Source organism: Theropithecus gelada, chromosome 11 (genome assembly GCF_003255815.1).
Source record: "Theropithecus gelada isolate Dixy chromosome 11, Tgel_1.0, whole genome shotgun sequence".
In the NCBI taxonomy this organism is placed as follows: Eukaryota; Metazoa; Chordata; class Mammalia; order Primates; family Cercopithecidae; genus Theropithecus; species Theropithecus gelada.
Window position 1 is genome coordinate 27287302 of NC_037679.1, and position 72089 is coordinate 27359390.

The 72089-nt window shown below is 39.4% G+C and overlaps 1 protein-coding gene across 4 annotated transcripts; it reads right to left on the bottom strand.

The window, feature by feature from the left end:
* Positions 1–7007: 7007 nt before the first annotated feature.
* On the bottom strand, positions 7008–45399 carry MDM1 (Mdm1 nuclear protein). 4 transcript variants are annotated; one of them, XM_025403472.1, is made up of 15 exons: positions 45211–45366; positions 44092–44206; positions 39295–39662; positions 38086–38220; positions 35719–35886; positions 34179–34282; positions 34001–34100; positions 29176–29205; positions 28672–28847; positions 27534–27860; positions 26538–26650; positions 26334–26443; positions 15359–15611; positions 9586–9645; positions 7008–7808 (listed from the first exon to the last, which is right to left on the bottom strand). In XM_025403472.1, the coding sequence occupies exons 1-15, from the start codon at positions 45226–45228 to the stop codon at positions 7696–7698; spliced, it is 2190 nt and encodes a 729-aa protein (XP_025259257.1). In that variant the 5' UTR covers positions 45229–45366; the 3' UTR covers positions 7008–7695. The 4 variants fall into 4 exon arrangements, with proteins under 4 accessions (XP_025259257.1, XP_025259260.1, XP_025259258.1 ...); XM_025403475.1 differs by lacking the exon at positions 38086–38220; XM_025403473.1 differs by lacking the exon at positions 29176–29205.
* Positions 45400–72089: the final 26690 nt, after the last annotated feature.

Consider the following 72089-nt stretch of genomic DNA (forward strand, 5'->3'; position numbering starts at 1 on the left):
TGACCCTCCTGGCCCTTAGGCCACTGCCCTAACTACCCGTGTTTCACTTGCTAGTTACGTTTTTTTAAACACCAAGTTGAAATAATTTCTATCCCTTCCAGATCTCTCACCTCCCACAAAATAGAGCTATGTGTAGGAAATAAGATAGGAAAGAGCAATCATAGTTAGCAATTATTGAGCTCTAACTACATGCCAGTGTTATGTACTTCAATGCATAAGATGATTTATTCTCACAAAAATCATTTCAGAAAATGTATAATTATTATTCCTTTTAACTCAGCAACTGGAGCTCAGAGTTTGGCAACTTGCCCAGGATCACATAGCTAACGAGTGGCAGAACATGCTCTTGTCTGACCCAATAGTATAAGCTTCATTTAAAATTAACATTTGTGGGCCAGGTGTGGTGGTTCACACCTGTAATCCCACCACTTTGGGAGGCTGAGGTGGGCAGATCACCTGAGGCAGTTCAGCCTGGCCAACATGACGAAACCCCATCTCTACTAAAAAAAATATAAAAACTAGCCTGGCTTGGTGCCACACCCCTGTAATCCCAGCTACTTGGGTGACTGTGAGGCAAAAGAGTCACTTGAACTCGGGAGGCAGAGGTTTCAGTGAGCCAAGATAGCAGCACTGTACTCCAGCCTGGGTGACAGAGCAAGACTCCATCCAAAAAAAAAAAAAATTAACATTTGTGGCTGATTCTTTTTTCTAGCTCCTTGGTGGTCTTGTTAAGATTATTAACGAAAATCTACTGTACAGAGACTTGTGGAGATTGAATCATTTACTCAGAAAAATATGGTGAGTGAATATATTCTAAACACATCTGAGTTGGTGTCATGCCATGTCTAGATTTGAGATGCCCTACAAAAGCCAAGGAAAAGGTGAATTCTGGAGTCCTAAAGTAACCAGTGCCTTAGACACAAAAGGGAATGTGCGCCATGCTTGTTATGGAAAACCGGAAGGGCAAAGACAAGGCAAATATTCTTTAAAGCAGGTTGGTTTGGCAGAAGGAAAAATTCGTTACGTTTTTATCTTTTAGTGCACACAAAGGAACAGCGGTAAATGACACAATGGTAGTGTGTTGGTGTTGTCATTAACACACATGGGAACATGTACTCATGCACACACGGAAGCCACACAACTCATATATTTTACTGTGGCTTAGATGGGCTTTTTTTTTTATTAGCAACTAGGAAATAGAGTTTACCGAAGGGAAGCTAGCATGGGAAAAAGTAAGACTCGCTGGCTATGCTGTTGTTCAGAGAGAAGAGGAAATGGAAATTACTTGTCACAGAAAATCTAAAATTTCCTGAAGTATCAATAGAAGCTAATCCTTCTCCTTATATGGAATTAAATAAAAAAGAAAAAACTGGTTGTCTAGTAAATTATTTTGTAATTTGTGACTGTGACTTTTTAAGATTAAACAGATTTCTACTTAGATACTAAGATTAATGTGTTGTACATAGCAGAAAATGTCTGGAATTTTTGCAGGCAGTTTTAATTAGTGAATGAAAATAACCACTAAATCTGTATAATAAGGAGGGTCATCAGTTATTTTTCTAGAAGACTCTCTAATAAAAAATATTCACCATTTCCAAGTTTTATTTTTATTAAGTAGTGACTGAAGAACTATATATATTGATCTATGTCTCTACTATTCTGTATTTTTATATGTCTTCAATTATTAAAATAAATTGAATACAATTTTTTGGGTCCCCACATTTTGATTCTGACAAAAGAAACTGACATGTTTAGTGTATTGATCCATAATGTTTTTAAAGTCTTGGCAACAACGATTCATGGTAATTTATCTATTTTATTTATTATTTACTTACTTACTTATTTATTTTTGAGATGGAGTCTTGCCCTGTCGCCCAGGCTGGAGTACAGTGGTGCTATCTCGGCTCACTGCAACCTCCGCCTCCCAGGTTCAAACAATTCTCCTGCCTCAGCCTCTCGAGTAGCTGGGATTACAGGTCCCCACCACCACACCCAGCTAATTTTTGTATGTTTAGTAGAGATGGGGTTTCATCATGTTGGCCAGGCTGGTCTCGAACTCCTGATCTCGTGATCCACCCACCTAGGCCTCCCAAAGTGCTGGGATTACAGGTGTGAGCCACCACATCTGGCCAGTAATTGATTTAAATGATCATGCTAGGGTATTTGTTAGTGCCAGGTATATGTTTTCAAATTAGTAAAGCACTTCGGATGTTTCATCTTTGCAAAATTACAAGTTAAATTTTATAATATTACTCGTTCCTTGTGGAACCAAAATTTAGTATTGCCATACAACCTATTTTCAATTTTCTTTCGGTTTCCCCAGAACCTTAACTGTTTTGACCTGAATGATTTTTTGACAGGAACCTGAATACTAAGGTATTCACTGTGGGCAAAATTTTCCTGGGATGCCCAAACTGACTATTGTTGAAGTTATGAGTGTAAAGCGCCTACATCTTCCCATAATGTGTGGCATTTGGGTTAGTTTATATTTTCTTCTTAAAATTACAAAACTGAGTTTTATTTAATTCATCTTATTCAAAAAAAACTGGCAGCAAATGTAGGAAATCTTTGATATTGGGCACGCATTCATTCAGCAACCAACCTTGACTATCTTTCCTTTCATCAGTAATCATCGTGGGTACTTTATCTCTGCATTTCCTGACTCAAACCTGATAACATCTCCAATTCATGGTTACGCTAATATCGTCTGCAAATATCAGGTAATTAGTTCCACCTTCTAGAGTCGCTGAGTCACAATACTGTAGTCAGACTTTTTTCGCTTTACCACATAACGGAAATAGACAAATCATTTCAGCACCCCTACCTGAAACTGCCTCTGGGTAAGCTGAATGTAGGTCACAACTGATAGGTCTGTGATGAGAGGCCACGATTTCAGGGTACCCTGTCACCTGCTTGTTAGATTTAACCTTAGCCTCTCTAAAACAAGGCTTTTTTTCTTGTTGTTTTAATGAAAATTTGCCAACATAATAAAACTAAACATTTTGAAGTAACGTTTAAATAGCATATATGAAAACTTTACAGACCTTATGCCATTTAATCTGAAAACTAAATTGGTGAGTTATCCCCATCTGCAAGATGAGGAATACAAGCTCAAAATTCAATTGGCTTGCTCAAGGTGGAGTTAGGATTAGAACATAGGCTACTACAACCCCAAAGCCAGTTGTTCCCAAACTACCTATGAGAATCGTCTGGAAGATGACACATATAGATTCCTAGGCCGTCTCTGCATAGTCTCCCTCTGTAAGTCTATTGTTATTTGTGGCTCGTTTTTATTTTCTAGATGGACTTCAGCCAAGGAAAGAAACTAAACCAAACCATTTTTATAAGCCAAGGAATGTGTAAGTGGTATAATAAATATTAAAGCCGTTTATCTTGAGCTGTTTTTCTGAAGTAGATTGTTTTCTCTGTCAGGCAAGTGATATGGAAAGAATAGAAGAGACTAAGGTAGTAACTAGTGGTGGGCTTGTAAACCACCTCGCAGTAAATGGGAGAAGCCCTAATTCACGGCATCGGTTGATTTCAGTGGTGTAAATGCTCCCACCATGGCCAATTTCAAACTAGTGATAACTTTAACAACTTGCTCACAACGTTCTTGAATATTTAATGATTGGCCATGAGTCAGCTCCAGCATAATACTGGCATGTAGACTGTAAAGGGGAGAAACTGAACAATTTCCCAGCATTATCTAAATTGTCCGTTATGTGGTTTGAATTGGTGTAAACTTTCCAAACATTACCCTACCTGTTGGCCTCATGCTCTGATTTCCAAAGGTGGCTTAGTGTCCCCCAAGTCCTCATTTCTCAATTTCCAGATATGCTTTATATGGATATAGGGCAGAATGAAACCACGGATGGAGACTAGCAGGTAGAGCACTTCGTAGAAGAGAAATGGATGCCATCTTTAAGATGACTGTTCCTTTGCTCTTACCTGCCACGTGGCAGGAGTCGCAGGATGGGGAGCTGCCTCCTGTATGAGAGCTGTAGGGTGGGAATGAAACATGACATAGGATTTAAAGAAGCTTGGCTCTAAGCCTGAGAGCAAAGGGCTGGGTCTTTCTGTGCCTCCACTTGCCATGGTAGAAAGACACATATGGTTAGATTGCAGAGTCAACATTAGCAAGAAAGTTCATCAGCACGGAGCTGAAGAGATCAGTAGCCTGCTTTTAGTCCATGAGTTAAGCTCATGGGGCAAGTTGGCTTCTCAGAGACCCCGTGTGACCAGACCCATTGGTGCACAACCCTAGCTAGTCCAATGACACAGACTGTTGTTTGGCCTGGAGTAGTCTCTGTCAGCAGAATCACCTTGGGAAACTGAGTGATGGTGGTCTGACAGACTGGGCTCTGAGCACCCTAACATGACTACCACCATCAGATGTAAAAGTACCAAAAACATATTCCAAAACCAAACAGAAATAATTCTGGGATCATCTACCACTTTACATTATTTGTTCCTTTGGTAACTTCTAGAAGTCAGGATATTTTCTGGATGTCTGATATGTGCATGCACAATTATAACAAAAATATATAATCCATCCTTGAGCTCCCTAAGTAGCCAACCTCACCGCTGCTCTACATAAGAACAAGCTTGTTTTGAATATTAATTTGCTTTCACTCTGGTTGAATCCATTTGTACAAAAATTCAATGCTCACATACTCTCTTTCCTGACTAGAAAAGGTAGACATTTATCTTCCAAGAAGGCAAAGTGGAAAATTAACTCACAAATGAATCAACCAGAGAGAGAATTGAATCACAGAGGGACTTGCAATTTTAGCATACACACTTCAAAGGAGTTAGTGTGGGTGGATTTCGAGTAAGGAGACCTAGATTTAATTCACCAGCCTTGAGATCTTGGGCCAGTTATTTCAGCTAAGTCTGTTTTCCCATCTGTAAAATGAGGATATTTATACTAAATCTCTTGGCAACATTTCCTCCTATGTACCAAGCATATTTCTCATGTTATTTATCCTTAATCGTCAAAACCATCCTTCAAGGGTTAACTTGAAGTTCAGAATTCCATGGGGATCTAGAGATGAGACCAGAAGTTAACGTGCGAAACCTCCCATGTATGTGTTTTGGTGCATTTTTACAAGGGCTCTCAAACATGGATACACTGAGAATCTCAACACCTGGGGTGAAGACCGGGAGGCGCAGGGAAAAGAGCAGGTAGGTGTATGCACTTTAGAAAAACTTCCCATTGCAGTTCTGTGGTTGGCTCCCCAGTGTGGCTTGTGAGATTAATTTAGACAAAAAGCTCAAGCTACCAGTTTATATTTATTTGGGTATATACTGTATACTCAAAGCAGCAGTTATATTCAAGGTGAATAAAAATTGAATTACCTGGATATTCTGCAGAGAAATAAAAGTACATATCTACACAAAGATTTGCACACCAATACTGATAGCAGTTTTATTCATTACAATCCCAAACTGAAAACAACCCCAAAGTCCACCAGCAAGTGAATAAATTAAGAGGCAACATGCACACCAAAACATGGATGACTCTCAAAAATACTATGCTGAATAAAAGTCAGGCATAAAGGATGGCTCCATTTATATAAAATTCCTGTAAACTAATTTATACCAACGGAAAGCAGATTATTGGTTGCCTTGGGGACCAGGGGTGGAAGGACAGACTGACTGCAAAAGAACATGAAGAAACTTTTGGGGTGATGGAAATATAATGTATCATGATTGTGGTGTTAGTTTCACAGATGTGTACATCTATTCAAACTCATTAAGCTCTAATTTTTAACAATTGCAGTTTATTATAAAGTATGCCTTAATAAAACTAATAAAAATTTGAATTAGCAATCCCAGCTCCTGAATACTAGCAAATCTCAAGAGGCAGTTATCATGTAACAAAGACTACTCACCAACTCAAATGCATGTCTTCTGAGTTGCCCTTAGTGTGAGCAATAAAACTCTACTGGGCCCTCAACACTGTTCTCTCCCCTGGGCCACTGAATAGGGTTTTTAACAGAAGCAATCAATAACTGCAGAGCTAAATTGTTGCATGGAGACTGGGGTCATGACCTTGTCCCCATGAGAACTATATCCTAATCCATCTAACACCTGATAGATCAAGTTCATGTGGTTTGATCACTCTAATGGGTGTACCCAGATTTTACGTCTATAGCTTAGATAAAATAGACTTGAGTTATGTAAAATCCCCTGCAAGCTAGCTCTAATTTCGAACTTCTTTACCATACATCAGTGGTCAGCCATTGAAAACTCTGTCCTAACCAACTAGACTAATCAACCTTTGAGGAAGAGGACAATGATGTATCTATTGTCTAGAGAGATAAGTTCCAAACCTATTTTACAATTAACATGCCTCAGTGCACATATGTATAGAAGCCAATTTGTGTTCTAAAGTCCAGTTATACTCTAATTTCAAACTTTTATTTTCATATTTAATGCCTTAGTAGCCTTTAATGAACAAACTAGTTTAAAGGTCAGTGGACGATAGGCAAATATTTGTACACCTACAGTTCTTTAAAACCTCATGATAATGTAGGATCTTTAACAAACTTATTGTGCACCAATGATTTGCAAATGCACTTTTGACCAAATTATCACTTTAGAACAGATTGTTCACTTGTTTTCTAATCAATAAGCATGAATATTCTGTATATTTTAGCTTCAGTACTTTCTATGTATTATGTAAAGATTTTACGTAACGTAGTTGTAAAATCCGTATTTTTAGAAACTTAAATTTACCATGATTTGCAAGATAAACAGTATGACAACAGAACATGTCCTGTGAGTGAAGAAATACAGTAAAAAAGTTTTGTGTTAAATTTCTGTAAATGAGTCTGCCTTGGAAATTCTCTGTCCTGCATTTGTGTGAAAATATCATAGACTTGGCTCCATTCCATTCTGACAGCTGCAAAACAAGTGTATCTTTTCATTAACCTGTTATGAGTAGAATTCTTCTAAAAGATAATTATTTGTTCCATGTAATAACTTTCTGGAGAAGCCAAACACACTTGATCAATTTTTATTTCAAAATGTCTACCGAGTTTTAATTCTCCATTATACAGGTAACTTTTCAAAATCTAGACATTATTCAAATGTAAGCCAAAGTCCTTACACAAATAGAATACACTCAAAGATCAAAAATATACATATCTTTCAGCCAACTTTGTTACATAACAAAAATATATACAGCTGGTGTTTTCAAAGTACAATTATCTTAACACTGCAAACACGTATAGAAGGAACTAAAATAAAAAGAAACACTACAGCAAAGGTTAAAGGAACAACAAATTCATTTTACAACATCATCAATTATAAAGATATATATATCAAATCTTAGGGAAATACATACTTCACACTGGGATCTTAACTTTTACTTCACTTTGTTTATCTTTTTAGAATATTCTCTGGATAGGTAAAAATCTATCCATGACACCTATTACAAAAGTTACAACATGTAAAGAATTCAATAATCTATGTCTTTGTACTCTGGGATAGATGCAAAAAGAATTCATTAAAAGTTAAATTTGTATAAGCCTATGTTAAAAATTTCCAAGTAAACCGTTCTATTGGAAATTAAATATTTCAAACTAGAAAATGTTAGGAAAAATTTCAAACACTCAAAAGTTTTAACACAGTAAGCAATAAAGAAAAATTATGCCAATGTTTCCTTAGATAAAGGCAACTCAACTAGGTTTATGTTTTACCCCAGAAATCCTCCTTCCTTTTCTTAGCTCGTGCCAGAGTCTGAAAAGCCCGGAGACTAGAAGCTGCAGAGCGAGCAGAAATCTCAGACAATCTGTCCTCATCTGCAATGAAAAAATCCCAAGATTATATTCAGTGTCAAAAATATCTATTAAATAAATATTATGTTTTATATAACAGAAAACTAAAAGCATCAAACTGTGTATCAATGTCAAGTCAGTCAGGAAAAAAAAAAGCAATCTACTGAAATGTAAGATATTAATATTCTCATGATACCTGACAGTAGTTTTACAGGTTTATCATGAATAGAAATCAAACCTTTTAATGTTAAAATTTAACGTTAAATTTTTTTCCTTCCTGAAATCCTGTCATTAACAAAGCACATGGCCTATGATTTCAGTATTACTTGAAAATAATTCATCATAATATCGTTTTATCCTACTTTAAAAAGCACAGCTATTCAGAGCAAAAAGTTTTTCTAAACTTTTTAAAAACAAAATGCCATACTTTAACATGGTATTTACATCACATTTCTAAAATAATCTCACTAAATGTAGAAATAATGTTTCACTTTAATATGCTACCCTTCATTAGTACTGAAATTCCTCATTCTGAGTAAGCAAGAGTTTTATAAGGTTATATATAGACACTATTCTTCCATTAGAAAGAAAACAGGACTGGATTCAAAGTTGCCAGACATTTGCATTTCAAAACATACAACTTGATTTCTAGCACAATGAATTATAACAAAAAGTCCTAAACCTGCTAAACGCAAAGTCTTTAATATATGATACAGAGTATGAAATTTAAATTTACTTCCAATTCAAAATTTATAAGTTCAATAATTCCATACTACTTAGGAAGAATTAAAATCGTGATTCAATTATTCATATTGAATTCAAGTTCCTCCTGCCACTATTATAAGCAAATAAATGTCAGAATAAAAACTACAAAAGGCCAAGCGTGGTGGCTCATGTCTGTAATCCCAGCACTTTGGGAGGCCAAGGCAGGCGATCACAAGGTCAGGAGTTTGAGACCATCCTGGCCAACATGGTGAAATCCCATCTCTAGTAAAAATACAGAAATTAGCCGCGTGTGGTGACAGGTGCCTGTAATCCCAGCTACTTGGGAAGGCTAAGGCAGGAGAATTGCTTGAACCTGGGAGGCGGAGTGAGCCGAGATCGCGCCACGCACTCCAGCCTGGCGACAGAGCGAGACTCTGTCTCAAAAAAAAAAACAAAACAAAACTACAAAGAAGAAAAATGTCAATTTTCTCTAATCATGTATTTGTTTGACCATTGAAAATTGACAAAAATATATAAGCTTTTTTTTTTTGAGATGGAGTCTTGCTCTGTCGCCCAGGCTGGAGTGCAGGGCGCGATCTCGGCTCAACGCAAGCTCCGCCTCCTGGGTTCACACCATTCTCCTGCCTCAGCCTCCCAAGTAGCTGGGACTACAGGCGCCCGCCACCACGCCCGGCTAATTTTTTTGTATTTTTTGGTAGAGACAGGGTTTCACCATGTTAGCCAGGATGGTCTTGATCTCCTCACCTCGTGATCTACCCGCCTCGGCCTCCCAAGGCATTTTTTTAAAAGATAGATGTAATGCTACGCCAAATTCCTGAGCCCCCAGCTAGACAAGGTGGAAAAAGAGAAAGAACACTGACCTCAGCTGTGACGCTGGGCACAATCTCTTATTATGTTTGCCCTAGAACAATATTTTACCAGTTTACTCTCAGCTTATTCATTTGTAAATGGGAGTAATTTCACCCCCTCCCCCGCACAGGGTTTCAAGGATCTAAGGAAAAATCTGTGGAAGTACTTCATAAGCTGTATCACAGACTAGAACTCAAACTTTTATGTTATGTGACTATTGAAATACCTTCATCATTAAAGGCTTCATGCTGAGGTAACTGCGAATTGTTCATCCTTGCTTTTCCCACTTAAAAAAAAAGGCAGAAGAAATTATCCTTCAAAAGCCACTGAACAGCTTATCTCAATTATATTCTACACTGTTAGCAAAAGTAGGCTGTCAGAAATTTTATTAATTTTCAAACCTACATGTGAGTAAAGGTTGAAGAAATTACCATAAAAGGGCCATTCATAATTCATAATGCACTTAGCAAGCATGTAAACAAACTATGGATAACTTCCTAATATTCTTTCCAATGATAATATTGATCTATTCTAACTTAAAAGAAATGTAGTAGGCTTCTGATTAGAGATGGTAAATTAAATACACACATTTACAAGAACAACAAACTCATAGGACAAAGAGAATGGGAGCAAATAAGACACCAAGAAACTTTTTGGAACACGGAAAGCAAATGGAAGGGCAGTGAGTGTATGTCTAACTATACCCAAGTAAGTGGAATTTTAAGCCAGCAGAAGAGTGAAACCAAGAAACAACCAACTTGTTCCCCGATGGCTCTGCGTTTAGGAGTATTGAGTACCACTGAAAGTTGGAGTGAAGGGAAGACTGAACTATGAAACTGACTAAAAATCCTTTTACAAAAATAGTTAATATGCTAGGTCCTCCTTTAAACTTGCACAGCTGGGTAGTTCCCTCTTTCCCAAAAGACACATGGAAGATTCGTCTCTAAAAGTTTACCAGAGCTACTTTGACTGAAGGATACCAGGTTCAACTGTGGGCAGGGGTACTATAGTCAAAACAAGCATTATATATATCATTTACCTCTTCAAAGAGACAAAACATTCCATTCATGAAATAAGAATGGGATGCTGTATAAAAGGAATATGCAATGTTTAAAAAATTCTTAGAAATTAAAAAAAGTAAAAATCTTTTTAAAAAACTAACAGATGGCACGTGGAGAGTCAAAGAGCAGACCCAGTTAACCCATCCCCTGCCTGGCTGTACCCCTCCACAGCTTAACACAAAGGACATAAACTTTGGGGAGTTTTATAACCCTGCCCAGGTGTGAGAAGCCAGAATACCTACCCTGGGCAACATAAGGCAAGCTCAAATACCACTGCTACTACTGCAGCTGGTGCTCTTTCGCAAGCAGCACCTCCTGTTTAGAGGCCAACTGACACAGTCCATTATACCATCTCTAGGTAGAATAATGCTGTGCCCAGAATGGAGAAAACCAGGGCCTGACCTCAGCTATCACCACTGCCTGCAACACCCTAGCTAACCAGTGGTCCTGAATCTGTCTACATGACAAGTTCACCACTATTATAACCAACATGCAAGAAAGCCAGCACCCTAAGCCTATCTACAACCAAGGAATCTCAGGAGTTCCAGATCTTTCCACTGGTGGGAAGTTTCTTTCAGCAGAGACACAACTATACTGCTAGGCTCAGTAGGGAGTCTACCCCATCACCCCAACAGTCAGGCAGCCTTAGTGCTCATGAAGGGTCTTGGAGAAGGGGTCTTCTTTCCCCTTGCCCACCACTGCAGACACAGCTGGGGCTTCTCCCACAGGACTCGGTATTGGGTGTGCCTATAGACAGCCTTCCTGGAACACTTTAGGGTGACTGCTCGCCTATAGGAGAAGCACTCCCCAGATGCAGGTTTGCATGAGAGGCAGAGTCACAATTCCTATCCACTTGGAACATCAACATTCCTACAGACAAAAAGAGGTGCCTGTCTGATCTGAATAGCTGGGACACTGGGACATGAGTGAGGCTACGAGGTGGATAGCTTTCCTGCTGGCCTGGCAGGGAAGCTGAGGTGGCTCTCACCCTTCACCCTGATAAGACCTCCTTGCATCTGAGTGCTCCACCAGCCACCTTCGTCAAGGCTGGGACCTGTGCCCACCAGTGGGTATTGCATTCACCCACCTGCCTTAGCTACAATAAGTTCCTACCCAGGGACACCTCCCCTAATGGCCTGAAGCCTGAACTATCAACTCAGTAAAGAAAATACTGGAGAAAAATTAAATAAATAAAGAAGTACAAACCACAGGGGAATGAGATAAGCTTCAAGAGATCTCTGCCATTCCAGCCCCACAGGAGACAGTGAACTTGCCCACACATTGAGTACACAGCTACTACAACCAGCATCTGAGGAAGCCATCATACAAAGACTCTCTATAACCAAAGAACTTATAAAGACTCTTCACCCGTAAAAGCACCAAGAACCAAATTAAACTATAACAAATTATAATCATTAAAGTCACATTCTTAAGAGGGGAAAAATTTTTTTAAAAAACACACATAGCCAAATAAAAAATAAATTTGAGGACAATTAGAATAGTGCACCCAAAAAAGGAACCAGAAAATAATTCTAGTAATATGACAAAACAGGGTTCTGTAGTACCCTCAAAAGATCACACTCGCTCTCCAGTAATTGATTCAAACCAAGATGAAATCTTTGAAATACCAGATAACAAATTCAGAAGGCTGATTATTAAGCTACCCACGGAGCTACCAGAGAAAGGTGAAAACCAACATAAATAAATTTTTAAAAAGTCAGGATATGAATGAAAAATTTTCCAGAGAGATATCATAAAGAAAACCCAATCAGAACATCTGAAAATAAAAAACACACTTAGAGAAATACAAAATGCAGTGGAAAGTTTCAAAAATAGACTAGAACAAGTAGAAGATAGCTACATGCCAGGTCCAAGGGGGAAAAAAAGCAGAAAAAATAATTTCAGAGCTCAAAGACAGGGCTTTCAAATTAACCCAATCAAACAAAAATAAAGAAAAAAGAATCAAATGAAATGAACAAAGTCTCCAAGAAATATGGGATTATGTAAACAACCAAACTTAAGAATAAATGGTGATACTGAGGGAGAAGAAAAGGCTAAAAGTTTGGAAAATTCATTTGAGAGAATAATTGAGGACAACTTCCCTGGTCTTGCTAGAGATTTAAATATCCAAATACAAGAAGCTCAATGAACTCTCAGGAACTTCACTGCAAAAAGATCACCACCAAGGGGACATATTTATCAGGTTATCTAAAGTCAACATGAAGGAAAGAATTCTAACAGTTGTGAGGCAAAAAGCATCAGGCAACTTACAAAAGAAAAACTATCAGACTAACAACAGACTTCTCAGCAGAAACCTTACAAGGCAGAAGGCATTGGGGTCCTATCTTTAGCCTCCTTAAACAGAATACCTATCAGTCAAGAATTTTGTTAGTTTAGCAAAACTAAGTTTCATAAATGAAGGAGAAATAAAGTATTTTTCAGACAAACAAATGCTGAGGAATTTGTCACTACCAGACCAGCACTACAAGAAATGCTAAGCAGGAGTTCTAAATTTTGAAACAAAAGCTTGACATGCAACAAAACAGAACCTCCTGAAAGCTTAAAACTCACAGGGCCTATAAAACAATACAACGGAAAAAACAAAGTATCTAAGTAACAACTAACATAGTGAATAGAACAGTACCTCACATCTCAGTATTAACATGAACGTAAATGGCCTAAATGCTCCACTTAAAAGATATGGAATGGCAGAATGGATTAAAAACCACAAACCAAATATCTAACGCACAAAGATTCATATAAACTCAAGGTAAAGGGGTAGGAAAAGATATTCCATGCAAATGGAAACCAAAAGCAAGCAGGAGTCTTATATCAGGCAAAACAGACTTTAAAGCAACAACTATCTAAAAAAAGACAAAGGTCATCATATAACGATAAAAAGGTCAATCCTATAAGAAGATATTACAGTCAGTCCTAAATTTATATGCAACTAACACTGAAGTTCCCACATTCATAAAACAATTACTACTAGACCTAAGAAATGAAGTAGACAGCAACATAATAATAGAGAGGGACTTCAATACTCCACTGACAGCACTAGACAGATCATTAAGACAGAAAGTCAACAAAGAAACAATGGACTTAAACAATAGTGTAGAACAAATGGACTTAACAGATATTTACAAAACATTCTACCCAACAATTGTAGAATATACATTCTTCTCATCGTTTCACATGGAACATTTTCCAAAATAGACCACATGACAGGCCACAAAACAAGTCTCAATAAATTTAAGAAAAATCATACCAACTATCTTCTCAGACCATAGTGGAATGAAACTAGAAATCAACTCCAAAAGGAACCCTCAAAACTATACAAATACATGGAAATTAAATAATCTGCTCTTGAATGATTTGGGGGTTAACAATGAAATCAAGATGGAAATTCAAAAATTCTTGAAATGAATAACAGTGACACAAGTTATCAAAATCTCTGGGATACAGCAAAAGCAATGCTAAGTGAAAAGTTTATAGCATTAAATGCCTACCTTAAAAAGTCTGAAAGAGCACAAACTGACAACCTAGTATCACACCTCAAGGAACTAGAGAAACAGGAACAAACACCATGAAATACTAATCCACCATTAAAAGGAATGGAATAATGTCTTTTGCAGCAATTAAGATGGAGGTGGAGGTCATTATTCTAAATGAAGTAACTCAGGAATGAAAAACTAAATACTGCATGTTCTCACTTATAAGTGGGAGCTAAGCTATAAGGACACAAAGACATAGAAAGTGATATAACAGACTGTGGGGACTTGGGGTGGGGGGAGGGATAAAAGTCTACATATTGGGTACAGTGTACACTGCTTGAGTAACAGTTCCATTAAAATCCAGAATTCACCACTACAGAATACATCCATGTAACCAAAACTACCTGTACCCCAAAAGCAATTGAAATAAAAATTTTTTAAAGCAGAAAAGATAGAAGATAAAAATTAATAACCTTTCAAATTTAAAGACAGAGATGGAAAATAGGAGAGGTAAGATAAAAAATAAAATCATGTCCAATATCTGAATAGGAGCCCTAGAAAGAGGAAACAGAGAAAGGAAAGAATTTTTTTTTTTTTTGCCTCCCAGACTTAAGCAATTCTCATGCCTCAGCCTCCCAAGGAGCTGGAATTACAGGCATGCACCATCACACCCAGCTAATTTTTTTGTAGTAGAGACAGGGTTTCATCATGTGGCCCAGGCTGGTCTCAAATTCCTGGCCTCAAGTGATCCGCCTGCCTTGGCTTCCCAAAGTGCTGGGATTACAAATGTTAGCCACTGTGTCTGGCCAGGAGAGGAAATTTTTGACTGATAATTCAAGAAAATGTTCCAGAAGTAAGAATTTTCCAGATTGAAAGGTCTATGGAGTACCAGAAAAATGATTTTAAAAAAATACTCTCTCAGAGGCACATCCTAAAATTTCAGAACATTAGATATGAAGAGAAGATCTCAAAAGCTGCCAGAAAGAAAACACCACATATAGAAGATCTGGAATAAAAGCAGCATCTGACTTCTTAACATTAACGATGACAGCTAGAAAAGAGCTGAGCAATGCCTACTAAAACTGAAGGAAAGTCATTTCTGACCGTGAATTCTACACCCAGGCAACATTTGGCAATGTCTGGAGACATTTTTGGTTGTCACATCCAGAGAAGAGGTGCTACTGGCATCTATCTAGTGGATTCCCTCTGTGTATGAATAAGAACTTGAGAGATATCTCACGCATATACAACAGCAAAAAGTGAACTTAGGTGCAGCACAATTGGTCCCAAAGAGGGATTTTTCCTTTTTAAAGAAATCTTATTAATACATTAACCAAAAATACTAAATAACTGATTTATTAATATAAAGTGCATTCTTAGCCTTTGTACCTATCAGTATAACATTTTATTTTAAAAGACAAAAAATTGAAACCAAAATAATTACCATTGTGCTGAAACTCTGGATCTCTAAGAGAGCCCTGAATTCGACGAGAGGGATGCCAGTAGGATGGAATATGCGGTGGAGAAGGCGACTGTCCAGGGGGATTTGTTGGGTATTCTGGAATTTTTGAAACTGGAAGAGTTGCCTCAGTAAATCTGGGGATATTGTCTTCAGAATCTTCCCGCAAAGGCAGAGGATCAACTGTTTTTATACCAGCAGCTGGAGAAGTCAGTAGGGATACAGCGCGACTTTCTTTCTAAACGACAAAAAAGAAAAAAAAAAAAAAGATGCCTATGTGTAGATATGTAAATAAATAAGCCAAACATTTAAATGCAAAAAAATATAACCAAAATGCAGAAGGAAAAATATGAGAGAATTTATGCAACCTCTATATGGGGAAAATATGATACAGACGAACAGACTTGGCTATATAAACAAAATACGTAGACGTTTTATAAATTAAAAGAAAAACGCAGAACTTGGAAAAATATACAGCTTTTATGATTGACAATGAATTATCATTGCTACATAAGTATTTCCTTAAAAGCAGTAAGAAAAATATAAACCCAATTAAAAGTAGAAAAAGGGTATGAATAAGCAATTCATATACTGTACACACAAATCACAAACAGCAAACGTATTCTACCTTACTAAATATCAACTATGAAATGAAAGCATTGAGATATTAATTTTTCACGTACCAAATTTCAAAAATTAATTTTTAAAAGAACAATGATACCAAAGCTGACAAGGATGTAGAGAAATTGGCAATCTCATAGACTGCTACTGGGAGTACAATCTTTCTGGGGGGACTGGCAAAACAGCAGAAGCCTTACAATTTTGTGTTCTTTGACTACACAATAATACTTGGGGAGTAGTCACAAACACAAAATAATATAAAGAAAAATGTAGCTATGGATGGATTTCTTTACAGTATTTCTTCAAACAGATTAAGAAATAACAATAGAAATCTGAATAAAAATTAGATTTTATTAAGCATCCGGTTTTTAAAAACTATGGTGTAACTATAGATTGCACATCTCCATAAAAATAAGATTATGAGCATTTCATGATGTGAAAATATGTTCACAACAGCACTAAAAATAGATTATAAAACCTTTCTACAGTATGATAAATAAATAACCAAATATTCTAACACATATATACCTAAATACCTCAAAAATTTAACAGTGGATGTCCCTGAACAGTACATTGAGATACTTACCTACTTTTTTAGTTTGGTCAGTATTTGCTGTTTTCCACAATGACTATGTATCACTGTCCTAAAAGTCACTAACAATTTTACTTTTTTAAAAAAGGCAGCTAGCTGGACACAATGGCTCACACCTGTAATCCTAGCAATTTGGGAGGCCAAGGTGGGAGGATCATTTCAGGCCAGGAGTTCAAGATCAGCCTGGCCAACAGGGTGAAACCCATCTCTACTAAGAATACAAAAATTATCCAGGTGTGGTGGCGCACACCTGTAATCCCAGATACTTGGGTGGCTGAGGCACAAGAATTGCTTGAGCTGGGGAAGCAGAGATTGCAGTGAGCCATGATCGCATCACTGTATTAAACAGAGAGAGACTGTCTCAAAAAATAAAAATAAAAATAGTCCAGATGCAGTGGCTCATGCCTGTAATCCTAGCACTTTGGGAGGCCGAGATGGGAGGATCACTTTAGGCCAGGAGTTTAAGACAAGCCTGGTTAACATAGCAAGACCCCATCTCTATTTATTAAAAAAAAAAAAAAAAAAAAAAAATTTAAATTAAATTAAAAGCAAAAGAAGGCAAACCAGTAAAATCAAATACAGTTCCAAACTTTCCTGATTATTTCTTGTAATTGTTGCCTTCACTTATTATCTTTGATTCTATCAATGTAACATTCAAAACATTGCTTTCTAAACTTAGATATCATTGTCTGTGATTGTAGAGCTTATTGCTTCAAAGTGGCCTAGGGCTGCTGGTCTCAACTAATAAACATATTTCAAATCAGTATCTAGGATAAAACCACAAACCTTCCACTTGCTTTCTTTTTCAAACAAGTATCACTTAGGACAATACAAATAATTCCAAAGAGAAATTGTTCTTTTTTTTTTTTTTCCTTTTTCTATATATATGAACAAAATTTGTGATCTTTGTCAAATTGGTTTTACGATTGCTGAAAATACCTGAAAGAAACCTGTAAAATAAAAGACATGGGGTTCCCAGGTTTAACATAACTGATTCTGTGATCTGTTTTTGAGCCTAAAGCCTCAAAAGGCCAATAGGTCTCATGGCTGTACTCAGCCCTGTGTACAGCAGTTCTCCACTGAGGAGCCACAGTGATTGGATTTACCCTGTGAAGCATATCCTATTTGCTTTGTTGCTTCTGATATTCCAGAGGTTTCCCAGTGACATTAGCGTAACATCCAAGAGAATAAACCCCACTTGACAGTGATGAATTATCTTTTTGATGTGCTGCTGGATTCAGTTTGATTGGATTTTGTTGAGGATTTTTGTGTCTACGTTCATCAGGAATATTGGTCTACAGTTTTCTTTTTTTGTTGTTGTTGTGGCCTTGCCAGATTTTGTTATCAAGATGATACTGGTTTCATAGAATGTGTTAAGAAGAAATCCTTTCTCCTTGATTTTGGGGAATAGTTTTAGCACATAAACAGAATTAAAAACAAAAACCATATGATCATCTCAATACATGTGGAAAAAGCATTTGACAAAGTCCAATATCTCTTCATGATAAAAATCCTCAACAAACTAGGCAATGAAGGAACATACCTCTCAAAATAATAAGAGCCATCTATGACAAACCCACAGCCAGTATCATACTAAATAGGCAAAAGCTGGAAGCATCCCCCCTAAGAACAAGACAAGGATGCCCACTCTCACCACCTCTATTCAACATAGTACTGAAAGTCCTACCCAGAGCAATCGGGCAATAAAAAGAAACAAAAGGCATCTAAATAGAAAAAGAGGAAGTCAAATTATCTCTGTTCACTCACGATATGATTCTAAACCTAAAAAAACCCTAACAATCCCTCCAAAAGACCTGATAAATGACTTCAGTAAAGTTTCAGGATACAAAAATTAACGTGCAAAAATCAGTAGCATTTCTACACACCAATAATTCAAGCTGAGAACAAAATCAAGGATACAGTCCTGCTACAATGGCCCCCCAAAAATAAAGTACCTAGGAACACAGCTAACCAAGGAGGTTATCTCCTTGAGTTCATCTCCACATGAACTACAAAACATTGCAGAATGAAATTATAGATGACATAAACAAATGGATAAGCATTCCATGCTCATGGATTGGAAGAATCGATATTGTTAAAATTGCCACACTGTCCCAAAGTAACTTACAGATTCAATGCAATTCCTATCAAATTACCAATGTCATTTTTCACAGAATTAGAGAAAGCAGTTCTAAAATTCATATGGAAGCAAAAAAAAAGGGCCCAAAGCAATCCTAAGGAAAAAAAAAAAAAAAACAAGGCTGGAGGCATTACATTACTTGACTTCAAACTATACTATAAGGTTACAGTAACCAAAACATCACGGTACTGGTAAACAAACAGACACATAGACTAATGGAACAGAAAAGAGAACTCAGAAATAAAGCTATACACCTACAGTTATCTGATCTTTAACAAAGATGACCAAAAAAATGAACAATGGAAAAAGGACACCCTATTCAATAAATGGTGCTGGGAAAACTGGCTGGCCGTATGTAGAAGAATGAAATTGGACCCCTACCTCTCACCATATATAAAAATTAACTCAAGATGGATTAAAGACTTAAATGTAAGACAAAGTACAAAAATCCTAGAAGAAACCCTAGAAAAATCTCTTCTGGACATTGGCTAAGGCAAGGAATTTATGACTAAGTACTCAAAAACAAATGTAACAAAAACAAATTGGCAATTGGGACTTAATTAAACTACAGAGCATTTGCACAGCAAAAGAAACTATCAACAGAGTAAACAGACATCTTACAGAATGGGAGAAAATATGTGCAAACTACATATCTGACAAAGGACTAATATCCAGAATCTATAAGGAATTTAACAAGAAAAAAACAACTCCATTAAAAAGTGGGCAAAGGACATGAACAGACACTTCTTAAGACAAAGCAGCCAACAAACATGAAAAAATGCTCAACATCACTAATCACCAGAGAGTTGTAAATCAAAACCATAATGAGATATCACCTCACACCAGTCAGAATGGTTATTATCAAAAAGTCAAAAAACAACAGATGTTGGCAAGGCTGCAGAGAAAAGGAAATGCAACCCCTGTGGAAAGCAATATGAAAATTTCTCAAACAACTAAAACTAGAACTACCATTCAACCCAGCAATCTCACTACTGGGTATCTACCCAAAGGAAATCATTCTGTGAAAAAGATCTGCACTTACAGGTTTATTCCAGCACTATTCACATTAGCAAACTCATGGAATCAGCCTAGGTGCCCATCAACAGTGGATTGGGTAAAGAAAATGTGGTACATATACACACCATAGAATACTGTGCAGCCATAAAAAAGAATGAAATCATGTCCACCGCAACAACATGGATGCAGCTGGAGGCCATTATTCTAAGTGAATTAACACAGAAACATAAAGTCAAATACTAAATATTCTAATTTATAAGTGGGAGCTAAACAATAGGTACACACAACATAAAGATGGAAACAGACACTAGGAACTACAAAAGCGGGAGGAGAGGGAAGGGTGCAAGGGTTGAAAACCTACCTATTGGGTACAATGTTCACTATTTGGGTGATGGGTTCAATACAGCCCAAACCCCAGCATTATACAATATATCAATGTAACAAACCTGCACATGAACCCTCTGAATCTAAAATAAAATTCAGGCTGGGCACAGTGGCTCAAGCCTGTAATCCTACCACTTTGGGAGGCCAAGAAGGGAGGACTGCTTGAGCCCAGGAGTTTGAGAACAGTGTGACAACACTGTGAGACCCCCAGTCTACAAAAAATTTTTTTCAAAAATTAGCCAGGCATGGTGGCACATATCTGTGGTCCCAGCTACTCAGGAGGCTGAGGTGGGAGGATTGCCTAAGCCCAGGAAGTTGAGGCTACAATGAGCAATGATCACACCACTGCACTCCGGCCTGGGCAACACAGCAAGACCTTATCTCCAAAAGTAAAAAATGGGCCAGATGTTGGTGGCTGTAACCTGTAATCCCAGCATTCTGGGAGGCCAAGGCAGGTGGATCACTTGAGGCCAGGAGTTCAAGACCAGCCTGGCCAACATGGCAAAACCACATCTCTACTAAAAACACAAAAATTAGTCAGATGTGGCGGCAGGTGCCTGCAGTCCCAGCTACTTGGGAGGCTGAGGCATGAGAAATGCTTGAGCCTGGAAAGCAGAGGTTGCAATGAGCCAAGATCACGCCACTATACTCCAGCCTGGTCAACAGAGCGAGACCCTGTTTCCAAAAAAAAGAAAAAAGAAAAAAAGTGAATATAAAATTAAACTTAAAAAAAATAATAAGAAGACGAACTACTAAGATCCTTACTTGGCCTTTCTAATCTCATTTCTTGCCCTCTCCCCTTCCCTCTCCAGGCTCCAGCCACATTCTTAATCTCTCTGGGTTCTTGCCCTAGGGAAGAACACTTGCACTTCCTGTTCTTTCTTTCTTTCTTTTTTTTTGAAACAGAGTCTCACTCTGTCGCCCAGGCTGGACTGCAGTGGCGTGATCTCGGCTCACTACAACCTCGGCCTCCCAGGTTCAGGTAATTCTCATGCCTCAGCCTCCCAAGTAGCTGGGACTACAGGCACGCGCCACCATGTCCAGCTAATTTTTGTAATTTTAGTAGAGACAGGGTTTCACTATGTTGGCCAGGCTGATGTCGAACTCCTGACCTCAAGTGATCCTCCTGCCTTGGCCTCCTAAAGTGCTGGGATTACAGGCGTGAGCCACTGCACCCGGCCCCTGTTCTTTCTAACTGGAAAACATTCTCTGCCCCAGGTATCTGCATGGGCACCTTCCTCATCAGTCAGGTCTCAGTTAAAATGTCATCTCCTTAGAGGTGCCTGTCCTGATGGCCCAAACTAAAGCTGTCTTACCCATCCCTTAGAGATCTGTAGTTTCATTTAATTCACAGTGCTTACTACTATGTGAAATTATTTTCTTTAAAAATTGTCTATTCCTCCCAATGAAAATGTAAGCTTCATGAAGGCAGGGATTTTGACTTATTAATGAATCCCCAGATCCTAGAACAGTGCCTGGCACTTGTTAAGAGCCTATTAAATATTGAATTGAATGAATGAAAATAAAACTCCCCTCCAAAGAGGTTCCTTGTCCAGAGTTCTCTTGCTCAGTGCATGGTACCTCCATCAATCTTGTTGGGCAAGCCAGAAACTTAGCAGGCGTCCCTGTCTCTCATCCCCCATTATCCAACCCAGCATCAAGCCTTAACATTGTTCCCCTTACACAATTGTGCAGTTTCATCCACTTCTATTTCTCCCATCCTTCATCCAAGCTACCAACACCTCCTACGTGGACTACTACAATGGCCTTTTAAGGGCATTCAGTCTACTCTTGCCTCCTATGGCAGCCAGACAGATTTTGAAAACATATATCCATCACAATTCCCATACTTAAAATATTTCAATGGCTTCTCATTGCTCTTGAGATAATGACAGAAATCCCTATGGCGCTATGTTTTCCAGCCTCATGTTGCACCAGACTCCCTGCCACACACTGTATTGGTCTTTGTTTCCTCAAACTCTGCCTTCTTTCTCTCCACAAGATCTTGGCATATGCTATGCTCCCCATACTTTTTTCCTGGTTAATGCTTCCTCTTCTCCTTTATCTTAGCTCAGTTAAGACTTTTTCAAAGAAGCATCATTGACTTCCAAAGTGGTTTCTCATCTCCATGATTAGGCCAATTCCTTCCAGAATAGCACTAAATACTTTTATTCTGAAACTCTTATTAGTTTTAATTTCACTTTTTTTGTGTGTGATTAATATGTATCTCCCTTACCAGACTGTAGGCTTCCTAAGATTATGTACCATGTCTGTTTCTATCCATTATCATTGCCACAGCATATGGGTAAATCTGCTAAATGAATGAAGTGAGCAAATCCACACTTGGGTTTTTAATATAATTTTAAGATTTGAAAATGCTTCCTGATGATCAAACCAATATGAGAATTCTACCCTAAAGTTTTGGTACATACTGATAATTTATTGGAAATTGAATGACCTACAGGTTTAATTTTATACATAATAATGTAATTTCTTATCAATGCTTCTATAAGAGAATATAAGGGGAAAAACTGATGGTGTATATCAAAGTTTAGTGACTCCTCTGCCTACCAGTAACTAAGGGGTAGACACTGGGAAATAACCAAATCTAGCTAGCTCCAGGTATAGTCCCTGGTAGTGCTGGTCACGGAAAATTCACATGGAAGGATATCCAATCAAGTTGTCGATAATAAACTTGTGTACGTATGTACATATGTATGTATTTATTGGTTTGGAGACAGTCTCACTCTGTCTCCCAGGCTGGAGTGCAGTGGTGTGATCTCAGCTCACTCCAACCTCCGCCTCCCGGGTTGAAGTGATTCTTGTGCCTCAGTCTCCCAAGTGGCTGGGATTACAGGTGTCTGCCACCATACCCAGCTAATTTTTGTATTTTTAGTAAGGACAAGGTTTCCCCATGTTGGCCAGGCTGGTCTTGAACTCCTGGCTTCATGTGATCCACCCACCTCGGCCTCCCAAAGTGCTGGGATTACAAGCATGAGCTACCGTGCCAGGCCAGAAACTTGCTTATTTTAGAGGAGTTGGTAATTAAAATGTTAAAAGTGTACAGTACGCACAGTGAGACAGAGATTGGCATTAACATTCTGAGGAATGATATTATTCTACTTAGATTACTCAATAAATTAATTCCACAGTAAGTGAAAATAATACATATAAATCCAGTTGCAAATATGGATTAGTCACTCATTTTGGCTGAATCAGCTGTGTGTATACAGTTGCCTAAAAGCTCACACCTTCCAGATGGCAGCCTGGATTTCTCAGGAGGAGTATAACAGTCCACTAAGATCTGATTCTCATGAGTCCTCTGACTGTATTCCTAATGTCACATTTCCTTTAATAAACCAATGTATACAGAAGCAACAGAAAACAGTTTAGATATTCTGTCACTCCAATAACATTCATTCCATCTGTTACGTGTTATGAGCTGGGCTCTGTTCTAAGCACTGGGGATTAAGAGGTAGAGGGTACTCTGATCCCATCTCCCACCTGTTCCCAAACCCTGAAAACTCCTACTTTGTACTCAAATTCACAAACAGCCATCAGCAACATTCCCTATAGATTTTCAACCTTTTCTCTGAATGTTCTCTATTCTACTCCAACCACTTACACCTATGATTATATGTTAAGCCTTGTCATTACTGGTAAATGCAACCTCTCCATAATCTAAATTTCTGGCCACAATTTCCTAACTTTAAGACGAATCCCCAAGGGTGCCCCAATTCCAACAAGTCTTTTATTTTACCTAGACCATCCATCCACCGATCCTTTCACCTCTGCACTGTTCTCAAGTCCCAGTGTCCTTCCCTCACCAACTCATTATAATCCCTTCTTCATATATACCTTAACTCCATTCCCCTTTTTCTCACTTTGTCTTATTCTCATGACAAGTTGAAAACCCTAGGTAAATGCAACACTCTGACTCTATCAAGTTCAAAACCCTAGGTAAATCCAACTCTCTATTTGATAAAAGTATGCTGCACCTCTGTAGCCAAACATTGCTGGAGAAAGGCACACAACCCTTCCTGACTGGTCTTCCGCCAACTTTGTGACCACCAACCTAAAATGGCCCCTTAACACTGGCCTAAAATATCCCATATTCCCCTGGCCCACTCACTCTCCCACTCTCTGAGAAGACTACTCCATGCCTTCACTTTCCTCAAATCTCCAACATCTTCCCCAGCCTTATTCTCAGCAAGGATTTTTCTTCACACGTCACCAAAAAGCAATAAGAAGAGGTTTTACAAAAGCTGCCATCGCATCTTCCTACATTCACCAGCAGTGCCCATGAGTTCAGCTTTCCCTCTTGTAAAAATAAACAGTCAGTGTCTAAAGCCAACCCTTCCATATCTCCGCCAGATCCTAAGCCCTTTCTCCTACTCAAGAGCATCTTTCCAACAACTTTCCCCTCACTCCTGCATCATCAACTTTTCTCTCTCCAAAATTATTCTTGTCCACATACAAACATGCTGTTATGTCTTCCATCTTGATCTCACTTCTCCCAACTACTCCTGCATTACTCTGCTTCCCCTCTTGGAAAAGAAACACTTCAAAGAATTATCTGTGGCAGCTTTCTCCAATTCTTCTCCTCTTTTTCCTCTTGAATTCACTTGCGCTTAGGCTTTTGTTCCTCCCTTCCACCAAAACTGCCCTTTATCAAGGTCACCAATGACCTCCGTATTGCTAAATCCAATAAGCAACTGTCCTATCTTACTGACCTATCTGTAGCATTGACTCTCCCTCCCCCTTGACACCTCCAGGATACCAGTCTCCTGTTTGTCACCTCACTGGCTGCTCTCCTTCAGTCTCCTTTGCTGACTAGTCCTCAACTTCCCAATATCAAAAAACTGGGGCTTAGACCTGTCTGCAACTATTCTTCTCTGTCTACACCCACCCCCTTGATGATTTCCTCCAGTCTCAATACTTCAAATACCTGACTCACCTAAGCTGTAAAGAGCCTCAAATCTGTACCAATAGCCCAACTTCTCCTCTACACTCCAAACCTATATAGTCAGTTCCCTATTCAACATGTCTACTTGTACGTCTAATAAGCTTCTCAAATTTAGTGTGTCCAGAATGGAATTCTTGATCTTCCCCAACTCAGTTAAATGGTAACTCCATTCTTATTGCTAAGGCCAAAAATCTTGAGTCACCCTTGATTTTTCTCTTTCTCCCACCCCAGATCTTACCCATCAGCAAATCTTGTTGGCTGTACCTTCCATGTATATCCAGAATTGAACTTTATCATATGACCTTGACTGCCACCACCAAGGTCCAACCAACCATCACCTCTTGCCTGGATAGAGTAAGTGACTCCCAACTGTTTTTATGCACCAGCTCTTGCTCTACTACTATCTATTCTCAACACAGCTGCCAGAAAGACCTTGGGAAAAAACTAAGTAAAATTATGTCACTCCTCTGCCTTTCCAATAGCTTCCCACTGCATACAGAAAAAAATTCAGTATCTTTGCTATGATTTACAAAGCCCTACACAATTTAGCACCCCATTATGTCTCTGAACCCATTATCAACACTGCTATCCCTCTCATTCTCTCTCTTCCAGCTACAGTGATCTCCTAGCTGTTCCTCAGACAGGCAGATACCCCCTTCACCTGAGGGTGTTCTTGTCACCTAGACCTTCCCAGATCCGCATACAGGTCAATCCCTTACCTTTATCAGATCCTGCTTAAATGCCACTCTCGCACTGAGGACTTCCCTGGCCACTTCCTGTTCACTTCAGCGGCTTTATTTTTCTCCTTAGTACTAATCAATATCTAAAATACTGTGTATTTTACCTGGTTATTTTGTTTGTCTCTCTCCTCCACTAGAACGTAAGTTCAATGACGACCATGATTTTTGTCTGTTTGTTCTCTGCTATATCCCCAGCACTAAAACAATGCCTGTAACATAGCTGGAATACAACTGCCACACAGGAGATGCTCAATAAAAGTATTGTTTTCTTTCTCTTCCTGTTGAGTCACTACTGACAAAGTTGAAAATGTATCAACAGAAACGCAATGCTTCTAACAGAAAAAAGTCAAGACTTTTGCCTTACTAAAAGCAGGTTAACAGTATCATCCCCTCGTGTGATAGCCACGATTCTCTAAATTCTTAACCTATCATTCATTTATTACATGTCTACAATAATTAGTCACAGATGAGATGAATTTTTTTCCCCAAAATATATTTACCTTAGTAAAATCATTCTTTGAAGTTTCTAAACAATCCTGAGAGGTCATTCTTTTCCTCTGTTCTGGGGCTGGAGGCTTCATCTTAGATGGAGACACTAAAACAGCACCACCTGGAAAAATAAAGAAGATGATAGTTTCAATTACACTAAATTATCATGTAGAAAAAGCAGGTTAAATAAGAACTGCACGGTGTTTGCTGATTACCAACAGCTGGAGTAGTGAGATCATGATGAGTCCTCTGGATTCCACCAAGTTCTCTCAGCTTAGGAGTAGGAAGCCGGCCTCCTTTTTCTGAGGATACAGAAGAAGAATCCGACCTATAAATTGAAACAATCTATGAATCTATACAGCATTTCCTCCAGAAAATATGATTAAAAAAATACTTTGTCATCATTGTGCAATAAAATATAAAACTTGTAAGAGAGTGCCATTTTGTTTCTGAAAAAATCACCACCAAATCCACATGCAGTTAAAAGAGACTAAAATTTTCAATAATGAATAGAACTAAGCACAAGATCAAAAATAAAACTGAACACTGAAAAAATACTATAAGCTATATGGACTATATCAATAGAATAAAAACAACCCACAAAGAAAAAAGTGACTGAATACTGGATAAGGGGGAAAATCACTGCAAGTCAGCACCAGCACAGCAGAGAATCCTTCCTTACATCAAGGCTCAAGTTCCATAACATCCATGAATGAATAAGGGTTACAATATAGACAAAAGGCACTATTATCATAGGTGGAGAAGAGCAACTCCCCACAGCAATTTACACATAAAACAACAGGAATTAGCTATTTTCAGAAATCACTTTTTTAAAAATATCATAAAACATTATCTTTTTTGGTAGAATCATCTGATATTAAAGATCACCAGCTTTTTTCTTTAAAGTCATTCTTCCAGACACATTTGCAAATCTGGCATACCATAAATTATAGGACATAAATGAAAATAATCCTAACTACTTCCTCCCAAAGTAGCCCAGAATTCAAGTATTCAATTACCAATCAGTAGTGACTTAAATACCTGAATCAAATTATTCACCACATAGCAGTGCCTTTGTGACGTTGAAATAAAATCTGCACTTTATTAGTCATAAAATCAAAAGTGTAAACCACTACATTTAGTGACAAAACAAAGTACATATCAACTATGTAAATAATGCTTCTCCATACTGAGTAATTTAAAACTCTCACCCTTCTTTCATCTTGTCTGCCTTAGATTTCTCATGTACATCCAACTTCTCTTGCTCTCCCATAAAAGCCTGCTTGCCCGTTTTCCTGTCCCCTTTCTCCTCGTTGTCATCCTCCTCCTCCTCCTCCTCCTTCTCCTTGGGCTGTTTCTGTATGTCTTCACTAGTGTTCTCTGTATCCCAAGCCAGCCGCCTTCTAACAGGTAGAGTGGGAGCTGACACGCCCAATTTCTCCGTGGTATTTTTCTGGGGCTGTTCTTCCACGATCTTTCTTTTTTCTTCTGGTTCTGTAGAAGGACATTTCTGCAAAGTCTTATGGCTTGTAGTATCTCTGTGTTAACAAAATCAGTTTTATTTTAAATGTGAATAGTCTGCACTTTCCTAATCTACACCAATTTTAATGAGTCCATCGTTTCCTTCTTCTGTTCACAACTACACGTTTTCCATAGATATTGCCTTGCTCAGGTATTGAAGAAGGAAATCTAATCTAGTAAAATAAATCAAAGTTATAATCTGGAGTTTCTATTAAAATATTCCAAAATGCATTTATCTTCTTTTACTCCTACCTTCACATATGCTTGTGTACATCTAATCTGCTGACACAAGTCATACCTAGCCCTAAACTGGCATTTACACACATAAACTAGGATCCCATGGTCTAAGTTCTTCAATTACTTTCGCTTACAAATAGTTACATCATGTTCATTTAAGCCCAAAACAGCAAAGCGCTCTTCCATAAAATCAGCAGTCAAGTTCTGAATCAGCCACAAAATCCATCAATGAATGATAATAGGTATGCATTAATAGCTTACAGTCTCTACGTTTTTATTGTTGTTGACTTTCTTTTCACCTTCTAAAGGTCTTTTTACATCTACCATATAATCATCCCTACTCTGCTATTAATTGTCAAAAAAAAATTATAAAAATCTAGCCTTCCAGATTTACATTATGTGGTATTTATACACAAATAAAGCAATCTATATTGCTTTATTTTTCACAGAGAATAAAAATGAAATAAATGGCTGCCACATTTCCATTTGACTGGAGACAAATTTTGAGTAGTCAGGTCATTTTCCTATGACATTCTATGATCTATATAAGTGTCAACAAACTTTCTTTGCCATCCACAAAGAATATCTTACCCAGCAAGATCTAATGCTCTGATGTTGCTACTAATGGTTCCTTCTGAGCTTGTAGTTGAGGAGACATCCCAACAGCAGTTGCTATCAGACAGAATCTGATTCAGGTGGTCCCGAGAAAAATGTGTCCCCTGAACTCGCTTCCTATAAAACTCAGCCTTTTCTCGGAGTTCTTTAACCTATACAGGAGAGTTCAGACATCATATACTATTGTAAATGCTTCTTTACAAATAGCACCAAGTAGCATATCAAAGACATTGAACAAATACAGCCAGGGACCAAGGACAAAGGAAGGCAAAATTAGCCACATACAGTCATCAGACTTTGTGCATTTAAGCAAAAACAAAAACAATCAAGCTAAAGCACGATGCAGCTGTTTTATTTCAGACCAGCAGGCAGGGAGAAATTTACAGCAGCTAAGAAAAATATTGACATCTACTTTTTATTCCAACTGAAATTACACAAGTAATCTATGCATTAGTTTTTAAAAACTCAAAAGCAACCAACCTCGGCATACCACATGGCATTTAGAGAACCCTAGAGAAGGAATACAGAAACACACTTAATGATAGGTTAATGCCATAACTGAATATTAATGGAACCAATGAAACACATTATTCTCCCTTCTAGATATCTACCAAACTTGTCAATCAATATTTCTTAGTATATTAAGTAATTAGTTCAGTAACCAAGATAGCTTATTATTATCTTGAAAACGAGCCACATTCTTGCATGGCTAGGATGCTGCTGATGACAGATAAATTAGGCAATCTAATTATTATTCCTATTTCCCCACCTCTGGAAGGGTGCTTACACGCCAGAAATCCCTAACCCAGCTTTATTTCATGGCTTTGCATACAGCTACTACTGCTACAGAAGCCCTCACTGGGAGAGTTATGAGGTTATGAGGCTTCCCTCTCCAAACTCCTCAATGTTCCCTTGGAATCAGCAAAATCTCTACTTAAAAAAAAAAAGTACTAAATATATAATTTAAAATAATAGCCCATAAAATCATAATAGAAATATGTTCAACAAAGTGACAGTATAAAAAAAGTTCTGATGAATAAAGTGATATGAATTCTTTAATATGCAAGTAACATTTTCTGATGAAAAGGAGCCTTTATACCCATTTGAAACCTTTCACTTTATACATCATACTGCCACCTGCTGGCTTCTCCAAGTACAATTCCACAATGTAAAAAAAATTAAGTTGAAGTTTTACCCTTAAAATTCTGTTCAATAGCTTTATTTATTCTCGAAAAACACTACTTTTTTTTTATCATCAAGACAGAAAATCTTTATTCTAGAACTGCTTTTCTTTCAGGGCAAAAAAAGCAAACAATGAAACAGCAACGTAAAAGTAATTGTAGAAACATATTCTCAGCTCCTTAACAAGGTACGATTTTGAATGCAGAGATGAAAGTGTTACAACTCTAGGGAATTGGCAAAAGCAAAAGACAGCACCTACATGGCATAAGAAACCATATAATGCCAACAGAGTCCTACTCTAGTGAACCATACCTGAAAAAAAAAATCCTAAAGGATAATTTGAAATATTTTCTTCACTGCCAACAACAACAACAAAAAAAACCTTTGTTCATCTATCATTTCTATCAACTCCTATAACTTTAAAGAAAATTTCTAGCAGTGGTTTTTGCATTTAACAGGTAGAAGTGAGGTACATGAATTAACTCTACTGAACTTCTAACCAGGGTATTCTGAATGCACAGGAACCTTGTTATAAAGTGCCTCCATATACTCCAGATTTTATTGCCAATAAGTGCCCCCATGTTTCAAATGTTTCATAGCCACTCCATCACCTATGTGCTTTAGCATCACTTCCTCCTCTGTGTTCTCAGAATTCTTTGTGCACATTCCCATTAATACATATTCAATTTTACTGGAATTAATTGCACATGTCCTCCTCGTCCATCAACCTATGAACTTCTTGAGGTGAGGTAAAATGTAGCACTTAACCACTGAGTCCACAACCTGTCCTGAGTGCAGACTAAGTGGTATGCCTGAGCTAACCATGGCAGCCAAAGATAAGCAAGAAACTCCCTGCCCTCAGTGAGCTCACAGTCTGAGACAGGAGGTCAACCTGTACATAAATTATCATAATATTGATGGGGGTCTATGCCATAATAAACAAATGAAATGTAAATTGAAGGAGTGCTTCAAAAGGGGGACCAATTGGTCCTGCACTGTGTTGGGTAGAGTGGCGGGACTGTGTAGGTGGAGGGGGCAGCAGAGGCAGCTGCTCCTATCCATGCATGATGAATGAAAGAATGGATGAATACTCTCCATGTACACAGTCATCCAGTTTTATTTGACATCAACTTTATTTAGAAAGGAGGGGGAGAGGATACTTCATAAAAATTCTGTAGAACTTTGATTTATTCAGTTCTATTTGTTACTGACATTTAAAACTAAATGCTTTAAATTTACTATATCAATAATCTTTATTAATAATCTTAGTGCTATTATATTTTACAAATATATGATTTTAAATATCTATAACCCTAAACTAAGATGAAAAATTAGAAGGCTGACATTTTCCAAGGTAGTATGTTCTACTAAAAAGAAGAGGAAAAAAATGAATGGCATGAACTCAATGTTAAATAGAACAATCCCTACAGCCAACAACCAGAGCCACTAAAAAGGATAGAAATAAACCATTCCCATCTCAAAACAACATACACGCACCTTTCTGGGTCAAGTAATGTCATCATATTATATGATATGATATAATTATAAGTAAAAATGTTTTCTGAATTTCTTTGTGCAAATTAAGAGTTCAATTAAATTATTTAAAACATATGCAGAAAATTCAAACTCAAGAAACAGGGGATAAAAACTCTTTTTACTCAAAAATCATCCCCCCAAAATGAGGGGTCACTTTATACCTAGTCTTTACAATGTCTATCAACTTATAGGACAGCTCTCAAATGCAGGACTTTATCTTGAAACACAGTCCTATTTGTGGAAGACACATTAGAATAAAACCACCTCAACCAATAGATGATGAAAAGATTACCTAACAATTAAGAAAAAAAGAAATTTAACATAGATTAAGTAGTTATTCTGAGGATAGAACCTAAAAAATTGTAATTGCTGACTATTAAGAAACAATCCCTTAAGTGAGCATTTTAAAAAGCAATAGTCAAGTGGTTATTGTAATGGAGATGACCAATACACAACCACTGGGCAAATAAAACCAACCACCCTAATGCTCTATGAGAGGTAACTGGGACTTAGCATAGAATTTCCAGTGACTATAGACTATTAACATATTCAAAAAGTACATCTCAAACATAGAAAGAAATGAAGATGATATATGGACTCAAAAACTAATGTGACTGAAAAAGTGAGTTAATATTCCAACAAGGAAGTCACTTATGACTTTGTTAGTCGTAAGTGTTGGAATGTTAGGAGTGGGAAAATGAAGGAGTACTGTACCTTATATTTAGGAAACTCATAATCAGCTGCCTATAGTAAATGACTTCCGAGAGATCTAAGTAAAACATGGCCCATATTAAATGCCTATAACCTGGTCAACTAAAACTGTTATCATCAATGATCACTGACTTCTTAGCTAAAAATTCTTATTCTTTTCTAACTTCAATTTACTTTCTGAATTATTTTTCTCAAAGAAATTAAGGCAAACTATACCACTAATTTAAATATTTACAACCACCAATATAGTCTTTAATAAGCAAAAAAAGCAACATTACCAAGATATCAAAATAGGAAACCTTGAAAAGTCTATTGACAACAACAATGTTCTTGTCCATCAAGGCAGGATAAGGAATCTCATCTTACTATTACTTCAGTTTTAACAAATCTTCTCAATTAGATGTTTAGTTCTGACACCTAAACTCATCTTAAAGAAATTGCTTCTTGGTCTTTTGGCCAAGATCGAGTGTAGAAATCTCAGAGAAAACAGTCTTCCAAAACAAAGAGTTTCTCATAACCTCAACCTAGTGTCATGCCTAAACACAACAGGCCAGCAGCTGACATCGATTTACTGGCCACACACTGTTCTGCCTCTGTCCTGCTTTTCCTCACTCCCACTATCAGATTCCTCAGTCAGGGAGATCTTTGCCAAGACTTGGGATGGTCACAAACTGCTCAAGAGTTTAGCTGACTCACTGCCTTTCTTCCATCATGGGTGCTTTCGACGCTCCTAGTTTTAACTTGATTTCACTAAGGGGACTATATGAACATTGCCCCAGATAATATCTGGGACAGCTTTGAGCTTTGTCTTTTACTTGCCTGTGCTGTCTTCAAGATATGCTCAAATAGAGAAGTAGAAAGCAAAAGAGTGGCCACGGTGGAAGGAATCAGACCTCCTGAAACAATATGCAGACAGCATGACAGTCACTAGGACATGTGCCTGGGAGTTGCAGTTCAAAGAACCAGCAGCTCAGAGCACTGAGCACTGAGCACCGAGCACCAAGCACCGAGCACCAAGCACCGAGCACCGAGCACCGAGCACCGAGCACCAGCCCTTTCCCCCAGAGGCTGATTACACATAATTGTGGGCCATGGTTTTAAGTAATGAGCTAAATAAAAGACCCATTCCCCATCCAAATTATCCTTCTGTTTACAATGACAGGGGGAAGTGGGATGTTTACTAATGTCTAATCTAAACAGAAACATTTTAATGTAGCTTGTTCTCTCAGAAAAGTTTTAAAAAGTCAAGATACGATTTGAAAAAAAAAAAAAAAAAAAAAAGATGCTAATACAATAATAAAAATGTTCCATTCTCTATCCTTTGAGTATAAGAAGCTAGTACTAAAGCAGCACTTCTCAACTCTAGAATTACCCTTCCCCTCAAACCTATCTTCAGATCCCCAGTTTCTCCCACATTAGAGTACCCCAACCTGTAGCTCACACCTCTAACCACATAAGCTGCACCTTTCTTTTGCCTACAAACTGTAAGAGTACACACTGACAATGGGCATCACTATCAGACAAATTATTTAATCTTCAGTTGAGAGAGTGGAGGTCTGAAAGTTATGAAATAATCGAATCTATAATGATACAATTCTATAAATTCAATCTATTAACACAATCAAATGTTTGATGGTAAAAAGCGTTAACTTAAAAGACCTCAATGAATAGTAATTGCTGAAGAGCCAGTGGCATTAAAAAAAAACACACTGATAATTTACATCCTAATACATAAGTTCCTGATACTATTAGTGCTATTATTATATCATACTTCTTTAAATTGTGGTCTCTATTACCAAATGGAACTCATTGTGAAATTAAAGTGTTAATAGAGGCTGAAAGAACATGTGGGCTTATTGAGCTCACGCACACTCACCTGATTTGGCATGTTTCCCTTCACACGTGTCCAAGCCCCAGCTTTATATAAATACTGAGCTGGGCTCAGAAATTTTGCTCTATATTCGGAATTCACCTTCCTAATAGGAATGAAATGAAAGTAAATATTTCACTATGTTGATCACTGAAATACTATATTTTCCTATTAAAATACATACCCAAGTCTTTGATGTTTCCAAGGAGTAAGCTTCTTTTTAGGCTGGTGTAAGTCTTTTAATTCCATCTCTGCTTCCAATTTTAAAGGATCATCTATTTCATTACTCTGAAATGGAAATAATTTAAGCTTTTTATGCTTAAAATGTTACACATTAAAGTGAAAACATGGATGTTATAAAGTTAGACTTGAATATTTAATGACATTTCTATTTTTAGAAGCTTTAGATACTGAAGAAAACAAAAATAAGAAATCAACAAACAAGTTTTGAAATTTTTATTATATTTGGTTAGTTATTTTTGAAGTTTAGCTGAGGATATAGCTTCATTTTCTAACAATAAAGATTTTAGATCTTTGGCTAAGGAAGAAAATTTTTAAGTTAACAAATACATATCTAAATAATGTTACCATACACTGAACTTGATATTCTAAATTTACAATTGCATTACAGTAATTAAACATAGGATCCTGATGAATTAGTTACCAAATCGCTTTACTGAATAACAATTCTGGTTTTTTCTCCGATAATATCATAGGTCTAATATATGTGTGTATATAAATCATTTTACTTTTAGTCATATTTACTTATAACTTTATACTATTTTTAGGACCCATAAAATATCAGGTATCAACATTCCAGGAGATTAAAAAATAGTATTTATACCCCAATTACCTGTAATTTATAATCATGTTAGCCTGATTCTGCAGCTTAAATGGCTGTAATATCACACAGAAGCTGTTGTTTGTATATTCTGAGGTAGATCATATGAATTATACTGGCTATAATCTGGCATGCTAACACTTTGGTTTCAACTACTTGTGATGGCCAGGTGTGGCAGCTCACGCCTGTAATCCCAGCACTTTGGGAGGCCAAGGTGGGTGGATCACCTGAGGCTAGCAGTTCGAGACCAGCCTGGCCAACATAGTGAAACCCCGATTCTACTAAAAATACAAAAATTAGCCAGGCATGGTGGCATGCACCTGTAGTCCCAGGTACTCAGGAGGCTGAGGCAGGAGAATTGCTTGAACCTGAGAGGCAGAGGTTGCAGTGGGCCAAGATCATGCCACCGCATTCCAGCCTGGGTGACAGAGCGAGACTCCGTCTTGAAAAAATAAATAAAAATAAAATACATGTGAGTATGTATGTGTTTAATTTCCATAACTTAAAACAAGTATTTCTAGCACTACTGTTACCCCAGGAAGTTACTATAAATCCAGTCATTTGATATTAAACTTACTAGACTTTGATATTAACCGTATTAGACTTACCTCCTACACTGTTAAGTACTCAACATGCTGTATCATTTTTATTTATGTCTGTCTCCCCACTAGCCCAAGAGCTGCTTGGGGCTATTTGCCAGCCTTGTATTCTCAGTACCAACCCACGTCTGCTCCTAGTAGCTGGCTCAATGAACATTTGATGAACAAATGAATTAATGAACTAGTGAAAACTAAAAACTCCCAGGTGGTAGTAAGCAAAAGAAAATGTGGAGAATCTAAAATAATGGAGATTTTGTTTGGTAAGATTAAAAGTTGATGAATACCTTCTTTTCAGGAGATACTGTTTCAAGATTTCTGTTTTCTCTCAAATCATTTCTTAATTTTGGTTCTTTCACTGGAGATAAACCCTTGAAATTTCTTTTGTATTCAGTTTCATGGATGACTGAGTTACCTTTGAATGGTGGAGTAAACTGGCTTTTATTGTGGAAAACCTTAAAACAAAAATTATCTTAGTTTAGTTTTGTTCATTAAATATGCAGAACTTCGGTCTTCAATTACTTAACAAAACATACATAAAGTTGAATTACAGGACAAAAAAAATAGCAAAGTTATATACGATTTTAATTTCATTTCACATATATTATTAACATCCAAAGGTCAACTTTATATACTCATTACCATGTTTTGAATAATAGTTTTATAATCAAAATATAGCTTATAACCAAAATAAATATTGGCATATTTTCATATGACACAGACAGTAGCTTTAAGGCAACTCTGTTGTCAGTTCTACAGGTTTTTTTCTTCCTCCCTGACATGATTTTTTTTATTCCTGCCTTAATAGAAAGTTCTTGACATTTTCGAACACCCAATATGTTGAATTTGTTTAGCTTTTCTTCCCTTGGCTTATTTTCAGCACATTTTATTAAGGCAAAGAAGATGTTCTGAGCAATTACTACACTTGTATTGTTAAATGTTTCCTTTTATCCTATTTCACAGTATGGTTTCTATTTCACAGCATATTACCACTGATTACAAGGAAAGCAAATGGAAAAGACAGGGAACTCAAACAAGTTATATTACTGCTTTGTAATGCTGAATAGGGTATCTTCATACAGATCAGATCTAAACAGTTTATCTATTTTAGTACAGTATAACCTCAAGGACTCTCCTGCCAAAAACTGTTCTGACTCCTTTACATATTAATATAAGACATCCTTTCAGAAAGCAGGTGTCTGACAAAATAGAAATGAACAACCTTTTTAGAGGTTTCCTATCAACAAGCATTGAAAGCTGTCTCAAAGCTCTTCAATCCATAGACTCTAAATTCAACATGCTTTGAACAATGAGCAATTCCTTCTAAAAAAAAAAAAAGCTTGTGAAACACATTAAAGAAAGCAATAAAACTACCAATGAATATATCGCTAGTGATTTCTCTCATAAAAGTAACATTTCTACACAACGCTTTCACTGACATGTAAAAGCCCTATTTGTTGACGATATGATTTGATTTGAATCAGCTCTATCTTCAAGGTCAAACACTCTATAAAAAACTGAATAATTACAATTTTTATGTTGTAAATAATGTTTTAGATACACTTAATCTCCAAAAAACCCTGTAGGTAAGCAAAAGAAGTACTGATCCTATTCACTAGGTTAATAACGGGTACTTATCATTTTGTTACTTCATAGCTTCTTAAAATGTTATATAAATTTCAAAGGTATTTTAAAAATTGAATAAGCCCAAAGCTGCCACGATTTATAGGATCACTGGTGTTTTTTTCATCTTAATGTAAGATGACTAGATGTTATTGTCTTGCTGAATCTAATTATCTCGTCAGTTCTTAGGGCTATACACAATACATAAGTGAATGCTGACGTACAGGAGAAAATTAATGTAAGGGTGTGTGAAAGTGTGTATATTTATAAAGAAAAACACAAAGACCAGAAGAAAAAACAGACTAAGCCATTATAGGTCTCTGGGGATATTACAAGTGGAGGTATTTCCTGTCTCTGCCTAGAAGTACTGTTAAGAACATAAATGAGAGTTTAAAGCCTAAAACTGCCTAAAGGATGAAGGTAGTAAAACAACAGACTATTTATTAGTAATGGTATCTCAACACTAAAACTGTGCAGGACTACAATGAAATCTAAAACCACATCATTACAGCTTCTGAATTTTACAAATATAGTTATACCAACAATGCCTATTACTATTTGTCTGATATAAGGACAAAATTACGTATCTTGTGTTATTGTCAACATATTTTGTATTTATTAAAATAAATATTCAAAGCAGTTATGCTTTTCTTAGAATACACAAAACATGCAATATATTAGTCAACAAAACACATTTTAGAATAAAATCAATTTAATAATTTTTTATTAAGTAAAAAAATCTTATAGCATGCAAAAACTTACCAGTTCCCCAAGTTTTCATTACCCTGTCTCATATTTAGTATATGTGCTGCATCTGGCAACAATGATCATCAGTAGCCTAGGACAGTATAATATTACTACCATAAATCATAAGTAACAGGACGATTTTAGCAAAATTCTCACTTTGGTTTTCTAGAACCTACCTCCAGGCTACTTAAGTACCTAATTTCTTGCAACTCTTAATTCTATGTAAATCTACATTACTAGATAAGATAATGGTACTCAGAAATGTATTACATCCATTAAACTACCTGATTGGCTGCAAAAGCTGGAGCAGTTTCTTTAGAAGTCTTCCAAACAAACTGCCTTTGATATTCAGAATTTCTCAAGGCATTACATGAAGGAACAACAGTCAATCCAGCTTTCTTACGCAGAAGTCTATCCAACTGTTCAAAACAAAAATCCACTCAAAGACATTAAAATTTTCTATTCAAACTTTTTTAAAATTGTGGTAAAAAAATGCATAACACAAAAATCTATCCTCTTAACAAAATGTTCAGTCTACAGTACAAAATTGTAAACTACATGCGCATTGTGGTACAGCAAACTTTAACTTATAAATAGTATCTTTTTTCAAGTGTCAAACCATTTAAAATTCCTTTCTATCAAAGGACTATTAGGCATCCCAGGAAAAATATAATACTCTCAGTCCTTTCCTACTAATCATTCATAATTAAATCTATTACCAAAAAGTCCCAGCACTCTGCCTCATATGCACACTGCTTCTGTGAACACCCCTTCTCCTGCCTGCCAGACACACATCACCTTCCTTGTTCCCTTTTACCCCCAGCTTTTTCAACAAGCTATGGATTCTTCTCCAACACTCTGAAATGCCTCTTCAGGGTCCCAGTCAGTGGTGGACATGAACCAGAGAAGAGCAGTGGAACAGAATGGAGAAAGAAACGTGGAAGGCATTGAGATCCCCATGCAAGTTCCGGTAGCCTCTGCTTATGTGCTCACAAGGACCTGCTGCAGGCCAGCTGTGACATAAGAGAGCAAAAATGCAAGATCTCTAAGAGACAGCCAGAGCTCTCCTTCCTTTTGCATTTCATCAATTGAGTTTCTGTCTGTCTTCTTGTACAGATAAGAAACTGAAAAGGGGCTAGATAGAAGTCAGCTCAGCACCCTGCCAGAAGTAAGGACCTACTTCCCTTCTCTGTCTCAACTTCATCTCTCCCTTGGGACTCAGGTGCTAATACATGATGAATAAAATCCAGACATAGGAGGTCCATCCAATAAAGGGATACCATAGCATAACTACTACAAAATAGCGAGTAGTAAGAATAGAACTAATTCACAACAACTAAAGTCAACAGCCTGTTATCAACTGTTCTTATAGATATTAGACAAGAAAACAACAATGGAAAATTCTGAAACACAAAATGTAACATTACAGAAATGACGATGAAACCAACAAAGAATTCCATGTTTTTGAAAAGAAATGCAGTGAATATGCCTACCCCAGTATCTACATTTTCTGAAAGAACCTTGGTAGAATGTTCCAGTTCCACATTTTCATTAACTGGTATATGGTTTGTTACACCCTCATTATTTTCCACAACATCTGAAGCCCTTTCAGCTCTGGAGTCTGCAGAGTGAGATCTGGTTCTTTTGGGAACCCTGGAAGCTTCTAGTGAGTCAACTCTTTCTTGAGTAACATCCTTTTGTTCTGCTTCTTGTGATTTTGGTGTTTCCGGGGCTTCTGGTTCTGGCAATGCGACCACATTGTTCTCTGAGATAGCTCCATTCCACTCCAGAGATTTTGAAATCTGTGGGTCATGGTAAGGGACTCTTCTTTTTGAAATAAAACTTGGCTCCTTCGTGATCCCTACAAAACACGGTATACAAAACTAGTAGCTACCAAAGCAAAAAGTTACAAAGACAACTTTTAAGAACACTTGTGAAGGAGAAATGAAATTTAAAATTTAGTTCAGATATATGTACCTATATATACACACAATATCCTTCAGAATATAGGATTTTAAAAGTACAACTTTTCAACATAAAATATTTAATTTTGCTTTTAAAAGCATTAAAAATTTAACCATAACAAAAAATTAAAAATCAGTGGGTCACAATGTTCCAGTTATCCTAACAAAAGTCACTAGAATTGCAACATGATAAACCTGGCAAGCCAGGCAGTACATGCTGCCTCGTTTCTAATTACTTTCCTGTGCTACTTAACAGAACAATGGGCCCTGGTACTGTCAAAATTTGGAACTTTTCACAAAGCTTCTCTTAAGTGGAGCAGACCAAGATGAGAAGGGATGAGATGTCATTGTGCTGGATCTTGGTTCTACATCTGCCTTGATTTCCTGAGAATTAAAAAAGAATAGGCTGGGCGCAGTGGCTCATGCCTGTAATTCCAGCACTTTGAGAGGCTGAGGCAGGCAGATCACGAGGTCAAGAGATCGAGACCATCCTGGCTAACACAGTGAAACCCCGTCTCTTCTAAAAAATACAAAAAAAAAAAAAAAAAAAGCCAGGCATGGTGGCGGGCGCGTAGTCCCAGCTACTCGGGTGGCTGAGGCAGGAGAGTGGCGTGAACCGAGGAGGCAGAGCTTGCAGTGAGCCGAGACTGTGCCACTGCACTCCAGCCTGGGCGACAGAGCAAGACACTGTCTCAAAAAAAAAAAAAAAAAAAAGAATAAGCCTTTTTAACAACAGCTAAGATACAATTTCTCTATATTTCTGTATGGAAAGCAAAGGTCCAAAAACTTAACCTTCTATGGAGGTAAGAGCAGCTCTGCAGAATGACAGCCACTGAGAGACTGCCCTAGTTTAGGGCCATCTTTAAGACGGCTGCAGGGTGGAGAAGGAAGATTAAGACCAGAATGGAAAAGGAAGGTGGAAAGAAAATTGGGCATGAGGTAGAACCCAGGACTCCTTAGCCTCTGTTGTAGATGTGCTGGCCATGTCACCCCGGGTCCCCACCCTTTTAAAAGGCTTCCCTAGACCACAGGTCTTCACACTGGCTGGGTATCTGTCTGGAGGCACACAAAGATGTGGAGGGTAAACAGAAGTGGGCGGCTTAAGGGAATCATTTTCCAGATCCTCAACTCCATATGTGTGTGCTCTCTTGCCTGACGCTGATCTGTCTGCCTGAGAGCTGCATCTGCCATCTGCAGTTCCATCTCCCACCGCCCCTTTCATAATCTCCCTTTTCCCACTTTACAGAAGACAGACACACCTCTTACCCAGCCTGAAACTTACTCCAGCGCATCCCCTCAAGGTAGAACAAAACCTCAGGGGTAGGAAGCCAAACAAAGGGACAATTCAAGAAAGCATATCCCTGAGGGAGAATATTTGACAGCAAAGCAAAGCAGACAGAGATTAGAAATAACAAAGGAACAGTATCTTATTTCATATAGCTCCATGGATTTTCCATCTCCTTCTTAGTATTAAAATTCAGGTATGAGAGGGATATCATGTGAAATGTACATATGCATATTAACACATTTACCTTAATTAAAGATAAACAGACTTTTTTCTCACAGAAAATAATTCTAATTTGGCCGGTTAGTTTGCCAATGAATACTGACTTTGCCAGTTGCATGATAAACATTTTCCATAAATTGAATGGGCTAAACTGGCAGTTCCAGAGTTTTTACAAAATATATGTAAAACATATAAGCACTATGCAATATACCAGAAATTCTATTATTCAAAACTATTCATAAAAATTTATGATAAAAAATAGCAATTTAGAAAAACACTGTGATGAGGCACAACATTGTGATGAGGCACAATGTTTTTCTAAATTTTTCTAGAAGTATAAAAGCTAAAAAGCTTGAAGATCACCAATTAGACTCCTCTCTGCTTTAACACAGAGGCAGGTTTTTGGTAGAAGAGCAAAATGAAAGAAAATTCTCAAGTGGTCTGCTGTTGCCTCTCAGCACCAGCAAATCCCCAGGATAAAAATACACTACTCTAAAAGAAGGGACAGCCATCCTGGGTAACACTGCTGTTGTTTTTTGCTAACCTCCCACCTCCCGTTCTGAGCATTCTGGAGTTCTTGCTCAGTCCCTCCCCATGACCTAAAATTCCCCACTAACGTTCCTCCCCTAGTCCACTCCTTCCTTCATTATATACTATGCTCTAAGGTGGCTTTGCTCTCACGGTCTCATTTCATCACCTTCCCCTCAAATGCAGCTGATCTAAGCTGAAATGTTATTGGACAACTACCCAGTTTAATGAATTTTCCAGTGTCATAATAGCCTTGTAGGCGCTCAGCAGGGTGGGATATCTATGCTTAAACAGAGATTTATTTGGATTCTTAATCTAATGGAGGCTCAAATATGTGGAATTTCTAGTCATTTGTAAAAAGAGGATTATGAGCAGAGGGATTTTCCTAGCACCCTGCCAGAGAAGCAGGGACACCCAGTCTCTGAAGTTTGGCACTGGGTCAGATCATGATGCTTCAGAGGAACCCTAAAAGAGACACCCACTCTTGCCCACTCTTCCCTTTGTACTCCAAACCTAATTCTGAAAATACCCCCTCATCTTACTAACTTCCCAGGCTTGGTACCCTACCCATAAGTCTTTTCCTGGCTTCAAACATCTAACATTTATGTGACTTATCTGCCATGCTCGCACACATCACATGTGGGGCACCAAGCACTGATCTGTGTACATGAACCAGGCCCTTAATAGGCAACATCTCATTTAAACCCTCCCAGCAATCCTATGTAACAGGCTTCCTAAAATCTCACTTGGTGAAACTAGCTCAATTTACCCAACAGCTATTGTGGATTCAAATTTCGGCTTATTCATTCATTCAAAAATTAGTTTGAAGAAGCAATAGATTGTTCCAAGGCCTGTATTAGGTACTGCGTAGGAACAAGGTGGTGGATAAGACAGAGCCCTACTCTCAGAGATCTAATATACTAGTAAGGAAGAATTAAACAAGCAGGTATAATGAAGTCAGTCTGTCTCCTTTCTGTTCTGTCACCCTCTGGGAAACCCTGGCCCAGGAACCTGACTTCCCCGGGACACAGGGAGGAGGCATGTGTGATAACAAGAACATGACCTCTGAAATCGCGTGCTTTGCACAAAACAGACTTGATTTCAAATCATGGTTCTGCCACTTACTAGCTATAAAGCTGGGGCAGCGACCTAATCTCCCTAAGTTTCCATTTCTCAAGACCTTGGGAGCACTCTTCCCCAGCACTTTCCCCTCAGCTTTCAGGTCTCAGCTCAAATATCACCTCCTCAAAATGAGCCTTTCCCAACCATCTAATCTAAAGCGTTTTCCCTCCAGTCTACCCCTCCTGCATGTTATCTATCACACTTCCCTACAATTTTACATAAAAACCTGAAATTCCCTTATTTATTGAGTGACTTGCTCACTGTTTCTCTCCACAGTTAAGGTACTTTGGTTCAGGGCTCTATCCCTAGTGTTCCCAGACCAAACTGAGGGTCGGGCTGCTATTTCTCTCCGCCAATAATGAGATGCAAATGAACTAGGGAGAAAGAAAGTTTTTATTTCTATAACCAGTTACGGGGAGAAGGCCTGGAAATTATCACCAGACCAACCCCAAATTACAAAGTTTTTCAGAGCTTATATACCTTCTAAGCTATAAGTCTACGTGTAAGTGTGCATTCATCTAAGGATGTAAGTGATTAACTTCTTTCAATCTATAAGTAAGGTCTGAGTCCTGAAGACCTTCTTCTGGAGCATCAGTAAACTTACTTTATCTAAATGCGTCTAGGTGCTGGGCTGATTACCCTTATCTTGTCTCCTGCTGAATCACGGAGGTTTGAGGAGTTCCTTCAGACCGCCAATAAATTTGTCTGTGGAGGCCTCGGGAGTTTCTGCAGACCCCCATTAAAACTTGTTTAATCCTAAATGGATCCTGTTAAGAATTCCTTATTTTGTCATGCTTTACGGCCCAGGAAAGGCCTAGGCAAAACTCTTGATGGGCTTTTGTTACACCCCAGCCTCTGTGTAAGGGCACTGGCTTTTCTTAGCTTTTAATATTTAACTTTACCACTCAGTCAGTACTGAAACAGTTGTGATGGAGGCCTCCATTAGTGAAACCTGGCCGGCCACACTAGCTGCTGGGAATAGTCCTGGCTCATAGTAAACCTTCAATAAATATTTGATTAATAAATGAATATATCAACCAGGCCAACTGAACTTTTAATATATCATTTGGCAAACTTAGCCCAAGGTTTACTTAGCCCAAGTTATAATGGCTTAGCCCAAGTTATAAACTTAGCCCAGGTTAGAATGGCTATTAGCTTGCTCAACTTACCTAATTGATCTGATCTAAGTCCAGCCCATGGGTACTTTTGCACCACGGAGGAATTACAAGACTCTGACAAATAAGACTTTTTCCACAGGAAGTTCCTCTGGTATTCACTCAGTCCCTGTAAAGAAAGTACACTTTGAGTACAGGGCAATTAATGAATGATGTTTTAAAGCAGACATCAGTGAAAAATAATTTCTGAACCTCCAAAGAGACTTAAGACTGAAAATTAAACACAGACGAGCTCCTTAATAAGAGCTAATATTCACCCAGCCCTGTGCTAAGCAGTTCACACGAGTTACATCCTTTAAGCCTCAACACCACTTGAGGCAGATGCTACCAGGAATACCAGGCTCAGAGGTTACCCTTTCACTGATTATCTGATTCCAAAGCATGAGTTCTTGTCGGATAACTAGTGACAATCTAAATTCTGATCACTCCACTAGATTTATCCCAGGTTTTCACCGAGTACACAATATTATGTATTATGCCTAGGACCTTTTGCTATTTGGTAAAGTCAACAAAAGGCAAACTCCCCTTCCATTCTGAATACACGCCTTTAAGATAAATGAGTCAGGAGGTGTGGGACGCTGTGGCCACCTGTTAAGTTGCAGGGTGCTAGTCCCTGACAGCTACCAGCTACCTGGAACTTTTAACATACCCTAAGAATGCACAACGATGAAAAATGTGTATTTCTTTATACCCTATCTTTACTAAGAACCCATTTCTCAAGCCTTTAAAAGCCACATACACTAAAGTTTTAAAGGTAATGGGGGTTAAATGCTAAGCTAAATGGGCCACAGGTGTCCCAAACGTAAGTCGCCTTTAGTTCTCTTCGCAAAGTGGCCTCCTCCCATCTACACGCCTCTCGAGTCCCCTTAAGTAAATCTGTCTCGCATCATCTGACTCCTCGGCACACGGCAACTTGCAAATGTGAGTGAGCGGAGAGAGAACTAGGTAAGAGGTGGCGGGCAGATTCTGGGGCCCCTCAGGCAGGCCCTGGGGCTGGCAGCTTCTGCCGGGCCGAGGGTTGCAGAGTTGAAAAGCAGCGTGACCTCGACGCCCCGCACCTCCCCCGCCGTGGCTCCCCCCAGCCACCTTCCGGCCCGGGGACCCCAGCCTCACCTTGAAGCGCACCGGCATGTCGCCCGGCGCCGGAGCCCCCGCCACTCCGACAGTTAACGGGACAAAAAGCTCCGAGGGGGCGGGGCGATAACAGTCTGTTCCCTAGCAAACCCTCGGCACGGCGTCCCCGACTACGCGCCGGCGCACTCCGCGCTTCCCTCCTAGAGCCCTGTCGCTCTGTTTTTCCCCGCCCATTTTGGAGCCTAGGGACCAATAGAAACTCGTAGAGTGCCTTACCTCCATTAGGATTTGACCAATGAGTGACCGAAAAGGAGCCGCCTACCGCTTGTGCCAAATCCCGGGGGCTGATAGAGATGGCGGGCGGAAGGCCGGCCAATAAGGCTCCCGGAACCAGGCTGGGCGGGACCCCGGGGATGCCTTCCTGGGTTGGGTGGACCGGTCCCTGGTTCGCGGGCTCCAGCGCAGCAATGCGTCTACTTGCTGGTGGAATTCGCCAGCCGCCAGCCTCGCTGGCCCAGTGTGTTCTTCATTCTAAAATCTATGATAGAACCGAACGCTTCTTTTTCTGAAAGGAAAGTGTTCAGATCTATTCTGCTGAATACCGGTTAGTACAACTGACAGCCGCATTACAGTTTATTGTCACATAAAAGGGGAAAGGCCAAAAAATAAATATAGCTTAGGCAGGATTTTTGAAGCTTTATTGAAACTCGAAAGACAAACTGCTGTCTCTTCCTCCAGTGATGTTCTTCCTCCCTCAATCTCTACCCTCCCCTAAATGATGTACATACAGCGCTTAGATGAGAAAACGTTTATTAAAGATGCTTGTGAGTCTCAACTTCCAAACCTTCAGTCTTGTCTCTCCTCTCAACCTTTTTTTAAAAATGAAACTTCATCTGATTTTAATCGACTATTGCCATCATCGTCGATAAATATTTCTTGACAGAACACTGCTGATTCTGAGAATTGGGAAAGAAACAAATTGTCCAGATAGTTCTCTGATACACTTGGGAAGGATATATATTTATTCAATAATGGTGTAATGTGGCATGTGCTAAATTTCGAAGTGAAAGGTGTGAATGATAAAGGCTACAGGAACTGGGAGCAGGGAGTCATTTCTGAGGGCAGAAAAATGCCTCAGGAGGAAATACTCAGACTGAAAGGACCGCAATAAGTAAAAAGTGGGACGATGAAAGGGCAGATGTCTAAATGGAATGCTGCCAAGCTTGTTCCAGGAACAACAAATGAGTGCCTTTTACATTTGTCATGTGTTGACTGAATAAAAGTATACCTCTCTTAAACTTTCAAATATCAACACCAATGCTTGATGCTTCCCTTTAAGCATTTTCTGCAAAAGCTGTCTTCCTGAATCCTGATTGATGTATCCGTTCTTCTTCATCATCACTGAGATACTTTAAAATGCATTTGAAGAAGCCACCTGATATCTGGAACAAAGAGCATATTAAATTAGTCCCAATGCAGCCATGCATCCAGGGGGCCCTTGATTAATGTTAATTGGTGATGACAGCATCTCTGTCGTGTAAATTAAGAATGGCACAAACAAGACACAGTGGAACATAAAACAAAAGTCATCTGCAGGAAGGCAGCCCATCTTATAGAGTAAGAAAGGCACAACTCTGGTTGTGCACACAGCTTTGTTACCACAAAATGCTAAGGTGAACTCAGCAAGAGCAAGTGTGTAGAATGTAGCCTGTCTGCAAAACAAGGGCAGTGATCACTGCAGAAGAGCTCTGCTGAACAGGGAGTAAATGACAGAAAACCAAACAGCAGATGGTAAAAATAACTCAGTCACATCCCAGGCTTGCTGGAGAAGTATCATAAAGACTTAAGGAAGAAGATTTTACTTTACTGTTGTTAAACAAAAGCCTCCCCAAGTTTAAGAGGCAAACATATAGAAATGGAAAAAAAAAAAAAGTGACAACCTTAGTAAATGAGTTTTGTAGCCTGTGTTTTACCAGCTCTTATCTTGTCTGCTACTACAGGAAACAGTACCCAGTACCCTACAAAGTTCCATCCATTTTTTGGGGAGTCCCTAGGAGGTGTTTCACATGTGCTGGCAGCAACCACATAGCATATGCTGGGCAGCACTGCCGCTTGTTCCAATAACCATGCATCTGTAGGTGTCACTCTTGCTGCTGGCTATCGCAGTCACTTTAGCTTGGTACTGAGTCTGGGCATAGCAACTGGGCGCAGCCACTCCTCAAATTGCCTGGCATTGGTGGCAATCTCTGGCAAAGCACCTCTCCTTTTTGTGTTACCCTCTTTGAAGTGAGTAACACTATATCTTAGAGAACCTTCTTTTCATTCGTATTTTAGCCTTTCTCATCGCCAAGGGGCTCAAAATGAAGTCCATGGAGTCTAAGCCAAAAAGTAATTCCTCAAGTGACAGATCTCATGCTGTGCTTCTCCTTTCTACTAGCTAAGGCCCTCTTACTGGGACAATGGTATGACACCTGGCTCACTCTTCCCTTCGTTGATTTCTCTGTTTCTCATATGAATAGATTTCTGTCTATTGCTTGTGAGAGACTGAATTTGCACCTCTATGAAGGGCATTTTGGCAATTTGATCCAGGAGTCCCTGTTCTATAAATTTATCTTACAGATAGTCTCACATATATGTGAAAAAAGTATTCATTTAAGGTTGTTTAATGTACTGTTTCTAGTTACAAAAGTTACAATTTAGAGAGAACTAGTCAAATAGATTACGGTTCATCCAAATCCAAAGAGTAGCGCAGACTGTTCTGCTCCTTTGGGCCTTCTGATCCTGCATGGATATGTTAGGTCCAGCTAGGAAAATAGATCCTACACTAGGCATTTCAACAAAGAGAACTTAATATAAGCTATTGGTTCATTAGTTATTGGAGAACTTAAAGCCAAAAGGCGAAAGAAGAGGAACTCCAGGAAGCAGCTCATACTGTAAGACTGAGAGAACAAAAGGAAAATGTTGAGGTTACTAGAATGAGGAGGTTTGTAGGAGAGTCCTCCTGGAGTTGGTCAGACCACTGAGACAGGGCCACTGTCCCACGGATGTAGTGCCTCTGAGGGGACAAAATGAGACTGCCTCTGGGAACGTCTGGAAAAGAGAAAAGCTGGAGACTGCCACTGTGGGATAGAAATCACTGTTCAGGTGCTGCGGGGAGGAACAGCAAGCAAAACAGAGCATCCCAGTCTTTCCCTAGCCTCCTTTCTTGGCAAACAGAACAGGGAGCTGGCCATGTGATTTGCAGAGTCTGAAGGGTGAGACTGGAACTGACATGCAACAGCTTATTAACTTGCACATTTCCATACAACCCCTAACAAGCAAGAGGCACCTCTTTATGAACTAACATAGAAGACTCTCAAAGAAAAAAAGCAAGGCTTAGAAGACTGTGTATGGTATACCATCAGTTGAGATAAAAGAAAGACAAGTGAATAAAAGAAAGAAAAAAACTGTCGTATGATGTCGTATAATGATGTCATTCACATGCACTTTCTCCCTCACTCATGAGTCCAACTCCATTAGCGGCAGCTATAAAGAAAAGAGCATTTTATTCAGTTTACTGGTAAGATATAGAAACTTTAAGGTATTGATAGTTACCACTGAGGCTATTCTCCTTAAATAAAATAACTCCATTGGCCCTTTCTAGATTTATCTTGACATGTACATCACAAAAAGGCTGTTGCTCCTTTTAGAGACAAAAACATATCAAAATCCTTTGAGGCAAATTTTATTTGCACTTGAAATATAAATATCCTCATCTACTACTCATTCTATTAAAAAAGGAAGTTGACTGCTTCACAAATTAATAATCTCCTATCATTTTCTCAGTAGCAGTTAAAACAGTGGAGAATTTGTATTTGCCTCTAACTATATTTATTTTTCTTTAACAAAAGAAAAGTGTATATGAGCAAACACATCAGACGAGGGTTGAAGAAGGGACGTACAAAGATGAATAAGACATAGCCCCTGTCTTCAAATGTAATTATAATCTTCTAATGGGGGACCGATACATACACAAAGAACACAGGAAGTAAAAAGAAAGGAGAAAGTGAGAAAGGGGCTAAATATGAGCACCTTGGTATTCTAAAGATGCTTTTAAACCTGGAGCCAGAAAGTTTGATCTAAGATAGGTGATTAAAGAGCAGGCAGGATAAAGAAGCTGAATTTAAATTCCATCCTGGGAAACACCTGATCTAAAGGCCTTTCACTTATTTTGTTCTGCCCTGGGTAGCTGAATCCAAGCCAGATGTTCCTTGAGAAGATTCAACTAACATTTGCTCAAGATCACTTCCTAAAAAGGTAAATTACTTGCTTTCTGTTGTCTTTTCTTTTTTCTTGTGGCTTCAGAAATCAGAGTAAAGCTGTTTTAGAAACTACTGTTTTACCAATGTAGTGATACACAGCCTTGTGTTTACATAGATGTAATTTTCTCTGAAATACCTTACAAGGTAACTGAAATGCCAGTCTTTGGGCTTGGTAATGCTCTTTAGCTCTGCTAACATTCTCTCAGGTGACACTTAATTGGGCTTTCATTGGTAAATCTTGAACTCAGCCTTTGCCAAAAAGCAATCAGGCTGACAACGGCTTTCTTTTGCATTTTTCCATAGGTATTAACTGATTTTTCCTCCTATGAATGAATTTCTGATTGCACAACTAAAAAAAAATGATAAAATTAAATCCATGGATTCTGTCTGAGAAGCAAAATTGCTGATACTTCACATTAATGTCAGTAAGAATCGAATAAATAGGGTCTATGATTAAGACTTAGCCATGAGCCAAGTGCAATTTGCCCTCCAGACTTTTAGCCGTGAGATGCCTTTGTTGACAAGGGAGTGTCTGGCTTTTGAATCAGTGGGGCACCTTTTGGAGGGACTCCAGGTTCTCTTGACAACAGGACTTTTTTTTCTCTCTCTTTTTGGTGAGTCGAAAGGACTCCTCACCATACAAGGCCGCAGCTGAGTAAAGTAATTCTCAGTAAGGCATAAACCACTGGCAATCCTCACATACCATAATAATAATGTTGTGCTGCAGTTCAACAAGGCCTAGGGAATACATTTGGGGCACAAAACTTCTTTCATTTTAATATCTTCACTGTATGATTCTGTTCTGAGAAATCCCTTTCCTTTTCTTCACTGATTATTCATTGTCCTAAATCACCATCTCTTTGAAAAGTCCTCACAGGGATGCAGATATTTTCTAGAACTGCTAACTGCTGATTTGAAAGCATGAATTCTTTCATCTCATCAAATCAGATTCTGTGTCTTAAGGTCAGATCAGCCTTTCTAAGAATCTTGTAAATCTCTACCTTTATGCCAAAATAAATTTTGAAATATTTCTTTTATCACAGATAATGTATATGCACCTATAATCCCAGCACTTTGGGAGGCCAAGGTGGGCGGATCACGAGGTCAGGAGTTCGAGACCAGCCTGGCTAATATGGTGAAACCCCGTCTGTACTAAAAATACAAAAATTCGCCGGGCATGGTGGCACATGCCTATAAGTTTCAGGGAGGCTGAGGCAAAAGAATCGCTTGAACCCGGGATGCAGAGGTTGCAATGAGCCGAGATTGTGCCACTGTACTCCAGCCTGGGCAACAGAGCGAGACTCCATCTCAAATAAATAAATAAATAAATAAAATAACTGCAGATTAAGCCCAGATTGCTTATTATTCTTTCTGAAATCACTGGTCTTTCTACTGATAATGGTATCTGAAGTATCAATAAGAGACCAAAAATTTTTCAGAACATAAAGTCAGTTTCCTCTCCTTTGTGGCTTTTAATTGTTGATTCCCTTAAAAGGTTTTTATGGCCTGGTGTGGTGGCTCACGCCTGTAATCCCAGCACTTTGGGAGGCCAAAGCAGGCAGATCATGAGGTCAGGAGTTTGAGATCAGCCTGGCCAACATGGTGAAACCCTGTCTCTATTAAAAATACAAAAATTATCCAGGCATGGTGGTGCACACCTGTAATCCCAGCTATTCAGGAGGCTGAGGCAGGAGAATTCCTTAAACCCAGAAGGTGGAGATTGCAGTGAGCTGAAATTGCACCACTGCACTCCAGCCTGGGCGACAGAGTAAGACTCCATCTCAAAAAAAGATATATTTTGCTGGAGCAATTAGTTCATAAAATCTTAGTACCACGTTATTCAATTCATCCTTCAACCTCTCAACTTCTATTAATTGAATTAATGATGGTTTACAGTGTAGCATGATATGTCCAAATATAAAATACTGCACAAATAAATATATTGTTTTAGTATCATTGAGAACTATCTATGGAATAAGTTTCAGGAATCATACATATTTTAGTTAATCATGCTGTGGTGACACTGAGACTGAGTCATTCCAAATTCATACCAAACTCTTTCTCCTACTGCAGAAGCTGGAAAACTAAAAATCCCTTTGACCTTAGACCTCTTTGCAACTGAAGTGTGGGTATAATTTACATTCTGCTGATCAGAAGCACTTGCATAAACTGAGTTAGATGGGAAAAAAGCAGAGCACAGGTTTGCTCTGCTTTTGACAGTAGCAGCAACAGCAGCATGGTTCTGGAATTGGCAGCTCTAACAGCAGCTTCCTGGTCATAGCAGAGGTGAAGTCGGAGCTTGTAGCAAAGGCGTCTCAACTTAGCAGGCAGATTCTTGGTTCCACGACTTCCTGACTGTAGGCTCCTTTAGTGAGTCTGTTCTGTGGTGTGGCCCTAGAATCTACTTCTTCAGCTCTCGTAATGATTCTTTAAGCCACTTGTATCAATCATCGGTTGCCACAATAATGCTGTATAACAAACACTCTCAAATGCAGCAACTTAAAATAATAACCATTTATTATTGCTTATGAATCTCTGGGTCAGTTGGCCAGTTCTGCTCATGTAGGTTGAGCTTGGCTAATCCCACTAAGCCTGCTTGTGGATTTGTGGCCAGCTGATGGGTTAGCTAGAAACTGACTGGTCTCAGTTGGCTTCAGCTAGGACAACTCTTCATGGTTCCACATGGGCTCTCATCTTCTAGCAGGCTAGCCTGGATTGTTCTCATGGCAAAGGAAAGATTCCAAAAGGGATCCAAAGTACAGAGGATTCCAAAGGATTTCAAAGTATGTGAGGCCTCTTGAGGACTTGGCTTAGAAATAGCATACCGTCACCTCTACCACATTCTGTTAGCCAAAGCAGGTTAAAAGGCCATCCCAGATTCAAGGGCCAGGGAAATAGACTCAACCCCTACATGGAAGGAGTGGCAAAGTCACGTTGTAAAGGAAGAATGAAGAATTGGTAGACTACTATTGCAATAGGTCTTCCTCACTACTGAATACCCTGAAAATACCCTTTCTGTTTTGAATAGCTAGAATAAATTGTATTATCTGCAATTTAACTCTGACCAATACAATGCCAGGTCAGACACATATGTGCATCTTCATTCCCTCTTAAAACTTCATAAAATGACAGTAACTGAATGCCAGGGCAGACATGCATTCATTTCAATTTCCTCTTAAAACTTCATGAAATGACAGCAAATGAATAAAACAGGTATAAACCAGTGATGTCAAAGAGAATGGCAGAGGGGACAACTGTAAAATAGAAATATTAACAAATATTGAAATTATGGAGAGCAGTCTGTTGCAGACGGGGTTCTCTGGAAAGCAAACTCGGAGATGAAGTTTAATGTGCTGAATGTCTGTTAATGAGGGTTCCTGAGATCAACACCTGTGGAAGGGAGGTCAACGGAGTAGAACTGGGTAGAAGGAGAAGTCAAGCTGCAAGGCAGGCCTGACAGCCTCAGCCAGCCCCATGAGAAATCATGAACTAAAATGGTTTGTCAGAGGTGTCCTGCCTTGGGCCAAAATGAGCCTCCTTAGGAAGCTGTAACCTTGGAAAAAGTGGCTATCTGCCGTGGAGGTAACCTCTAAAGGAGCTGACAGCAGAAAGCACTCTGAGTAAGAGCAGCAACACATCCTTCTTTGAAGTGGAATATGGACAGTGCATCACTGAGAGCATGTTCCTGTTTAATCAGTCAGTATTCCTAACAAGCAGTACATACTTGAAGGCTTACACACACAAAAATACTCTGGTCCTATTGGGAGCTAGTTTCAATGCAGCTGTTAGACCCTTAGTCTTCAAACCTTCAGGAGTGAAGGAGAGTACCTGTCAGCATGAGTTCCTTTTGCCACAGTGTAGAGTCCCAGATGGAACATTGCCTCATCCTGTCCAATTCCTGCCTTAGCAAAGAACTGACTCCTCCTATTGCCAGGATCCTAAAAAGAATCCTTTATCTTTTTCATAAGCTTTCCAGCCAACTTCTGGTTCAAAACTCTCTGAGACAAAACACTGGATCTGCATCTCCTCCTTTCCCTTCCCTAGGCTGGTCGCCCCTTCCTTGCTTTGTGGCAAAGTGGTTATGTTTTGCTCCGGGGGCAGATCATCCACAGCCTTGTTTTTCTAGACATTCTGGTAGCGTTGGTGCCATCCAAACAATGAGGAAAGCCAGATCCAGGAGCAAACAGGACATTCTGCTTATGACGTCCATAGCCAAAGGAAGGATGGGAATTGGGTACAGAGAGGAGCAGAGAAACCCCAGCCCTAGAAGAGAGCAAGAAAAAAGGAACTGGATCTGAGGAGCTGTGCAGACTTGTATTTTTATCTATGAAACTACAAAACATGATATGAAGGAAAATTGTCCACATTTGTGAACCAAAACAAAAAAAATTGGCTCCCTAAAATTAATTCCAATTGCAGTCATTTATAAACCGGCTACTACCACTTATGCCTAATTACCATGCAGCACAGTAACAACCATACATGTCATAAAGTAGGTGATCAATTCATTGATTGGAAAGCTAAACGCTGCAACTATAGGGACAGACAATGTGCAAACATTTTGTGAATTGAAAAGTGTTACAGAAATGGGAGCAGTTCTTGTCATTAGGCTATGAAGAATATCTCCTTTTGTATCCTTCCTCATCTTTGCTGTTCCTAAACAATGGGACTCACATAGTTTAACTTCAATCATCTCTTAGTCTCAAATTATTCTAAACAATACTTGTTCTGATTATTATTAGTATTGACTACAATTGGTTAAGTCCTTGCTATATGTCTTTAGATTGTCCATGCTGTACCATAACATTTCAGTCAGGAAATCAGAGCCACTACAGGTTGTACAGAAATAAGCGGCTTCATATAGAAATGCAAGCTTGCCCAGATGTGAGAGAAGGTAAAGTAGTGAAAGTCTAGACAGTGACGGCCCAAAGACTGGAAAAAAAAGTTGCTGATGACTTCAGCCTAAAGCCTGGAGTATGGGTAGAGAGCTGATGGGTGAAGACTGAGAATCCTGCCATCACTACAGAGTGAGAGTTCATAGAAAGGGCTGTGGACTCCCACATCTTGTGACCCTGTCTGATAAACCTCAGCAAGATTTACCCTGAGAACAATGGTCTCCCCTCACTTCTGCCTACCAAGTCTTGCACAAGTTGCAAACTCAAAGTCTCATTCACTAACTCCAACCTGGAATTACACAAGAAAGGAGATTCTGGGAAAGGTAGTTCCCAGCCTTAGACAGGCATGGCGCTGATGGTGTGGAGTGACCAACAGGCTGTCCAGCATACAGACAAGTCTACTATGTAGGATGTAGGTGTCACGGTTAATATTTTTTGGCAGATAAAATTATGAGCTATTTAATAACTTGCCTGAGGTCACATGCTAATCAGTGACAGAGCTAAAAGTCAAACCCAGGTTGGTCTGATGCTCATGATCCTACCTTAACAACTCTTCTCTAACAGTCCTTCAAAATCTACATGAGTACTATTAATTGTCACAATATTTCTTCTAATATTATGTCCCTGTCTCTGTGACTACCAGAGGCATATATTTTGACTATTCTAAAACATTGTGGATAAAAGATATAGATCTTGGGATTACAGCAACGTGTCAGGGATGCATTCCTACTTTGGGGCCCAAGCTGGGACATTTCTGCTGCCCTCAGTAGCAGGTGAACTGTTAGGCAGCTTACAGAGCTGCATTATTAGAAAGTCCTTTTTCCTCCTCTGGTTGAAGAAAAATTAATATCTACAGTCCTCAATTCTCCAGTCTTTTCCAAGTACTGTGCCCTACACAATGCTTCCTTGAACGTACATTTGGAGGGAGGAAAGGGCATGTGTTCTTTAACTTCAAATTGAATGTAAACAGCTTTAAGGGGAACATTTGGAGAACTTCCCATGTGCTCCTCTCACTTTGTGAGATAGAGTGGCTATTATCGAATTGTGGGAAATGCAATGGGGAAAGTTTGCAGCTGGAGTTGGTTTAACAGCAGAATGAAGAAAGGAGGGTGCATTAGGAACAATATGCATAAGGGGCAAGAATGTATGAGCTCTCGTGGGCCAAGCTGGACAGATGGAGAGGACCAACCTGGAGTCATGTTCAATCCCGCCTAACAGTATTCCCTGGAGGGGAAATGTGACCCAACTGTGGATTGCCAGAAGTCCAGGTGCTGAGAGTGAGATCAGTGTGGTCCCTGAAGTGCAGCCCTGCCCACAAAAAGGGAGCTGCAGTCAGAGGTCCTCACTGGGTAGGCCTCCAAAAACATCCCTCAAGGGAAAGAGCCAGCAATTGTGCACCTGCCACCTCAGAGGAAATCATTGGATTACAAACTGCACAAGCCACAAAAGGCCTTTTTTCATTAATCCTCTCTCCTTGTGAGCCCAGCTCTGAAAATGTCAGAAATAGCATCTAGAAAGCAGAGAGTAGTAGAAGGAGAAGCCGAGAAGTAGAAATGTCAAGTATGCATCTCTTTGAACACAGATATCCAAGTCCTAACCAGACACATGGTTGGGAAGGTAGAAAGACAGGAAGAAGGGAAAGGGGAACCAGATCAGAGTTTTATGCTGTATGAGAACTTTAAAAATCATGAAAAGGAGGCTGTTCTTCTGACTAAAAGTAACCAAAAGATTTTTTATTTCCTAACTAGGAGTAACTGAAGAAGTTTGGAACCTAGACGAGATTGCATCCGGGAATGGGATTTAGCAGGGAGAAATGGGAAATAATAAAGTCTTTCCCCTATTCAGTCCAACTTGTAAATAAAATGATCATACCAATGTAATAGAAACAATGAGAGAACATAAAAGGATTCTTAGAAACTAAAAACATTATAGGAGAATTTTTAAATGGCGTATAAGAGTTAGAAAATAAAGCTGAGGAAATCTCTTGGAAACCCAAAATATGACATCATAACACCTCTGTTTGAAGAAAGAGAAAACCAGAAAAAAAAAAAAAAAAAAACGTAGAGAAGGAAATTACCAAAGAAACAATGCAAGAAATCTTCCCAGAATTGAAGACATAAGTTTCCAAATTAAAAGTGCTCACCCTGCACATGCATTAATTCATTCTGTAAATATGTGAATGCACCTTTTATGTGCTAGGTGCAGTTCTGGAACTACGGCAGACACTAAAACAGGAAAGTCTCTGCTATGGAGCTTGCATTCTACTGGAGGGAGACAAGTAAGAAAGAAAGAAAGAATTATATCATGTGTCAGATGGTGATAGGAATTATTAAGTAAAATAAACCTGCATAAAGGAATATGTGATGAGGGGGTGTGGGGGAGGGATCACTGTTTGAGATCGTATGGTTAAAGATCTCTCTGATAAGCGACATTTGAGCAGAGGGGGTGAGAGATGCAGATATGCTAGAAATGTAAGCACAGCAAGGGCAAGGTTCTTTGTCCACTTTGTTTACTGATGTATCCCAACTACCTGGAGCTTAGTTGGTACTCAACAAACATTTGTTGAATGAATGAATCTGTTCCATATGCTCTTGCATAAGGAAAAACATATGCAAAAACCCTGAGACAAAAACAAGAAAGCTAATATGGCTGTAGCAGAGGAAGCTCTGGGGGTAATGGTAGGTGATGACCTTGGAGGCAGTGGCTAGAACTTTCGATTTTATTCCAAGACATGGAAATTCATTGCAGAGTTCTGAACATCATAGTGTCATGATACAATTTACATTGTTATAAAACTTACCCTTGCATCTGTGAAGAAAATAGATGGCAACAAGACAAGGATGGGAGCAGGAAGACCCTCCCAGTCCAGGCAAATATTACCAGTGGCTAAGAGTAAGGTAGTATCAGTGAAGAAGGGATCCTATTATTGATAGATCTTAAAGCAGAATAGACATGGCTTGCTGATTAATTAAACGTTATGTGTGAGAGAAAGAGAAAAGTTAAGGATGAAGCCAAAGTTTTTAACCTAAACAACTAGGAGGATGGAGAGGGAAACAGAGGAACCAGTTGCAAGGTGAGAAGTTAAGGGTTATTTTGGATTTATTAATTTTGAGATGCCAAAATGACAAGTGGAGATGCCACATGGATTTCTTTGCTAAATAAATAAATTGGCAGAGAAATTGCATATTCAAGTTTATCCTCCTCAATATAGTGTATCTATCTCAAGGGCCACATGAGTGACCTGATTTTAAGGCTCATTTCCAATCTTGACAATGCAGAATTCCTTTTCTCACAGCTAGAGTAAAAGCTGTTGATTCTCTCCTTTTACGGTGCCTGCAGGATTTTTCTTTCACATGTGCACCCTTCCTTTTCCACATTACATCCTCCCTCTTTCCTCTATATTCTTGGGGCATAGGTTCCTCTTATTTTGTGTGTGTTGCAGGGGAGGTAGAGGGAAAACAAGCAAACCCTTCATTTGGCCATTCTGTTCTTTCTTCTTCATTTCCCTAACTAAACTTTGTCACTTTCCCCTCCAATCATGGATAGAGTTTTCACTTTTTTTAAAAAAATATTGAGACAGAGTCTCACTCTGTTGCACAGGCTGGAGTGCAGTGGTGCTATCTCAGCTCATGGCAACCTCTGCCTCCTAGGGTCAAGCAATTCTCCCACCTCAGCCTCCCAGGTAGCTGGGATTACAGGCACGTGCCACCACACCCGGCTAATTTTTTTTATTTTTAGTGAAGATAGAGTTTCTCTATGTGGCCAGGCTGGTCTTGAACTCCTGACCTCAAGTGATCTGCCCCCCTCAGCCTCCCAAAGTGCTGGGATTATAGGCATGAGCCACTGCACCCAGCCTGAGCTTTCACTTCTTAACCCTGACTTCCATCTTCAAACCCATCACCAAACCAGTCCTTTAAAGGCCAAGCCTTTGGGCTGTTCTCCAGTCTCCTTCACCCTCGGTGCGGCTCTGCACCCTTCCCTGTGTTGACTTCTCATTGTAGGCCTCCCCTGGGATTCATCCTTGGTCACCTGCTGTCCTATCTGCATGCTTCCTCCCTCAGAAAGCTCATCCATCCCCATAACTGCAGTGAGCACTTCTGCACTGATGACTCTCAACCATAATGTTCAGTCTTGACTTCCTGTCAGAGCTTGGACTTCCTGAGAGGTAGTTAAGCAAAGTGGTGGTCTAGAATAAGCACTGGATTCAGATGGCTTGGGTTTAAATCCCAATTTAACTGTATAAACTTGGGGTCATCTTTAACTTCTCATCCTTCATAAAATGGGGATAATAAGAATATCTGTCTCAAACCGTTTCCTTGAGGATAAAACAAAGGATAAAATAAGTTTACATGTGTAAAACACCTAGTGCCTGGCACATAGTAAATAATAAAGGTTAGTTATCATATTGGACATCACACTTTCACCAACCAATTCAATTTATACAACACCACCCTCCTCATTTGTTTCTCTCCCCCTTTAATCAACTGTCCTCCTGTTTTTCCATGGCATCTCTATTTCTCAGATCCACATAATAGAACATTTGTAATAATCTCTGACTTGCCTTTTACTTCAATTTCTTTATTCAGTCAGTTGACAGATAGATCTTGCTAATTTTCTTTCCTTTTTTTTTTTTTTTTTTTTTTTGAGATGGAGTCTCACCCTGTCACCCAGGCTGCTGCAATGGCACGATTCTCCTGCTTCAGCCTCCCAAGTAGCTGGGATTACAGGTGCACACCACCACACCCGGCTAATTTTTTTGTATCTTTAGTAGAGACAGGGTTTCACCACATTGGCCAGGCTGGTTTCGAACTCCTGACTTCATGATCCACCTGCCGCAGCCACTCAAAGTGCTGGGATTACAGGTGTGAGCCACCGTGCCCGGCCAGGTCTTGCTAATTTTCTTAGAAATTTTTCCTTTGATATGTCACTTAAACCTTTTGCTTTCCTCTTCTGCCCTCTACTATGCCTCAGTCCAGCCCCAGCTCCTCATGCCAAGGCAGCCAGGGCTACAGCCTCTTCGTAAGTCTCCATGGACTCAGCTCCGCAGCCCCAATAATGGAAATCTTCTTTAGATCCCAAATATTGTTCTTTTCTTCACTCAGAAATGTTCAGTATTCCCAGTTTCCATTCCCATCAAGTACAGAATCCTTTAGCTAGAGAGCACTTTCTAGAACTTCCACAATATGGCTCCACTCCGTACAACCTTATTTCCTTCCACTTTGCCTGCCCTGTCTCCCTACTGCACCAAGACCACGTCACATTCTGTCTGGTCTCTGCTTATTGCATTTTGTTCTCACCTAAATTTCCCTCCTCGCTCTTCTCTACCAATCTCAATCTACTTGTTCTTCAGTTCGGCTCAATCTCAGCTTCCTCCCTGAGGTGCACAAACCCACTTGACCTCATTCTTACTATTACTACAGCACCTGAAACCAACATTTGACCCTGATGACACATTGTGGCATATTATTCCATGTGGTTTCAAAATGTAAGTCATTTTTTGTGTGTATTAGATTATAAAATCCATTTTCTAAAGTTCAGTGTCCCTGCCCCACCCTTCCCTACTCCACACCTGGAAAAGCCATGAATCCATAGAAAAGACTCATAAATTGATAAAATATAAAAATACTACTATAATACACACTATACTATATGCCAAGGAGCTTTACATATATTAATTTGTTTAATCCTTACAATAATTCTATATTAGAAATAATAGAAATATTATTATCCTCATTTTACAACTGAGAAAACTGAGGCACAGAGAGGCTAAGTAACTTGCCCATGATTCATCATGATTGATCACTGACTCAGAGTAATCTTCACATGTGGAGATACATGAAGGAATGCAAAAATACAATCTAAGAAGATTATACTGTAAAAAATACACTGAAGACCCAAGGAAGCGAAATCCAAAACCTCACCCTCACTTCAGTAATACAAAATTTCTGTACTTCTGAGTTGTGAAGGGAACAAATAAGTAGGAGTCACTGTTTTTTTTTTTTAAATCTTTTTGAGATCGTCTCACTCTGCTGCCTAGGCTGGAGTGCAGTGCAGTGGCGTGATCTCAGTTCACTGCAACCTCCACCTCCCGGGTCCATGATTCTCATGCCTCAGATGCCCAAGCAGCTGGGATTACAGGTGCCCACCACCATGCCTAGCTAATTTTGTGTGTTTAGTAGAGATGGGGTTTCGCTATGTTGGCCAGGCTGGTCTTGAACTCCTGGCCTCAAGCCATCTGCCCACCTCAGCCTCCCAAAGTGCTGGGATTACAGGGGTAAGCCACCATGCCCAGCCAGGAGTCACATTTTTTATGATGCAGTTTGTCAGTTTTTATTTACCTGATTCTAAATGAATCACAGAAGAAATCTAAAAAATACTGTTCCCCCTGTCCCCCATTTTTAGGTGAGGTCAATAGGATTGCTTTGAGAGCTCACTCAGGCCCAACCATCAGTCTGTTATGAAATAAGTATCCCCGTAAACTGGCAACTACCCAACTGCCCTATCCCAAAAGGGGACAAGTGTTATATGGTGTGCTCTGAAAGCCACACTTTCTTTGCCTTGTTACAAAGGAACAGTTCTGGCTGTTCACAAATAATGTAGTGCTATATTAGCTTGCGTCTGTTTGAAGATCAGTCAAATATCCCCCCAAACAGCAGCTAGTCTTTACCTACCTGAGCTTCAGGTGCTGTCCCTCCTCAGAAGGGAGTGCGAAGGGGCTGGGTGATCCTTGATGTCTGGCTGAGCAGCCAACACCCTAACACTAAAGGCGACAGCCCCAAACGCTGGGTTCTTGCCCCAACACTCGTCACCTCCCATGTGTGAAGGAAAGACTACAGCCCATCTCCAGACTGAGGTGGCAAGTCGCAGAGTTGGACTAATCAGTCATTTTCCTGTGACCTAATTAGGAAGTTGTACCTCTTGGCTTTTGGTTTGAGAAGAGAAAACCAGTGGCCTGTTACCTCAGAAAACTCTGTCCGGTGAGAGGCCAGCTCTTCTGCTCTGATTGCCACATGGAGATTTTGCAAATCTGACTAAAAAGTTATTAAAATGGTTATGTTTGCCTACAATAGTAGGCACTTTTAAAATGAAAAGGAATTAAGAAACCTTGTTATATAACGAATGTTTTATGCCACCTCATTGGTATTCAAACATATATTTTTCCTAAGCTCAGATGATTTCCATATGGGTGAAAGACTTAAGATTTAACTGTATCAAAGATAATTAACAGGACTCTGAAATGGTAGTTACCTACATGTCATTCTACCTCCAGCAAAATATTTGTGTGAGAGGATGTTTCAGCTGTCGCACACATTCTTGACTGACATTTAAATGGATTATTAGCTGTCTTGCCCTAGCATCTATTATGCTTTAGTGGCTTCTATCCTCCAACCCCGCTGAAAGTGACTCAAGGCACTACAGATTCCAAAGGCAGCCTGCCAGATTAAGCAGAGAAACTGCAGGAAGCATCCTTACATTGTGAGAGAAAAGTCAGTGCAGTTCCCCTGAGATAGGTGTGCGTTAATGTAACCATGGTTTTTAATCTCCTCGAATACTCTCTCTGTACCTATGCATACCATGTACAGTAGGCTCAAAAGAAACATGATAATGGCTAACAGCTGGATTCTTTCTAGCAGTTTCTTATCAAGTGCCTCATAGTTTGCAGCTTCCCAGAACAAAGAGTGTCTCTGAGGCTTAAGCCTAGAAGCTTAATTTATAAACTGAGTGTAATGAACCTTGTCAGAATTGTATTACCACTTGGCTTGTACCATAATATATGTGTGGAGTGGCTATTGTATACAAGGATGACTTATTTTAACACATTGGAATTTTCCATTTGTTAACTGTCTCTCAGCCCTGGAATTGTCATTTTGCTTTTGTTTTTATTTCAATAGCTGCCATTTAGCCAGCTGCCATGAAGATAGCCATCGCCATCGATTCATTTGGGGTTACAATTCATGTATTAAGGTTAAATCCGTATCTTTTATCCACCTTGGTTGAAGAACATGAAAGACCCTATACAACTGATCTAACACCTGTGTGTTCTCTCTCCTAAAAGTTAATACCCAATTCAGCTTGGTGCAGGTTTTAAAATTTAAATAAAAAAAGAAAGTTAACATCCAAGTTAAGCCTTGGTCCATGTCTAATCATTACAATCCTTCTGGAATCCACAAATGCCAAAGCATTTGCCCCAAAAAAACAGCCTGGAACCAAGGTGTAATGAAGCCTTTCACCGGTCCCAGTTGACAGGGCTGGGAATCATCTTCCTTTCTTACCCAGTTGGCACAGATACATAGCAACTGAACAGCATTTTGTCTCCGGAAGAGTATAATTTCCTTAAATTACCATTAGGTACTAGTGTTGTGTTCACGAGCAGCTTGTACACGGCCAGACATATCTCAGGGAGACCAAACAAATCAGAAGCAACCCGCATGTGGAGAAACCATGTTGCAGAGTTTGAAACCTCTTAAGATGGAGTAAGCAAAATCATCCTCCCATCTCAGCTGCCTGAGAAACTTGAGCCCCTGGCACCTGAACATCACCACAGCTCCAAGCAATGACACCATCTTTTGTTCTCTGGTTTATTTTTCTGCCTAACTCCTTCTGTCACCTGCCTCTTCCCTAGGGACTGAGCTAATAGAAGATTGGTACTTCTCTCAGCAAGTCCATCTGGTTCATTGAAATTTATCTCACAAAGAGTAGCAAGTCGAAAGATGGGAAGAGTGGCACAAAGTGGTCTAGTTTCTGTAAGTCCCCCCCCACCCCCCACCAACTTTGTCGGGGGGGAAAAAAAGCAACAGCTTCCCTTTCACTGCAGCAGCAACCTGTAAGGTAACGGATCGTTTCAGGGCATTCAGATCTGGCCTACATTGGCGCTGATATTTATCCGGCTTATTCTGGTATTTTCTTCAGGTTAAACTTGTACTACTTCAGTGTCGCACTGAGAGTGTTCACAACCTGGAGGGAGTGAACAAGGCATATACAAAAGGTAATAATGCATTCGCAATATAAACAAAGAGCAAGGAAATCTTTATATTTCCCTGTAGATTCCTGCTATTTTAAGAAGCAGTGGTGGTTGTGCCACTTATTCATTTTTTTAACTACGAGTCAGATTTGCAGCATTCTCCTCCCTAGTCTGTGGCCAGAATAGCGTTTTCCGAACTATGGGCCTTAGTGCTAAAGAACGCACAATCTGCCTGGGTTTGAATCCTTGCTCTACTACACTAGCTGTGTGAGTTTAGGCAAGTTACTTAATCTCCATGTGCCTCAGTTTCCTCATCTGCAACATGGGGAAAATAATAGTGCCTATTTCTTTTTGTTTGGTTGTTTTTTGTTTTTGTTTTTGTCTTTTTGAGATGGAGTTTCACTCCATCTTGTTGCCCAGGCTGGAGTGCAATGGCACGATATTGGCTCACCACAACCCCTGCCTCCCGGGTTCAAGCAATTCTCCTGCCTCAGCCTCCTGAGTAGCTGAGATCACAGGCATGTGCCACCATGCCTGGATAATTTTTTTTTTTTTTTTGTATTTTTAGTAGAGATGGGGTTTCTCCATGTTGGTCAGGCTGGTTTCGAACTCCCGACCTCAGGTGATCCACCTGCCTCGGCCTCCCAAAGTGCTGGGATTACAGGCGTGAACCACTGCGCCCAGCCAATCGTGCCTATTTCGAGATGGTAGTGAGAATTAATTTAGTTAATACAGGTGAAAAAAAATGTAAATAGTGACTGGCTAACTGTAAGTATTAAATATTATCATTATTCTATTCTACAGAACAGTAGTTCCAAGAGATATTTCTAGGGAAACAAGAGCCTGTGGTCAAGTAAGATTGAAAATGCTTCACACTAACATATGTCATCAAATCTACAAAGTTATTGATTACATACTGCTAGGAAAGAAAAAGCAATGCCAGTTAAACTAGGACATAATGCTTTCCCCAGGGATTTGGCGATTTTCCTGGTTTCAGTTGCGTTGTGGCCTTGGTGAGTGGTAGCCACTCCTTGTGCACTGACCGCGGTAACAAAATACAGCCCTAGCTACTGGGTATGTTCCTTTCTTAAGTTCTATCAAGCACTTGGTTATTGCTTTGCAAGAATATAAGGAACTGTAGTGCTGTGGGCTGAATGCTTGTGTCCTCCTAAAATTCGTACATTGAAATCCTAACCCTTAAGGTGAAGGTAATAGGAGGTGGGGCCTTTGGGAGGTGATTAGGTCCTGAGGACAGGGCCCTTATGAATGGGATTAGTGCCCTTAAAAACATGCCTGAGACAGTAATATTCAGCCCCTATTCAGCCTGAAGAAGTTACAGAAGATAACTCTTCATCCCTCTGTGACTGTTAGGGTTAAGGGTCCCCTTGTAAAAAGGGAGGGAAAATATGTCAGAGGCATTTGAACCAGAGCAACTCCATCTTGAACAGGAGCTGTCTAAAACAAGGATGAGACCTACTGGGCACCATTCCCAGGAGGTTAGACATTCTTAGTCACAGGATGAGACAGGAGGTTGGCACAAGATACAGGTCACAAAGACCCTGCTGATAAAACAGGATGAGGAAAAGAAGCTGGCCAAAACCCACTGAAACCAAGATAGGGATGGAAGTGACCTCTAGTCATCCTCACTGCTCATTATATGCTAATTATAATGCATTATCAAGCCGAGAGACATTCCTCCAGTGCCATGAGAGTTTACAAATGCCATGGCAATGTCAGGAAGTTACCCTGTATGGCCTAAAAAGGGGAGGAACAGAAAACTTCAGTTCAAGGAATTGCCCACCCTCTTCCTAGAAAACTCATGATAACCCACCCTTTGTTTAGCATATAATCAAGAAATAACTACAAGCGGTCCATGTGGCTACTCTGCCTTTAGAGTAGCCATTCTTTTGCTTCTTTACTTTCCTAATAAACTTGCTGTCACTTTAATAACAACAACAAAAAGGCCTGAGAGAATCTCACTGCCCCTTCCACCATGAGAGGACATGGTGAGAAAGCACCATTCATGAACCAGAAAGTGTGTGCCCTTACCAGACTCTGAATCTGCCAGCGCCTTCACCCTGGATGTTCTAGCCTCCAGAACTTTGAGAAATAAATTTCTGTTGCTTGTAAGCTACTTGGTCTGTGGCATTTTGTTATGGCAGCTCAAGTAGACTAAGACATGTAGTTAACCTGCAATGATGAGCTTCTGCTGCTTTAACATCTTATATACACCCGACTGCTCTGTTTCCATATCTTTTGACATATACAGTAACTTTTCATTTCAATACCAATTCATGGTGTGATCTTTATGAACATACTTTCAAAAGCAAGGAAACATCATTCTATGCTGTGCTAGGAATATACCTAACTCAGTTGATGTGACAACGGAAATAGCTATGGCCAACATCGCATGTACCCAGGCAACGACCACCACAGCACAACTGCTGCCTCACCAACAACTGCTATAAGATACCACTGATTGTCAGAAGCATCCTACTTCAGAGATAATAAAATACAGAGGGAAGCGCTACTTAGAATTGATGAAGTATTTATTCCCCCTTTAAGAGATCACCAATGCATATTAACATATTAAAGGTGCAAGGAAGCTCTGCAGTAACGAAACCCTCTTCCCTGCTTTAAGCCAATATTGGACCAGACAGCCCTCTTTACAAGTTATACCTATCAACATGTTGGCAAATTTATGTCAACATATTCTACTGAAACAGAATCTAATGAATCTGAGCATAATCAAGTAATCACAAGGAATTTTTTTAACCGTGTTATAGTCAAGCAGCTGTATAATCAACCAGGAAGACTGGCCCAATTGTGGAATCAAAGACAGAACAGTAGCCCCCACAGAAATCCTAGAGACTAATGATGATAAGTCAATATCTCCATAGTCTTAAAGAAGACACTTGCCGACCGGGCACGGTGGCTCATGCCTGTAATCCCAGCACTTTGGGAGGCTGAGGCAGGTGGATCACCTGAGGTCAAGAGTTTGAGACCAGCCTGGCCAGTATGGTGAAACCCCATCTCTACTAAAAATACAAAAATTAGCTGGGCATGGTGGTGCACACCTGTAGTCCCAGCTGCTTGGGAGGCTGAGGCAGAAGAACCGCTTGAATCCAGGAGGTGAAAGTTGCAGTGAGCCAAGATCATGCCACTGCACTCTAGCCTGGGTGACAGAGCAAGACTCCATCTCAAAAAAAAAAAAAAAAAAATTACAAAAATTAGCCAGATGTGGTGGTGTGCACCTGCAGAGTAGTCCTAGCTACTCAGGAGGCTGAGACAGGAGAATTGCTTGAACCTGGGAGGTGGAAGTTGCAGTGAGCTGAGATCACACTACTGCACTCCAGTCTGGGAAATAGAGCGAGACTTCGTCTCAACAACAACAACAACAAAAAAAAAAAAAAAAAAAAAAAAGGCACTTGCCTTGTCCCCAGGTCCAGAGTTGTTATCATGATAAGACTAACTGCTTAGAACTGGTCAAATTCCAGTTTAATAAATACTATTGAGCCCTTCATATACATTAAGTCCTGAGCTCAGCACCAGAGCTACGAAATGCTTATAGGACCTTTGTTTCATCATCTGCAAAAATGCAATAGTAATAATAACACAATAATAATAGTATTACTATTATTATGTATGCAGTGAAGTACTGTATGTACAGCACTTAATATAGTGCCTGGCTTGGAGGGTTGCAAGTGTCATTCCAGTGAGGAAGGTGGAAGGGAAATGTAGGAAATGCCAAAGGACCACAAGCCACTGGGAGCCATGGGGGCCACTGTCATTCCCCTGTCCCTTAGTCTATAAGGGTGATTGCTATAGAGGCCACCGAGCAAATGGCTTACTGTCCTCTGGTTTAGTTTTAACTTTAGATTCAACTCATTCAAGTTCCTTTGGGCCCGAAAAATCACAAGAATGAAGTGAGGCTTTAGCCGGCCTGGCATCAGTCATCTGCCTCCTGCATAGGCTGGGGTTCAGCAGAGCACAGCAATGACTTATTTCACCTTCAGGTTTGTATTTGGTGCGAGAACCCACAGTGAGAGGGAGATCATTTGGCAAGGGCAGGGAGGGGCATATAAGCATCGGGAGGTGAGCCAGTCAGAAGTCAGCTCAGAGGCCTTCACATCCAGCCCAGATCAGGAGCTAAGTAAAGGTGGCACCTTGAATACTGGGCCCTCTGAACTGGCGGCCATCCAGGACTTCGTGAGATATCCAGCCCCACTTTAACTGGGCCCTGAACTGGAGTTAGAGCCACGCTAGGTACACAGATTCTAAAGACAGGGATACTTGTCCTCAGGGTACCCACTTCACAGCCATGCTCCTAGTTCTTTCTCCCTATCCAAGAGGCTTAGCCAGTCACTCCCACAGTACTGCGGTGCTTCTCACACTCACAGCCACTTGGCAGGAATATGTCAGGAGCTTAAACACTTAGACTCCTGCTAGGAAAGAGAAACTAATGTCAGAGAAAATGTTTAAAAGGAGAGTATTTGAAGGATGGGGAAACCATTAAATCAGAGCATGCTATTTTTCCCATTTTTCATTTTAAGTGACTCAAAAGTAGGGGAGGAAAAGGAAGAGACAATTCAACACTGCAGAAATGACCACTGACAGCTGTAAGCAAATGCCTGAATGTTCCCTTCTAGGCAAGATAGTACTGCTTTCTTTTACACAGCATCAGATCTCATTATGTTCTTTTGATAACTGAACACTACTTGGTAACATGGAGAATATATTAAAAATATTCATTAGAGAATTAATATGCTTCATTTCTTCAGATTAAGTGTTGTAATAAAGATATATTGTCTTTATGTGCCAAATATCTCTCAAAAGAATGAAGACCCTCAGAGTTTTAAAAATCTGATCGAATTCATTTACAAACTGCTAACTACTAGAAACAACCTGGTATAATATCCACCTGATGCCCCATAGATGGGTAACTAGTGTTACTGATTTGATTTCACTCATGCTCAGGGATTAGAGCAATCTACTTATGGTGCCTTCTTGCTTGCTTGCTTTTCTTTTTCTCTTTCTTTTTCTCTCTCTCTCTTTCTTCCTTCCTTCCTTTCTTTCTTTCTTTTCTTTCTCTCTCTCTGTCTTTCTTTCTTTCCTTCTTTGACAGTCTTCCTCTGTCACCCAGGCTGGAGCACAGTGACAATCATAGCTCACTGTATCCTCAAAATCCTGTGCTCAAGTGACCTTCCCGCTTGAGCCTCTCAAGTAGCTAGGACTACAGGCATGTACTACCCTGCCCAGCTGATTTTTTTTTTTTTTTTTTTTTTGGTGAGACAGGGTGTTGCTATGTTGCCCAGGCTGGTCTTGAGCTCCCGGGCTCAAGTGGTCCTCCTGCCGAGGCCTCCCAAAGTATTGGGATTATAGGTGGGAGCCACTGTGCCAAGCCAACTTCTTAATAATTGAAGCAAAACACTACACAGACGTTGAAACTTCAGTAATAAAGTTGATAACATTGAGTTGCCTTGGCTTCTCCATGTAGACATCAATAGGGATAAAGAACAACTTGTTGAATCAACAAAGATTATTCCCACACACAGGAGGAAAGGAAGAGCAAGGTAGAAGAGAACAAATGAATGGAAAGCTATGTGTCCAGAATCACAGGAATGAGTACAGGATAATAAAAGAGAAGAAAGATGTAGGTGAAGGGACGGGGACATATTCAAGGAAAAGCTTAGTAGTAAAGGCATATACTTAGCAGTAAAGGCATTTACAAACCAGTGAGGGAACTTAAAGATGATCAGAAATGGGAGCTAAGCATTTTTGTGGCGGCATCAGGAACTGCCTGGAGGATGGAGAAAGGCCCCAGAGAAAAAAGTGACATATATCATGGGTTTCCATGGTGATGATGACAGTGTCACTATCAGAGCATTATGACTTCAGAATAGAAACGAGGATATAATAATAGCATACAATAACATCTCCCTTTTAAATCCCTCCCAAAGCTCTTAGTATTTATTCATTAATTTTCACAACACCTATGAATTAGGTAGGGAGTATTACCTATTTTAGACATCAAAAAATCAGAAGCAATTGAAATGGCCACAAGGTCTGAAAAAGTATATTTTCTGCTAATCTCTCACCCTGCACTATAAACTTGTGGGATAATTGATATAAAGACTATTTCACTGGCGCTTAGGCTAAGTAATATGATGAGTTTTTTGAGGTAACCATTTTTGGGAAATGTACATTGGACCAACCACTGGAGAAAAAACTTTCTAACAAGTGTTCTTAGATTTCTTCTTTACCTATAAAATATGAGAAAGCAGAAATTTCAACCTTTTCAACAGCTGAGCATTGTTTTCCAAATGTTTTGCATCAAAGACTGCCTGTCTGTCTTCCTCATGGCTTGCTTTCATTGCAACTGGCATTCTTTCAGGCTTTTTAAATTTTGGGGGGGGCTTTGTTTCACTTTACTCTTCTTCCCCCTCCCTTCCCCTTACTTCATTCATCTGCTCCATAACCCCCCTTCAAACACACCCTGAAAACCAGGGGTGGGACCGATGACTATATCACTATAAAATTCTTATTACTACTCATTCTTAGAATGATTAGGACACTCATTTAACCTGGAGAGGAAATTCATATTACAGTTGAAGAAGTTTTAGAATCAGACAAGGTGGGTTCTAATCCTGCCTCTGCCACCTGCCAGCAAAGTAGCCTTAGACCAACTACTTCTCTGATCTTAATTTTCTCCATCTATAAAGTAAAAATATATTTGTATATATTTCCCAGTGTTGTGAGCATAAAATTGGATAATGTATATAGAGCATTTAGCAAGAGTTATTCCTGAGGCTATGAAAACACAGTTCCTATCTAGGTAGCTCTCCTTCCTCTTTCTCATACCCTATTTTGCAATCCCCACCTTGACTCTAAAGCCTTTTAATACTAATCTCCTTTCAGGGGTCTCTCTCTGTTCCCATCTTGAAGACAAAGAGCAACAATGCTCAGAAAAGCTATGTTCATATTCAGTATCTATTGGGACCTCGGGAAGTGGCTGAGGGACTGTAAATCCAGAGATCAAAATTTTATTGTGTTTCCTCCTTCCAAACGATGTGATCTTGGGTAAGCTGCTTCTCGGATCCTCAAGTTTCCTCTGTAAAATGACATCACAATGCCTACCTCATAGAAAATTTTTTTTTTTTTTTGAGAGAAGTTTCACTCGTTGCCCAGGCTGGAGTGCAATGGCACAATCTCAGCTCACCACAACCTCTGCCTCCCAGGTTCAAGCGATTCTCCTGCCTCAGCCTCTCGAGTAGCTGGGATTACAGGCATGTGCCAACACACCCAGTTAATTCTGTATTTTTAGTAGAGACGGGGGTTTTTCCATGTTGGTTAGGCTGGTCTTGAACTCCCAACCTCAGGTGATCTGCCCGCCTCAGCCTCCCAAAGTGCTGGGATTACAGGTGTGAGCCACTGCTCCCGGCCTTTATAGAGATCTTATGAAAGTTAAAAGTACTTATGAATATAAAAATGGCTTATACAGGAGCATAACACACAATCGATGTTCAATAAAGTGTGAACTGAACGTGACCGTGAATTAAAAATATTTCCTATCATTCTCTCTTTCCTAGAATTTAATAGTAATTAAATAAATTCTGGTATATCCTGTGATGCAGTTACTAAAATCCTAGAGTACAACATTATTAACATGGGGAAAATGCTCATGATCTATTTCTAAGTGAATAGTATTTTGTATTATTTTTGTTTTTTAAACAACACTCAACACATACACACACACACATAGACACAAAAAGGGTTTTTACCAAACTTTTCTGTACTAAGCATGAATCCTTTTCTATTTAGGGACAGAAAATTAAAATAGAAATTTTAAAAGACGCTATGGCAAAAAAAAAAAAAAAAGTATGCATGGTGGGTCCATCAAGCATGACAATGGAAGGAAGGCAATAAAAGCAGCGGGGAGTGTGGAGAGAGTAAGGAGAAGCTAAGAGTGGGGGAGGGGAGAGGGAGAAAAGAGGTCAGAGCGAGGACGCGGTAAGTCAGGGCTCAGAGTCAGAGGAGCCTTGTCTTCCAAGCATTTGTTGCTGAGATTGTCAAAATGCCTACAGAGATACAGGGCCTCGTCTCAGCCATGCAGGCCACAAACATTCAAAGTTCACTGGGGAACTGGGAGCCGGAGGAATTCTGAGCCCAGGAGGCTTTAGATGCCCTGCTTTTTCTGTCTCAGATCCACAGAAAGGGTGATTTACTTGCCTGCTTACGCAAAAGCTAACGGATGACCTAGATGGCCTCCCATGTGGCTTTCAAGTCTAGGAGACTGATTTACTAGGGTTTTGATTTATTCTCTTCCAATGAGCAATAAACCAAAAGCTATCACCACTAGGTGGCATGCCCCAAATACTATTAAACTTTGAAACTGGCAGAAAAGTTGCTATCTCAGGGAATCACACACACCCTGTAAGTCAAAAGCACTGTTAGAGGCAACGAGATGATCATAGAATATTTTTCAGTTTCTCACTGTTAAAAACAAAAATCATCAAGCAAAACCACTGTAACAATAATAAACACTTCTTTCCCAAATAATATATTAAATGTGTTTCTCATGGACACATCCTGGAATCCCCTTGGGAAACATGGCCCCCATTCCCCCATCAGTGCCTATAACAATCTCCTCCTTTCCCAACCAAAATAAACAAGTGCCCCCTATCATATTCCAAAAGCAGAAGTAGGTCTCTGATGTCATCAAAGAATAATATCCAACCATAGATACAAGATTTGCATGAG

What these genes read in the sequence shown, in the direction of transcription:
- MDM1 (XM_025403472.1), bottom strand. An exon ending in CAGCTTTTGCAGCCAATCAG is followed by an intron (nt 35,887 to 38,085) that starts GTAGTTTAATGG and finishes TTTTGTTTTAAG; the next exon opens with GTTTTCCACAATAAAAGCCA. An exon ending in CAAAGAATGATTTTACTAAG is followed by an intron (nt 15,612 to 26,333) that starts GTAAATATATTT and finishes TTTGTCGTTTAG; the next exon opens with AAAGAAAGTCGCGCTGTATC.